The sequence below is a fragment of the Rutidosis leptorrhynchoides genome, chromosome 8, assembly GCF_046630445.1.
Source record: "Rutidosis leptorrhynchoides isolate AG116_Rl617_1_P2 chromosome 8, CSIRO_AGI_Rlap_v1, whole genome shotgun sequence".
Classification (NCBI taxonomy): domain Eukaryota; kingdom Viridiplantae; phylum Streptophyta; class Magnoliopsida; order Asterales; family Asteraceae; genus Rutidosis; species Rutidosis leptorrhynchoides.
Window position 1 is genome coordinate 301081879 of NC_092340.1, and position 72089 is coordinate 301153967.

General features: G+C 35.1%; 2 protein-coding genes across 2 annotated transcripts; one reads left to right on the plus strand and one right to left on the minus strand.

Annotated features, from left to right (window-relative positions):
* Positions 1-24865: 24865 nt before the first annotated feature.
* Positions 24866-28583, plus strand: LOC139862060 (COP9 signalosome complex subunit 1). Its single transcript, XM_071850611.1, has 6 exons — positions 24866-25290; positions 26372-26692; positions 26832-26948; positions 27052-27137; positions 27727-27961; positions 28133-28583. Exons 1-6 carry the CDS (start codon positions 24883-24885, stop codon positions 28307-28309), a joined length of 1344 nt encoding a protein of 447 aa, XP_071706712.1. The 5' UTR covers positions 24866-24882; the 3' UTR covers positions 28310-28583.
* A 1754-nt stretch (positions 28584-30337) lies between these two features.
* LOC139864350 (protein NO VEIN-like) lies at positions 30338-43496 on the minus strand. The gene is made up of 10 exons (XM_071852928.1): positions 42091-43496; positions 41215-41611; positions 40290-40610; positions 38553-39539; positions 38011-38223; positions 35268-37454; positions 34774-34886; positions 34031-34412; positions 33253-33570; positions 30338-31945 (listed from the first exon to the last, which is right to left on the minus strand). Exons 1-10 carry the CDS (start codon positions 43494-43496, stop codon positions 30437-30439), a joined length of 7833 nt encoding a protein of 2610 aa, XP_071709029.1. The 3' UTR covers positions 30338-30436.
* Positions 43497-72089: the final 28593 nt, after the last annotated feature.

The following is a 72089-nucleotide window of genomic DNA, read 5'->3' on the forward strand; positions in this document are numbered from 1 at the left end:
AAACCTCGTGAATCCCGAACGGGGTAATGTCATCCAAACCCGCTAATCATCAAGAAGCTTTGAAGATGGCCCGCAAATTGATAGAAACGGTGGACGAAATTGTAGTACCGGCACCAAAGGCCGAGGATAAATCGGGTGGTAATAAAAGGAAATGGGAAACCGCACAATCAAGCAACTACAACAACAACAACCCCGCCAAGAAACCTTTCACCTCCGACGGCAAGAAAAGTTACGTCGAAAATAAACCTTTTTGCAACAAATGCCACAAACATCACTATGGTGAATGTGACAAGCCGTTTTGCCATCGGTGCCAAAGAAGTGGTCATTTAGCCCACGATTGTAGAAATACCGCCCCCGTTGTTCAAAAGGGGCCCAATGCACCAAAACCGGGTGTTTGCTATGAATGTGGCCAACCGGGTCATTATAGGAATGCGTCCCAAAGAAGAAAGCTAACCCCAATACACGCGGTCGAGCTTTCAACATAAATACCGAGGAAGCCCAAGATGACAATGAACTAGTCACGGGTACGTTTCTTCTCAACAATTCTTATGTCTCTTGCTTATTCGATTCGGGTGCCGATAAGAGTTTTGTATCCGAGACTTTGACTCATTCTTTTAGCACTACACCACTCCCACTAGATACCACTTATACCATTGAAGTGGCAAACGGGAAACTATTGAGTGCCGACAAATTTTATCGGGGGTGTACGTTAAACTTAATGGGTAAAGAGTTTGAAATTGACTTGATACCTATAGAACTTGGGAGCTTCGATGTAATCATTGGTATGGACTGGTTAGCTAAAACAAAATCTCACATCCTTTGCGATCTTAAAGCAAGTCAAATTCCTATCGAGAATGGCGAACCCTTGATTGTCTATGGCGATAAGAGTTGCACCGGACTCAACCTCGTCTCGTGCCTTAAAGTTGAAAAATACCTTCGTAAAGGTTGTTTCGCGATCCTAGCCCACATTAAGAAAGTCGAGACCGATGAGAAGCTCATCGACAATGTGCCGATTGTTAGTGAATATTCTGATGTATTTCCTGACGAATTGTCGGGTCTTCCGCCTCATCGACCGGTTGAATTTCAAATCAATCTTATTCCAGGAGCCGCACCAGTAGTACGCGCATCGTATAGGCTTGATCCATCCGAAATGCAAGAATTGAAAATTCAAATCCAAGAACTACTTGATCGTGGTTTCATCCAACCTAGCCATTCACCATGGGGCGCTCCGATTTTATTCGTTAAGAAGAAAGAAGGATCCCTAAGAATGTGCATCGATTATCGTGAACTAAATAAATTGACGGTTAAGAACCGATATCCTCTTCCACGTATCGATGACCTCTTTGATCAACTACAAGGATCTCGTATATATTCGAAAATCGATCTCCGCTCGGGTTATCATCAACTAAGGGTTAAGGGAGAAGATGTCTCCAAAACTACTTTCCGGACTCGCTATGGTAGTTACGAGTTCCTTGTCATGCCATTTGGTCTAACTAATGCATCGGCGGTGTTCATGGACCTCATGAACCGCGTGTGCAAACCGTACCTCGACAAATTCGTTATCGTGTTCATCGATGATATTTTGGTCTATTCTAAAAGCGAAGAAGAATATGAACAACACCTCCGACTCGTACTTGAACTCTTGAGACAAGAACGACTTTATGCTAAATTCTCCAAGTGTGAATTTGGGTTGAAGGAAGTCCAATTTCTCGGCCATGTCGTAAGCGACCAAGGCATTAAGGTCGATCCCGCAAAAATCGAAGCCATTAGCAAATGGGAGACCCCTACTACTCCTACCCACATTCATCAATTCTTGGGTCTCACCGGGTACTATCGTAGATTCATCAAAAACTTCTCTTTGGTTACACGTCCTCTAACCGCTTTAACTCACAAGGGAAAGAAATTCATTTGGGCTACCGAGCAAGAATCCGCATTTCAAATCTTGAAGACAAAGCTAACCACCACTCCTATCTTGTCACTTCCCAAAGGTAATGATGATTTTGTTGTATATTGCGATGCCTCGAAACATGGTTTTGGGTGTGTATTGAGGCAACGAAAGAAAGTCATTGCTTATGCCTCTTGACAACTAAAAATTCATGAACGAAACTACATGACACATGATCTCGAGCTCGAAGCCGTTGTATTTGCACTCAAAATGTGGAGACATTATCTTTATGGGACCAAAAGTACTATCTTCACCGATCACAAAAGTCTTCAACACATCTTCGATCAAAAGCAACTAAACATGAGACAACGACGGTGGATTGAAACTTTGAACGATTACGATTGTGAGCTTCATTACCATCCGGGAAAGGCAAATGTAGTATCCGATGCCTTAAGTTGAAAAGAAAGAGCGGTGCCTCTTCGTGTCTGAGCTTTAAACATCACCATCCACACCAATATCAATTACCAAATTCGGGTAGCCCAAGATGAGGCTCTTAAGGATGAAAACATATCTCTTGAACGCTTGAACGTCCTCACCTCTCGATTCGAAGTTAAGGAGACCGGACTCCGATATTTCGCTGGAAGAATTTGGGTGCCTAGTTATGGGGACTTGCGAAGCCTTATTCTAGACGAAGCCCATAAGTTAAGGTACTCGATTCACCCCGGTGCCAATAATATGTACCACGACCTTAAGGAACAATATTGGTGGCCGAACATTAAAAGGGACGTCGCTAATTATGTTGGGAAATGCCTAACTTGCTCCAAAGTCAAAGCCGAACATCAAAGACCGTCCGGACTACTTCAACAACCCGTAATCCCACAATGGAAGTGGGAGAGAATAACGATGGATTTTATCACAAAACTACCAAGAACGGCGAGCGGTTATGATACTATTTGGGTTATTGTATACCGTCTCACCAAATCCGCCCAGTTCCTAGCCATGAAGGAAACCGACAAAAATGGAGAAACTTGCACAACTTTACATTAAAGAGATCGTTGCCCGTCACGGTGTGCCTTTATCGATTATATCTGACCGAAATGGCCGTTTTGTTTCTAGATTTTGGCGTACTTTACAAGAAGCGTTGGGAACGCGTTTAGACATGAGCACCGCATATCATCCACAAACCGACGAACAAAGCAAACGCACAATTCAAACCTTGGAAGACATGCTACGAGCTTGTGTTATCGATTTCAGAAAAGCTTGGGACAAGCACTTGCCTCTCGCCGAATTCTCCTACAACCTCGCGAGTATCAACGCCGCACCTTTCGAAGCTTTATATGGCCGAAAATGTCGTTCTCCTCTTTATTGGGCCGAAGTAGGCGACACACAAATCACCGGACCTGAACTCATTCATGAAACAACCGAGAAGATCGTTCAAATTTGAGATAGGCTTAGGACGGCCCGAAGTCATCAAAAGTGCTATACCGATACTAGATGCAACGACCTCGAATTCCAAGTCGGTGATCGCGTAATATTAAAAGTCGCACCTTGGAAGGGTGTAATCCGTTTCGAGAAACGCGGGAAGCTAAATCCGCGGTATATTGGTCCTTTCGAAATTTTGGAGCGTGTTGGAACCGTTGCTTATCGTTTAGATCTTCCGCCTCAATTAAGCTTCGTTCATCTGACTTTCCATGTATCAAACTTGAAGAAGTATTTTGCCGAACCCGAACTCGTCATCCCTCTCGAGGAACTTACTATTGATGACAAACTTCATTTTGTGGAGGAACCGGTTGAGATTGTGGACCACTTCGTCAAAACGCTAAAACAAAGCCGAATTCCAATTGTCAAGGTCTGTTGGAATGCCAAAAGGGGACCCGAGTTTACTTGGGAAAGACAAGATCAAATGCAAAGGAAGTATCCTCATTTATTTATGGATTCGGAAACGCGAGATCCCGAGGAAGAAACAACGACTACTACGCCTACTTAAATTTCGAGACGAAATTTCTTTTAAGGGGTAGGTAATGTAACATCCCACCTTTTTCTGTTTACTTTCCGTTTATTTATTTAAAGTCCGTTATATGATTATAACATCTTCCATTAAAACGGGTTTTAAAATAACTCGTTTAGGTAATTCACGCACCCGCTTTTAAAATCGAGGGATTAAACTTGCCAAGAGACCAAACTCTTGACTAGGTCAACTAGTCAACCATGAACTCTCATCCATTCATTCATCCTCCCCATTTCTTTTTACTACTTCAACTTTTTCTCTCAAACCCTCAAACAAAGATTCATCATCCATTTTCAATCTAGAAATCAAACATCAAACAAATTATATATTTGGAATCCTTGCATCTTCCTCTTCAATTCCATACCAACTTCATATATTTTGGGTAACTTTCTAAAAAACACTAGATTTCTTATTCTTGATGTTTTTAAACTTATAAAGTGTTAATTAGTGTCTATGGCTCAAGTCTAACATGAATATATGATTTGTATGCTCGATCTTGTTATTTTGAGTAACTAGCTTGAACTTGAAATTTGGTGTGTTTGATCTTGAGATTTAGTTGCTTAAATGTTGTTAGATATTAAAAGTGCATGTATTAAATGTGTTACTAACATTACTAGCTTCATTTTGGTATGTAGGTTGACTTGGAAAAACTTCATAAACTTGATTCTTGATTTTGTGATTTTTGGTTAGGGTTTGATAGACTTAAATATGAACTTTTGATGCATAGAATGCTTTGAAATGTGGGTTATAAGTGTTTAGTTGTATTGTATGCGTAATTATCTACGAAACAGCGTATTATATGTGTGCATTTATTTCCCGAATCATAAATGTGCATTTATGAACTTGAAGGTATTTACGATGAACATTAAATGAGCATTCAACTTGGATTTGATTTTTGTGAATGATGTTTTGATTAATGAAAGGTGTTTAGTTGTATTCCTCATTAAATTACCTTTCCAACGATATAAGATGCGCGTTTTAAGTGTTTACGGTTCATAAATTATGCTTGTTTGAAGTTTGGCTCGTTTTGACACTTGAAAACTACCCAGATTGCTGATCAGATACTCACCGCGGCGCGGGCCTCCAGGCCACGGTGTAGCTTAACACAAACTCAGATGGTCTGGGACCATCAAAAGCCTCGACTCCCAAAACATGCTTTAGCCCGCAGCGCGGGTGTTCTAGCCGCAGCGCGGGTGTTCTAGCCGCAGCGCAGCTTAAGGCAGGGAAAAATGGCTGTTTAAATTAAAATTTTACATTAAATTCTAACTATGCTACGCACCTCCGATTACCATGTAACTTGTTCTAACATGCTTATATATGATTAAAAACCTCAGAAAAATAGTTCGAGACCCGACCCGAACGTGTTGACTTTTTCATTGACTTTGACTTGACCAAAGTTGACTTTTGTCCAAACTTAACCAATACTTGTTTAAACCGTTCTAATCTTCTTGTATACTTGATTCTTGCATGAAACTTGACAACTTGATTCACATGGTTTATAATCGAGTCGTAATGAGCCATAGGACTAATTGAACACTTTGACCAACCGTGTTTACCGATATTGATACGAACCTATTTGTTTAGGTCAAGACTAGCATTCGTTCTTGCACACGTTACTTTGTGAAGTACAATTTACTATTCGTGCAACCAAGGTGAGATCATAGTCCCACCTTTTCAACAACTTTTACTTTTAAACTATGGGATGAGAAACATATATGTATCATACTTTTATGCTTTGAACACAAGTACGAAAACAAACATTCCACAGCGAGTTAGAACAAAAAGCCTTAATTCAATTATCATTAGTTACACTTGCAAGGTGTAAATGTGAACTTATGTTATGTGATCACATTGGGCTTGACGAGCCCTCATTCGGACGGTTCGCTACCGTTAGCGGATGAAATATATTTTCGAGTATAGTGTATGTTCTAACACTACGTAACAGGGTACAAAACAGTTAAGTCTTGATAATTGGGTGCTCGCGAACATACTTTTGGAATACAAACGATTTGGATAATCAACTATATTAAATCTTGTTGTTCAAAAACAACGATACTAATACACCTATGATTTCACCAACGTTTTTCGTTGACAGTTTTCTATATGTTTTCTCAGGTCCTTGAACGCTAGGTGACACATGTTTTTGCACATTATTTTTTGATACTTGCTTGGATGTCGAGTATACATGCATACGTGGAGCGTCTTTTGACTTAACTTAATTTGTGTCACATAAGTTTCAATTGTACTTAAAACGTTGTAACATGTTTGGTAGTCGAACTACTTTGTAAACTTTGAAACATCTTTATAATTGAAATGAATGCGACATATTTTTGGTCAAACGTTATTTTAAAGACTTATGACCACGTAACGGGACCTAAGTAGATGGCGCCGTCAATGACGATTTTGTCGGGTCGCTACATAATTTTATTTAGTTAATTATTTTATTTATTTTGGCTGAAAAATTTATATTTATTTATATAAATTTCCAGTTTTATTATATATATATATATATATATATATATATATATATATATATATATATATATATTAATATTTATTTTATTTGTATTATTTTATCAAATGTACACTCTAGCCCTTGCACATTTTAAACTTATTTATTTATTCATTTTTTATTCGTAATTATGATGATCCATGATTATAAATAAAAGTTGGTAAATTAAATTACCCAAGTCTCGTTGGTTTCGCAGAACCTAGTCTCGATTTCTTAACAGGAATAAAGTTTACTTTTGACGCCCTAGGACTCATTTCCTAAGTTTATGTTTCGTTAAATTCTTAACGGTCGTTATCTAAAATATAAATGAAAAATTCGGGTTGTTACATTAGGTGAGCGGGACTATCCTTTCGGATATTAGCATAGAGTAGCAGGTTGTGCTGATGTTGCCATGTTGCATGAATGATGCCCCTTTATACTGTTAATCATACTGTTATGATGTATGATAATTATAATGTATACTGGTTATGTGCACAAGTTGTTAACAGTCGTGCGATGTCGAGACGGAAAAAGGGGTCAACCTTGAATGGAAAGGTTGGGTTCAACTGTTACTGTCTGTGTAGTATATTTGGAATGATGCATGCGTTGCGTCTGGAAGTTTATACTAATGATTCAGTAACAAGAACTATCGGTAATAGCCCGATCAGATAGTGGTTTCAGGTCAGGCCAGACCGTCGGTCTCCTTGTGACTGTTGTTATAGTCGTTGATTGTATGCTTGCGATGCTAGTGTAGCTTCATATTGTATACTATTATCTAATAGCTTTCTTCATTCACTTAGCTTCGTGTAACCCTTCATCACAATCTTCCCCCTGTAGGTCTGATGTTTTGCATGCCAGGGTTGGGGAGAAGATTTATTGTAGTTATGCTATGTTTGACACACCCAAAACTCTGATGTATATACTGTTAATGTTAACCATTTTTGTACTGTTAATGTTAACTATTTTTGTGACACCGCCATTTTTTTAAAAGCATTGCGGAAGCATTATATTAAATTAACCATTTTCATTAAAACAAACTTGATAATTACAGACCCAATATAACTTGCAACTAATTGTTAAATCATTACCATTGGTGTCACTTAACCTTACATCAAAATACAGATTTAACGAGACAAGACATATCCGTGTTAACATTTACAAAAGGACACTGTTCAAAAGTTAATGCCATCTTAACTAACACTGGTCACGACCAGTTTTAAAACAAGTAAGAAAACATCAGAGTTAAGTCTTGTCAAACATAACATCTTCACGCCCGTCTTCTCCTTAAAAAGTATCATCAAAAGCTAACAACATGCAGGGAGGAGATGGAGGGGAATTAGCACAAAGCTAAGTGAGTACAACTATCTACAAGTAGTAGTATATCACAGTAGTTACACTAATCATGTCATCTAACACATAGATCACCCAAGTGAAGTCTACAGAGACATTGACAGTCCGGTCGAACACTTAACCGCCAGTTGATCAGACTGGGGGCTTACTGAAAGTTCCCCGCACATCCATGAAGGCGTAAATCCTCCACATGCGATGAACGCATCAGTCAAACATATATGAACATGGATGTTGGCTACCTCATGAGGAACTCAACCCGCAAGTTGATCTCTCCTATGTAAACCACCCGATAGGGACACACCGGGATCCAACACACATGGCATCACATAACAAGAAGTTATCACATAGCTATAAATAAATAACATTAAATAATAGCATGTTAATCTATACAACATAGGCAATCATAAAATAAAGGCTAATCAATACTATCGGTCTTTAGATAGTCCCTCTCACCAATCACCAGCCACAAAAGGATCTCAGAGGTCTAAAATTTATGAGCCTTCTCTTTGTCATTATCACCTGAGTAAAGATAACACAAGTCAGTCACTTCATTACAATAATAGTATCATACTTACTGAATTAGTAACAAATAGGTCCGCATCGTATGACCCCTTACTAAGCCACGTTTTCATTTAACGGAAAGATGTATCATGTTCCCACGTATGACATACATATTACAACATCATACTAAAATCACAATCCTAACAGTTAAGGCATTCACAATAAAATTCGACACACGGGCAGCATAACGGCTAGACATCAACACTTAGTAAAATTTCAAATGTCAAAGACCATCGGTCGACTGCCAGAGACAGTCGACCGACTGTCAACACACACTCAGTCGAGTGTCTAGTCACTCGGCCGATGGTTACTTGCATACACACTCGTTCGATGGTCTACACACTCGGTCAAGACTGTCGGTCGAGTGTCAAGAGACATTCAGCCGACCGTGTTCATCTGTAGATGAAGATGAACACGGCTACGGGTTTCACACAAAATTCACCAATTCTTGCTCTAGAGTTCGTTTCTGACCTAAAAACTGACCAAATAAAGTACATTAAACATTTAGAAACATAAACCCACAAGATTTTTACACAAACAACACCAATTCAAGCCATTTTGACCCAAATTACACTTTTGTAAAACTAACACAAAATCTCCATTTTCTCAAAGATTAAAACATGAAATCCTTTTAATCTTACCTTGAAAGAATCAGTAAATCACGAGGAACAAAATGATATGATAGATTTGAGCTCAAGAACAACGATTAAGAAACTAGGGTTTGGTAGATGGAGATGGTGAGGGTACTGGGTGTTTGGTATGTGTGTGTGGAGAAGTCTAGAATGAGAAAACAGAAGCAGCACCTTAGTCACTTAATTGGGATTAAATATCATACCGCACAATACACGGGTATTTATCAGTTATCTGATATCTTTCGTATATCATTAGGCAACCCTAACGGAGTCCAATTTAAATAAACAAACATGTTCTGTGACCCTTGTCACCAAATGGTCCTAACCACATCACTAGATAATAATAAAAATTGATTTAAAATAAAAGCATATAATAAGCCACGTCACACTAAGGTAAAAGTAATCTTACAACTAGGCCCGATTTGAGGTTGCTACAATTTTTGTAACGTCCAACTGGTTCATGTAGTGTATGTTAATGATACATCTTAATATAAAACGAATGGTTGTTAGTTATATTTCACTTCGTATTTATAAAAACAAAATGTACAGTGTTACATGGATCGTATCCAAAAATCAAGAATTAAAGAAATATGACCGGATAGGAAGAGTTAAAGAGGTTTCTAGCTGGAAGATGGAATTCAGTTTGGTCACCAGAAGAGCGAACCATCATCATGCCTATCCCGAAAGGTCGTTTTCCGTCAACGGGACTGCTATCACGAAAGGACGCTTTTCGTCATCAGAACTATTAAATAATTGATAGGGCGGAAGCACTTGAAGAACATTAGGTGGAGTCCTAGTAAGCCATTTACTCTGAGTATTCAGTACGCTATCTGGAAACGTGATATATAAGCCCTAATAGATATCTAGCAGTGTGCACACACGGGGAGCGTGTGTACCACGTAAGCTCATTTAGTCAGAAAGTTCGTAACGTACATGAGCAGTACATATGCCACGTCACCACCTCTCACGTAACAAACTTTTCCGCATATAGATTGGCCATTTGTGTTATTCAATCTGGCATCTTCTTCACTTAGTGTAAACTTACCTTACAAAAATTACCTCTCAGATCTAAGTTCATACACTTTGCTTAAATTTCGGCCATCCTTTGGTAGAAATTTTCTATTTTTGATATTATTTGTTCATTATTTAAGCATATTAATTGTTCTATTTTTTATCATCCTCGCGGAGATCTCAATCAGGTTAGCAAGATTGTCGGAGATTAAACAATTTGATCAAACAATTCTACCCCTTGATTTTGCAGTCAACTATTATCCTTGATATATAGTAACCCTAAGTCTTTGTAACTCTCTGTAAATCCTCAAGCCAACTGTGTTAGATTTTAGCAAAGAAATTAAAAAGAAAATTATATATGATTTGGCTCTCTGGATTAAGCTGTCTTCCTAGTTAGAGATCGAATAAAACCACGTCAAATATTTCATCCTTCATCTGACAGACAAAACTAGAAATCGACATAGTTACTAGAAGTCATCATATGGGCACATGTTGTAGATTTCGGAGGAAGCTGAGATGTTTTGCTGAAGGATTATAGAATTCCAATTTACTGGGGAGAAATCGATTAGTTGGAGTTGGAAAGCACTAATGTAATGTTGCAGATGGTGGAAAAGATTGATTAAGGTCGAAAAAGATTGAAGAAGGCTCAAAAGTTGCAGAAATTTTATGACAATAAATGATTTCATAGAGTTTCAGACGTTAGACCATGAAATGTTTAAAGTCTCTCCTTGGAATGATGTCATCCAATTATGTAAGCGAAGGAAATTTAGTCTAAGTTTTGTGAGACTAATTGAATTAGTAGCCAGAGTCAGGGAAAATGGCTTATATATTGAAGATGCCGGAGGGGTTATTCACCATCCATGAGACTCTCCGCGTGTCACAACTTAAGAAGTGCTTAGTAGACGAGGTGACATATGTACCATCACTAGATATCAATGTAGACGAAGAGTAGAGATATGTAGAAGAACCTGACGATAGATTATAATCTTTTGTGGTTTTGTTATTCGAAAGAGATTCATGATGACACAAACAATCCAACGGGGGAGAGTTGTAGCAGCCCAACTTTTCAGCTCAAAGTGCGCTCCACGCACAACGTCTAAACTGCATGTGCAGTTTTGCTAATTTAGCGACAATGGAGGGCGTTAATGTGTAAATTTTGAATTAAAAGCCCAAGAGCAAGTTCAAGATATTTCATTTTCTTTCTGGAAACAAAAGAAAAGTTAGAGAGAGAGAAAGAGAAGAGATTAAAAAAATCGAGCTTGAAGAAGATGACTAAATTGGAGGAATTGAAACTAGGGTTTGGTATGTTTGGTCACGTGAAGCATCAATCAACCAAGAGAAGGTCGATTTGCAGTTTATATCATTATCATGTTCTCTACTTCACCCAAATTGTAAGAACTCTAATTTTTGTACTAGTAACTATTTAGGGTTTTTGATAGACTCTGTTGGGTTTTGGGTGTCTATGGGTTGGTTAGTATTAATAAATGATCTTTACAAGTTTGTAAAGGAAGATTTTCATGTTTAATAGTTTAAGAAGTGAATGGTAATCTAGAGATATTAAATTTGTAGTTTAAAATTCATAACCTTGATAAATTTTGACTAAATGAAGTAAGAACACTTCTAACTTGGTAGTGAAAGACCATTTCACAAGTTGAAGTTGCAGGTTGAAGATTATTATTTTGTTAATATAATACGAATTCATGTGAAGTGTTAGTAAAGATTCTTGCAAGATTCGTTACATTAAACTAGAGAAAGTGATTGTAGAAGTGAGCTTTTGTTAAAAGTTAGTAGTTGCCAAAACTTGTTGAAGTGTCAAAATAGGTTTTGAGTTAAGAAGCTGCTTAGTGAGAAGGATTATATAGAAGGAAGTGCGTTAAGTCACACCTCCTATTCATAGCAAAGAAGTGTTATTAGAAGAACGTTAGTGAGTAATGTATATGTGTATGTTATATTAATAGGTTGCTAGAGGAGTTGCTTGACTATATGCCAAAATTGTGGACATCCAATTGCAAGGTGAGTACATAGGTGGGTAAATGTGTCGTACGTCATTGACTTACACTCGTGCAAGTGGTAACGTATCATTATCGGGGAAGGGTCCCCATTTAGTAGTATAGACTAGCCGAGGCTAGTGATTGGTAGGTGGTTAATCATCCTAGCGCGGTTACCACATTTGTAGTGTGCATGTGGTTGATCAGCCTGGTGCGGTTGCCACATTGTTGTTAAGCTACAGATTCATTCGCGCAGTGCAATGAGCTATATTTATGTATGCATTGTTTAGTTGCAGTTTATGATCATTTGCACATTATGCACTCACAAAAGTATAAATTTCTTAACCCGTGTAGTTTGTATGTTGTAAGATCCGGTTTCCTCAGACTGGTGGGACGCCGTCTAAATGGGCGGGACGCCATCCCATATTAAAGGCCTGGACGCCGTCCAACTTTCTGGACGCCGTCCAGAATGGCTGGCAGACAAGCCTTTTTGTTTTTTTGAAATTTTAGATGGGCATTTTGGTAATTTCACTTTGTGGATGAATTAAAGGCCCTAGATCAGTTTTGTTGAGCTTCATTACGCCATTTCCAACCACCAAACCTCATCCACTTCAATTCTAGAGTGAGAGTGCATTTAAGTGTGAGAAAGCTCAAATAGGGGAGGAAGAAGCTTGTTTCGGGTTCTAGCTCGAGCCATAAAGTTGTTCATCTCCTCGTTAGCTTCGTTTTGATTGTGGTGGTAAGCCCTAAACTTGATTACCTTAGTTTAATGTGTTTAAGGGTTAGGGTTTGGGTTAGTGTTGTACATAAAACCCATTTGTGAGTAATTTGGGGGTTTTGGGTAAGTTTGGGTCATGAAGACCCAAATGGTGACTAACCTAGGGTTTTGAAAGGGTAAATGGGTCTTAAAGGCCTAGCAAATCACTAGTACACTAATAGTTAATGTTAGTGGGTGTCATTTGGGTTGTGGATGACCCAAATGGGTGTGTTGACCTTGAAATGGGTCAAATGGGTCTTTAATGACCTAAGTGGTCTTGCATGTGTGAAAATGAGTTAAATTGGTGATTTAAAAATGTAATAAGACCATATTTGACTAGAGTTAGGGTTTTTGGTGAAGTTGACCCATTATTAGGGTTAATGGTGCAAAATGGGTCGGGATTGCACTTTGGGTCAAAATGACTTTGGAATGGTGAAAGAATTGGTTGACCGACTTGAGTTTGCGTTTGATAATATGTATAATGTGATAGGTACGTTACTTTGAGGTTTCGCAAGCTCGGGTATCTTTTCACAAGACTTTGAGGTGAGTGGAATAATTATATGCGTAGGTATATAATGTATCTATTTGTTGTAGCGTGAAATGTGTAGTGTCGAGGTGTTAAGACACCACGTTTCACGTGAAGAGTGTAGCATCGAGGTGTTAAGATGCCACTCGGGTGTAGCATCGAGGTGTTAAGATGCCACCTAGGAGTGTAGTGTCGAGGTGTTAAGACACCACTCAGTAAAATAATGAGTAAAGCATCGAGGTGTTAAGATGCCACTCGGGGTGAAGTGTCGAGGTGTTAAGGTGCCACCCTAGGGGTTAGTGGTGCGAGGTGTTAAGTGCCCTAACGGATGTTGTGAACACCGATGGCATTTTCGCGAGCGCCGTTCCCTTGTACTATTGGTTGACCATGGTTATTTGTGTTGTAAGCATATTATATTATTCGAGTTATATTTATATGCGGTTGTTATGCTAGCTTGGGGGTATTGGTGAATTATAGCTTGTTATTGCGACGATAAGCTAATGTTGTTTGCTAGCATGTTTGCAGTTGTGTAAGTGTATGCAAGTAGGTATAATTATATATGTATTCGTATAATTATTGCATTCACTAAGCTTTGCTTACCCTCTCGTTGTTTACCTTTTTATAGGCTCGGGCGTTGACAAGGGTAAGAGCGTTCAATTGGATTAGTGGTCTCCCGCCTGTTTTGATAGGGGATGCTTTTGGGTGTTAGCTTTTGGAGTTAAACCGAGATTGGGTAGTTTAACCCCAAACACCATGCTCTAGTGTCGTTTGGAACTTAAACTTGTATTTGGTCGAAACTTGTATTATTGAACGAAACTCGTAAATAGGTGACGTGGGCCCGATGATGTAAAACTTGTTTTGATTATGCAAAACTCTTAGTTTCACTTATATTGACTTGTGGTAAAAAGGTTTTCGTTTAAAAATATCGGGAAGCGGGTTTTCCGCGTACGTGAAACGGGACACCAGGTCAGTCCCTGGCAGTTCATTGGGACGCCGTCCCAATTTCTTCTACGCCGACCCAGTTTTAAAAGCTGGACGCCGTCCTAAAACCTGGACGCCGTCCAGATGGTCAGGCCCAGAAAAAAAAATTGGGATTTGAGATGTCGGGTCATTACAAGTGGTATCAGAGCATGGTCTAAGGGATTTAGGTGACTTGAGATAGGCGCCTAGACTTAGACTTTTGTGTGCGCGTTATGCGGGACTTGTAGGACTTTGGGTCGGATCGGGTTTTGGTTAGTGCATAGGTTTATGTGAACTAATCATGCGCTATTGTTTTGTGTGGTATTTAAAATCGTCAAGCGAGATAGACGTGGTACTAGTGAGTTAATGCGATGTGCTCGCGTAACAATGATTAGCTACCATTGTTACGGGTTCAAATCGTGTCAAACAAGCGATGTACGACGATTGTTGAGCAAGACGGGGTAGTGTGGTGTATATGTATATACATATGGGTTAAGTCCTTTCGTTTTGTTGCTTAATTTACTTCGTTTTATAGAATGAAGATGAGAAATGGACACGACACCAATGACGAAGGTACGAGTGAGGACGTTGAACTCACGGTCAAGGTTGAGGCCATCTTTAAAAGGCTAAAGAGGGATTTTCTTGACAACGTTCGAAAGGTCTTCCAAGAGTCGATTGATGGACAAGTGACCGAAATGATCAATGATCGAATGAAAGCCGCAATAGAGGAGGCTTTAGAGGCTAGAAACATTTATCCTCGAGGTGAAGGGGGTGAAGGTAATGGTGGGGGTGGAAGGCGGGACTTCCACTACAAAAATTTCAAGGATACTCAACCTCCGATGTTTAATGGGGTGCGAGACCCGTTGAAAAGCACGTGTTGGATTTTCGATATCGAGGGGGCTTTCCGTACCGCGGAGTGTCCTCCCGAAAGGAAGGCGATGTATGGTTCTAGTATGTTGAGGGAAGAAGCCAAGTTGTGGTGGGACAACAAAATCAACTTATATGGTGAAGAGCAATGCATGAACTTGACATGGGAGGATTTTAAGAAGGAATTCTTCAAAGAATACCGAACTTCTTCCGATCTTGATAGAATCCGGGACGAGTTGCACCATTTGCAACAAGGTTCAATGGACTTGGTCACACTCAAGTCTACCTTTTTGGCAAAAACTCGTTTTTGTCCGGAATATGTGGGTGACAATCACAAGCTAATGAAAGATTTCTACCGTACTTTGAATGATGAGTTCAAGGGCAAGATTAGTCGGGGTATGGCTAAGTCTTTTGATGATGTAAGACCCTATTTCTGTTTCTGACATTTTAGTTATTCGGGACGCCGTCCAAAACTTCGGGACGTCGTCCAGCAAAGAAGGACGGGATGCCGTCCAAGAATTTGGGACGCCGTCCCATGTGTCTGTCGGGCCAGCTGTGGGATTTCAAGATTTTTAGAGGGGTATGTTGGTCTTTTCACATGGCGGCCGGTTTTAAGCCACAAATGGGCAAATGTTGAGCTCATTCAACCCTATCTTCACCAACAAAACACTCTCAACCATTTTTAGTGAGAGAGCAAGGGTTTTAGAGAGAGAGAGGTTGATTTGGAGAAGAAGGAGTCGGATTCTCGCAAAAACTTGGGTTCTAAAGTTGTTCATCACGCTCCTAGCTACGTTGTGGTGGTATTGGTACTTTCCATTGGCGCGTTGCGGATTATTCGGAAGCATTCATCAAGACGACGAGGTGAGTGTTAATATCCTATGTGCATATGTATGTGTAGGATGGGTGCGGGTCGGGGTGAAGTGTTTCTTGGTTATAGAGCTCACTTCACATATAGGTGGATTTGATGGACTTGTGTATAGGTCCAATTAGCACGGTTGTGCGTTTTGGTTGGCCACCTTTGGCGGGGTACACAATTTGTGTGTACATTATCACACGCGGTATGATGTGGATTATATAACCCCGATGGCGAAGGGTTAATATTGTGATGCGGACTTAGATATAACCCCAATGGCAAAGGGTAGTATTGTGAGTGGAATAATTATACGTATGTGTATATGGCGTATTTATTTGTGAATGTTATGGTATGAACCATCGAGCCGGTAGTGCCATAATGTGTGTGTGTGATAGGATGTGAACCACGAGCCGGTAGCATCGAGTGTGAACCATGAGCCGGTAGCACTATAAAATAATTGATGTGAACCACGAGCCGGTAGCATCGAGTGTGAACCACGAGCCGGTAGCACTATAAAATAATTGATGTGAACCACGAGCCGGTAGCATCGAGTGTGAACCACGTGTCGGTAGCACTATAAAATAATTAATGTGAACCATGAGCCGGTAGCATCGAGTGTGAACCACGAGCCGGTAGCACTATAAAAGAGTATGACTCAATTGCGTATGGTGTGAACCACGAGCCGGTAGCACCATAGCGTTATGGTTAACCTTGGGAGTTTTACGCGTTGTTATATATATATATATATATATATATATTGTATACGTATAATGTCGTATTGACGTGATGTAGCTAACCTTCTGGTTGTAGCTTATTGGCATTGTTCGCAACGTTGTTTGCGAACTTACTATATTGTTGGTGTTGTTAGCTTGTGCTTAGTGAACGTACGGTATGCTAGGTTTAGCTTGCCTTATACTTGGATGCTTCGGTATGCGCTATTTGATTATTATTGTGGCGTGTCCATTTTATACATATATATGTATGTAGTATATTTTCACTCACTAAGCGTTAGCTTACCCTCTCGTTGTTTACATTTTTATAGATTGCATGGATGCGGTGGCTCGGGTAAGCGCGGGGACTAGTGGACTTGCGTAGTTGCTTTAGAAGACCTGCTTTTGGATTTGTTTAGGGTTGGGTAGTGTGTCCCCAATCCCATGCTCGGTCTATGTTTTTGTATAAACTAATGGGTCGAAATAGTCACTTATGGTATTTTGGGTTGATGTGGGCCCGGTGTCGTAAAACTCGGTTTTTATTGTGAAAAACTCTTAGTTTAAACTATTGTAATATATTGTGAAAGTGTGTTGGTTTAAAGTGTCGGGAAGCGGGTTTTTTACCCGTGTGTAAAACGTAAAACTGATCAAAATCTGGCAGCACATCTGGACGCCGTCCAGATTACTGGACACCGTCCAGATCAACTGGTCTCAAAAAAAAAATTTTATGGCACTTTTACGGATGGTTAACGGGTTGGGTCGTTACAGATGAGTTATTTGAATTGGCCCGGGGTTTTGAGCCGGATGTTCCAAGAAAAAGCGATTTCACGTTTTTCAAAAGAAAGTTTGAAGGTTCTAGTCATTCTAACTTTTCAAACAAGAAGAACAAGAACAAGAACAAGAAGGGTTCCGAGAGTGTTAATAGCGTGAAGAAGGGCACTTCCGGGGGTTTTTCTTATGCGTGCTACAATTGTGGGCAACCGGGTCATATGGCTCGTGAATGTCCTAAACCATCTTTCGGAAACAGGGTCACTTGTTTTAATTGCGGAAAAGAAGGGCATAAGAAGCCGGAGTGTCCCGATTTGCGAAACGATAATGTGAAGCGATTAGAGAAGGCGGCGGGTACGGCTAGGGGTCGCAACTATTTGATGACCAATGATGAAGCCAAACAATCGAACGAAGTTGTCTCGGGTACTTTCATGGTTAATTCTAATCCGGCAAGGATTCTTTTCGATAGTGGTGCAAATTTGTCGTTTGTGTCTCCTAAATTTGTGCCTAAACTTAATAGACCGTTAGCTAATTTAAGTCATCTGGTAGAAGTCGAAATAGCGGACGGCAAGACGGTGCTAGTGGTTGATGTGTACAAAAATTGTGATGTCGTGTTTGGTGCCGAAAACTTTAAGATAGATCTCATTCCGATGACTTTGGGCGACTTTGATATTGTTGTGGGTATGGATTGGCTCGATCGTAATAGAGCCGATATTACATGCCATGAAAAATTTATTCGTGTGAAGACCCCAAGTGGGGGAGAGTTAATTATTCACGGTGATAAGCGTAGAAGACTTGTGCCGATATGCACTTTTGCACGGGCACGTCGTTTCCTTGTTAGTGGTGGCATAACTTTTCTTGTCCATGTTGTTGATACTCGTGATGAGCCACCACCCATTCGTGAAATTCCGGTTGTTAGTGAATTCGAAGACATTTTTTCGGACGAGTTACCGGGTGTTCCGGCGGAAAGACAAGTTGAATTTCGCATTGAGTTGGTTCCGGGAGCTATTCCCATTGCTAAAACTCCTTATCGTTTAGCGCCGACGGAAATGCAAGAATTGCTAAATCAAACCCAAGAGTTACTTGAGAAGGGTTTTATTCGACCGAGTGCTTCACCATGGAGCGCTCCGGTGTTATTTGTGAAGAAGAAGGATGGTAGTATGCGGATGTGCATCGATTATCGAGATTTGAATAAAGTGACGATCAAGAATCGTTATCCGTTACCTAGGATTGACGATTTGTTTGATCAACTTCAAGGTGCAACGTATTTCTCTAAAATCAACCTACGGTCCGGCTATCACCAAATGCGGGTCCGTGAGGAAGACATCGAGAAAACGGCTTTTCGAACGCGTTATGGGCATTTTGAATTTGTGGTAATGCCTTTTGGTCTTACGAATGCACCGGCGGCATTCATGGACCTTATGAACCGAGTGTGCCAACCTATGTTGGATAAGTCGGTAATAGTGTTCATTGACGACATACTAGTCTACTCGAAAAGTATGAACGAACATGAACGTCATTTGCGTGAAGTATTGAAGACGCTACGAAAGGAGAAGTTGTATGCAAAGTTCTCCAAATGTGAATTTTGGCTAAGGGAAGTTCAATTCCTTGGTCATATTGTGAACGAAAACTGTATTCAAGTAGACCCGGGAAAGATAGAGACGGTGAAGAGTTGGGGACGACCGACTACGCCTACAGAAATCCGAAGTTTTCTCGGATTGGCCGGTTATTATCGTCGGTTTATCCAAGACTTTTCTAAGATCTCTTCTTCGTTAACGAAGTTGACGAGAAAGAATGCTAAGTTTAATTGGGAGAACGAGCAAGAAATTGCTTTTCAATTGCTAAAAGGGAAGTTGTGTCAAGCTCTGGTGTTAGTATTGCCGGAAGGTGTGGAAGACATGACGGTTTATTGTGATGCTTCGCTAAATGGGCTCGGGTGTGTTCTAATGCAAAGAGGTAAAGTCATCGCTTATGCCTCACGAAAATTAAAGGAACACGAAACAAGATACCCGACTCATGATCTTGAGTTGGCGGCGGTTGTGCATGCGTTGAAAATTTGGCGCCATTACTTGTATGGTGTCAAGTGTACGATTTATTCGGATCATAAGAGTTTGAAACATCTCTTTAATCAACGAGATTTGAATTATCGCCAACGTAGGTGGATGGATGTGGTGAAAGATTATGATTGTGAGATACTTTATCATCCGGGTAAGGCGAATGTTGTCGTGGATGCGTTGAGTCGAAAGAGTCAACATCCGGCGATAAAAGTGGGATCGTTACGTTTGATTATTTCCAACGATTTTCTTGAGAGGCTTGGTGAGATTCAAATAGAGGCTTACGTTCACAACAAGCATGCGGAACGAATCGTGGGCCAATCGGAGTTCATTACTATGGGCTCGCGTGGTTTGTTGTCTTTTCAAGGAAGGGTGTGGGTGCCTAAGATGGGTGATTACCGGCGGGTGCTACTTGATGAAGCACATAAGTCCAAATATTCCATTCATCCGGGTGCGACGAAAATGTATCATGATTTGAAGAAAGATTATTGGTGACCGGGCATGAAACGTGATGTTGTGAAGTATGTTGAGCAATGCGTCACGTGTTTGCAAGTAAAATCCGAACACCAAAAGCCGTATGGTAAATTGCAACCGTTAGAAATTCTGAAATGGAAATGGGAGCACATTACCATGGATTTCATAACAAAGTTACCTAAGACGGCGAGAACCCAATTTGATACGATTTGGGTGATAGTTGACCGGTTGACGAAAAGTGCTTTGTTTCTTCCCATTAAAGAAGCAATATCGTCGGAGGCCTTGGCTAAGTTGTTTATCAAGGAAGTGGTCTCTCGACACGGGGTTCCTATATCTATTGTTTCGGATAGAGATACTCGTTTTACATCTCGGTTTTGGGAAAAGTTTCAGGAAGATATGGGTACACAATTGAAATTGAGCGCGGCGTATCATCCTCAAACGGACGGTCAAACCGAACGTACGAATCAAACTTTGGAGGATATGTTACGGGCGTGTATTATTGATTTTAGTGGTAGTTGGGACGAGCACTTACCTTTGGTGGAATTCTCGTACAATAACAGTTATCATACTAGTATCGGGATGCCGCCATATGAGATGCTTTATGGGCGTAGGTGTCGAACCCCGATTTGTTGGGGTGAAGTGGGACAAAAGGAAATCGGGAGTACCGATTTGGTTTTGGAGACGAATAACAAGATTGATATTATTCGGGATCACTTGAAGAAGGCTCAAGATAGACAAAAGTCGTATGCCGATAAACGTAGACGAACGATCGAATTTCAAGAAGGTGACATGGTGATGCTTAAGGTTTCGCCATTGAAAGGTATTATTTGATTTCGAAAACGGGGAAAGTTAGCTCCTCGGTTTATTGGGCCATTCAAAGTTTTAGCTCGTGTTGGTGAAGTTGCATATCGTTTGGAATTACCCGAAGAACTTGCGGGGATCCATAATACATTTCATGTTTCCCATCTCCGTAAGTGTCTTGCGGATGATTCTTCATGGGTGTCGTTAGACGAGATTGAGCTAAATAATAAGTTAGGGTATGTTGAGGAGCAGGATGCTATACTTGATGAAAAGGTTAAGAAATTGAGAAATAAAGAGGTGAGGACTTTTAAAGTCCAATGGCGTTGAAGTATAGGTTCCGAGTTTACTTGGGAGCCCGAAGAGTTTGTCTTGGTTTATCTTCCTGCTTGTCATGCGGCGTGGATTGCGAGGTCGCAGTCCGGTTCAAGTGGGGGAGAGTTGTAAGATCCGGTTTCCTCATACTGGTGGGACGCCGTCCAAATGGGCGGGACGCCGTCCCATATTAAAGGCCTGGACGCCGTCCAACTTTCTGGACGCCGTCCAGAATGGCTGGCAGACAAGCCTTTTTGTTTTTTTGAAATTTTAGATGGGCATTTTGGTAATTTCACTTTGTGGACGAATTAAAGGCCCTAGATCAGTTTTGTTGAGCTTCATTACTCCATTTCCAACCACCAAACCTCATCCACTTTAATTCTAGAGTGAGAGTGCATTTAAGTGTGAGAAAGCTCAAATAGGGGAGGAAGAAGCTTGTTTCGGGTTCTAGCTCGAGCCATAAAGTTGTTCATCTCCTCGTTAGCTTCGTTTTGATTGTGGTGGTAAGCCCTAAACTTGATTACCTTAGTTTAATGTGTTTAAGGGTTAGGGTTTGGGTTAGTGTTGCACATAAAACCCATTTGTGAGTAATTTGGGGGTTTTGGGTAAGTTTGGGTCATGAAGACCCAAATGGTGACTAACCTAGGGTTTTGAAAGGGTAAATGGGTCTTAAAGGCCTAGCAAATCACTAGTACACTAATAGTTAATGTTAGTGGGTGTCATTTGGGTTGTGGATGACCCAAATGGGTGTGTTGACCTTGAAATGGGTCAAATGGGTCTTTAATGACCTAAGTGGTCTTGTATGTGTGAAAATGAGTTAAATTGGTGATTTAAAAATGTGATAAGATCATATTTGACTAGAGTTAGGGTTTTTGGTGAAGTTGACCCATTATTAGGGTTAATGGTGCAAAATGGGTCGGGATTGCACTTTGGGTCAAAATGACTTAGGAATGGTGAAAGAATTGGTTGACCGACTTGAGTTTGCGTTTGATAATATGTATAACGTGATAGGTACGTTACTTTAAGGTTTCGCAAGCTCGGGTATCTTTTCACAAGACTTTGAGGTGAGTGGAATAATTATATGCGTAGGTATATAATGTATCTATTTGTTGTAGCGTGAAATGTGTAGTGTCGAGGTGTTAAGACACCACGTTTCACGTGAAGAGTGTAGCATCGAGGTGTTAAGATGCCACTCGGGTGTAGCATCGAGGTGTTAAGATGCCACCTAGGAGTGTAGTGTCGAGGTGTTAAGACACCACTCCGTAAAATAATGAGTGAAGCATCGAGGTGTTAAGATGCCACTCGGGGTGAAGTGCCGAGGTGTTAAGGTGCCACCCTAGGGGTTAGTGGTGCGAGGTGTTAAGTGCCCTAACGGATGTTGTGAACACCGATGGCGTTTTCGCGAGCGCCGTTCCCTTGTACTATTGGTTAACCATGGTTATTTGTGTTGTAAGCATATTATATTATTCGAGTTAGATTTATATGCGGTTGTTATGCTAGCTTGGGGGTATTGGTGAATTATAGCTTGTTATTGCGACGATAAGCTAATGTTGTTTGCTAGCATGTTTGCGGTTGTGTAAGTGTATGCAAGTAGGTATAATTATATATGTATTCGTATAATTATTGCATTCACTAAGCTTTGCTTACCCTCTCATTGTTTACCTTTTTATAGGCTCGGGCGTTGACAAGGGTAAGAGCGTTCAATTGGATTAGTGGTCTCCCGCCCGTTTTGATAGGGGATGCTTTTGGGTGTTACCTTTTGGAGTTCGACCGAGATTGGGTAGTTTAACCCCAAACACCATGCTCTAGTGTCGTTTGGAACTTAAACTTGTATTTGTTCGAAACTTGTATTATTGAACGAAACTCGTAAATAGGCGACGTGGGCCCGATGATGTAAAACTTGTTTTGATTATGCAAAACTCTTAGTTTCACTTATATTGACTTGTGGTAAAAAGGTTTTCGTTTAAAAATGTCGGGAAGCGGTTTTCCGCGTACGTGAAACGGGACACCATGTCAGTCCCTGGCAGTTCATTGGGACGCCGTCCCAATTTCTTGGACGTCGTCCCAGTTTTAAAAGCTGGACGCCGTCCCAAAACCTGAACGCCGTCCAGATGGTCAGGCCCAGAAATTTTTTTTTTTTGAGATTTGAGATGTCGGGTCGTTACATATGTTTTGTTAGGTACATTGGTGCGTGACCCGAAGGGAATGAGAAGATATAGATTTGTAGCGTAGAAGTTTAGAATGGTAAGTGGATGTTTCATTTCTCATCCTCGCGAAGATAATAATCACTTGAATGTAAACGTCTATATTAGTAGTCAATTGTTAGTCGCGTTGTGTTATTCGAGTTTTGGGTCAAATGTATGAAGTCTAGCTTTGTTGTCACGTTATTAAAGGTGTTGTTAAAGTCAATTCGATTGTATGCGAATTTGAAGTCAAAGTCTTGTTAGTCAATGTGTATGAGTTTACTTTGTGATGAACATATTTGTAGTGCGAAGTTGCAGTTTTGGTATAATGTAAAAATGCAGAAATTTGAAGTTGTACTTTGCGTTTAGATTGTCGAGTGTTGTTGAAGACTGATTTTAGCTAAATAAAATGAAGTGTTTGGTGTCGTAAGTTGATGGGTAAGTCTTGAAGATGATCCATAACGTAATCTGGGTTGTTTTGTTGTAGTTGCAGATGTTGTAATTTTGTCAAAAATCATTTTGAAGTTAAACGGGTCAAGTATAGGGATGGCAAAAAGACATGTACCCGATGGGTAAACCCGACACTTTTGTGCCGGGTTCGGGTCTGGGTATTCGGGTTGTAGGTCGGGTATGAGGATGGTTGTAATTTTTTTTTCGGGTTTGGATATGGGGATGAGTTTAGATATAAACCTGCATACCCGACCCATATACTCGTATACCCGACCCGAAGTGGATTTCAGCTTTATTAATAACAATAATAAATTTTAACAATAATAATATAAGCTACAACGTAGTATTGTACTATTATTCGATATTTATACATAGTCATTTAAATTTAATACTCATTTTAATAACATTATTGAAACAAAAATTGAAATAGATGAATGGTGAATGAACATGAGTAACAACAGAGATATTCGATACTCGCGAGAAAATCCGGTAACTCAACTGTTAGTAAGTAAATGAGATCCTCGTTTAACCGTGGGAAAACCCAATGGTTAGTAAGTAAATAGAGACCCGACGGGTATGAGTCCGGGTTTGGAACAGAGTTTCTTAACCAGGTTCGGGTCTGGAATTACCTAAATCCGACCCAAACCCGACCTGATGTCATCCCTAGTCAAGTGTCATTTTGGGTCAAAACTGCAAATCTGGTGTAGGCTTAGTGCGCTCTGCGCACTAGTATGTGCGCTCTGCGCACTCATGCTGAAAACTAGAATGGAACTTTTACTTTATGGCGTGCGATGCGCACAATTTCAAAGTACGCTCCGCTCATAGTGTGTGTAAAAAAAATTTGTGGTAACCGCAATGGGATTTCGCTTAGTGATTATCTAATGTGATTTTATATTAAACCGACAATTGAGTTTTGTGGTCTTAGTAATAATACATTATGATAAAACAAATCGAAATTAGGTTAATATGAACTAAACTAAGAAGATAACAAATTATTCTGTTTGATTTCATGTTCACTTCAATCAATTAGGTACACGAAATTCAAATTTCGTGTTCTCAAGTTCATAACTCAATGGGCTAATATATGGGCCTTTTATTCATCTACCCAACCAAATCTAAAGTTAAGCCCAACAACTAAACGACACCGCTTAACTCGTAAAATCCTAGTCCAATTTATACAGAGTTTTCAACAGCAACAAAAGATCCCAAATCAAAATCCTTTCAACCAAACCCTAACAATCATGGAAACCGAAGAACCATCAGCACAGATGACTACCGACGAGATCTACACTAACGGAGACGATGATGACTCACCGTTACATCATCAACAGCAACGGCGTCCAATCATCTCCGGCGAGCAACTCGATATCGAAGCGTACGCCGCGTTATACACCGGCCGGACTAAAATTTCACGGTTGATTTTCATCGCTGATAAATGCGGAAACGTTCCGATGCAGTTAGAAGCACTTCGAATGGCGTATGATGAAATTAAGAAAGGTGAGAACACGCAATTGTTTAGAGAAGTTGTACAGAAGATCGATGGCCGATTAGGTCAAAATTATGGTGCTGATTTGAATTGGATGGACTCGGTTGATCGAAGAGCTGAACTGAGGAAGGAGAAGCTTGATAATGAACTTAATGCTTACAGAGTAATATTTATATCTACATCTATATCTATACATATCATATATTTAAATATTTAATTATATTATGTTTAATTGTAGCTGTTGATTTTATTTGCGAAGTTAGGGTTTTAGGTATATATAAATTGTATGATACAGATTAATATGTTTTGACAGGGGACCTGCATGTGAAGTAATGTTTATAGTGTCACTTGTTATTTATTTATTTATGGTTTAGAATTGTATTGTTATGCATTGCTCAGAACCAAAGGGCTTAGGCATTAAAGGGAACTCATCAACCTATAAGAGTGTGTGTATTTGCTGTATTAAAAAAAAGATTATGCGTTGCTAAGATGTTTGTGATCGTATATGGAAACGGTCCAAGTTTGTTTGCAAGCTAAATTTAGGATCGTATGGACTGAGTTTATTTTATTCATGATTAAATTGGAAACTGTTGAATGATGTGGTTGATTTTGAGTTGTAATTGAGTTGGGGTCTTTTAAAGAAATATTGTTAGTGAGACACTTGTGATAAGGTTTTTGAGGACAGCTTACTGTTTGAAGTGGTTTTTAAAGTGGAGGTTTGTATTATGCCTATGGGAAGTGATTGGACTTTTGTAGATTGTAGGAGGTGGAAATAAGACGAGGACACTTCTTTTTTTAAAGGTTGTTTGTGCTTGTTTATAAAGTAGCTTGTCATATTTGATACAAGTTGTAACCCTTAAGCGGAGAATGTAAGAGTGTCTGTTTTGCTTGATTTATGTCATCTTTTTAGTTAGTTTGTGTTTCATAGAACATAAGGACTATTTAGTTGTTATATTTTGGTTACGGATATCCGTCTAGACCAATGGACCTTTGGTGTATGATACGAAGTTCTTATTTGCACGCATGCTTGCACGTGAACCTATTTATTCTTGTCACATGATGTTTTGCATGTTATGATTGATGCACCTATTAGGAAGCAGGTAAAGATTAATAATCTCAGTGGTATTAGATATTTTATAATGTACAAACAGTTATGATATTTTATTAACAACATAAGTCAAGTTGTTGGATAGTTGACATGCTATATACTGCATGACAGTGGTTAATTATTTCTATTCTTACAGACAAATTTGATTAAAGAGAGCATAAGGATGGGCTACAATGACTTTGGAGACTTCTACTACGCTCATGGAGCACTTGGGGATGCTTTTAAGAACTATGTCCGCACACGTGATTATTGCACAACCGCAAAGCATATCATAAACATGTGTTTGAATGCAATTTTGGTTAGCATTGAGATGGGTCAGTTTGCGCATGTTATAAGCTATGTCAGTAAGGCAGAGCAAAACAAAGGTGATTTAGAACCCATCACTATTGCAAAACTAAACTGTGCTGCTGGACTGGCTCATCTAGAATGTAAGAAGTACAAGCTTGCTGCTCGAAAGGTATTTTATTACAGATTTTATTATACTTCACCCTTTTTGGTCACCAAGTCATAATATAATTTATTGGTCTATATTAATATGTGTGTTTCTTATCCACTGTTATCAGCGTCTAATATACAACCTCATTGGTATGTGACAGTTTTTGGAAACTACTCCAGATTTGGGAAACAATTATTCAGAAGTTATTGCAGCTCAAGATGTTGCAACATATGGTGGACTATGTGCCCTTGCAAGTTTTGATCGTGCAGAGCTCAAGGCAATATGATCTTTTATGATTGTAGTTTATTACTTTACAGTTTGAAACTAACTAATAATGATGTATACTTGTATAATTCTAATTTAATGGTCTCAATTGGCAGGCGAAAGTAATAGACAATATTAACTTCCGTAACTTTTTAGAGTTGGTCCCTGAAGTGAGGGAGCTTATCAATGATTTCTATTCAAGGTATGCTTATACATTAATACATATTTATTTGTAGGGATATGGGTTTGCTTTAAATGTTCTCCCTCTTCTAATTTTTTGTTGGATAATGTAAGAGAGTCAAGAACATGCTGTTACTATTTATCTTATGACTAAAATTCTTCTTCTTTCAAAAGAAATGCTATATGCATTGGTAGAGTTTGCAAAATGGTGGGTTGGTTTTAACGAGCTGGTTTGAACTCCAATGTATAGATTTTGGCATGGACCAGATTATATTGGGACTTTTTGACTGGGCTTTAATAAGATACATCTATACATCTATTTATGTAACCCGTTTGACCCATTATATATAAAATGCAAGCGGGACCGAATAATTTGCAAGGTAAATGGGTTGAAATTGCAACCTCTGAGTTTTGTTTTCTAACCAAAGATCTGTTAAAAGTTTGGTTGCAATTGTCATACCCAATGGTTGGGACTTGCGAGTTTGTGAATTGTGAGATCTGATTGTTGCCGCCTTTTTAAAGTCTTTATGGTGTAAAAATTTCTACTTCAGATTGTTATGCTCAAGATTTTTTTTTCTGTATTAAAACTTAAATCTGACATTAATTGGCAGCCACTATGCTTCATGTTTGGAGTACCTTGGGAACCTTAAAGCGAATCTGCTGCTTGACATCCATTTGCGTGCCCATGTAGAGACTTTGTACACTCAAATTCGTAACAAGGCTCTCATTCAGTACACACATCCGTTTGTATCAGTTGATCTGAACAGGATGGCCGATGCTTTTAAAACCACTGTTGCAGGGTTACAAAAAGAACTTGAGGCTTTAATTACAGACAACCAAATACAGGTACTCTTTTAAGTTTCTCAAACAACCTGTTCCATTGGGTTCCCTTTTAGTTTATTAGTTTTATTGGACCCATCTCAAATAAAACTTAAATTGACTCATTGACAGGAGATATTTGCAGTATGTTTTTGTCTAGCTTATATATGCCTAAACCGTTGAGCCATGTTGTTGCAGGCCAGGATTGACTCACACAACAAGATTCTGTACGCCCGACATGCAGATCAAAGGAAAGCTACTTTCCAACGAGTTTTGCAGACGGGGGTTGAATTTGATCGTGATGTTAGGGCCATGCTGCTCAGGGCAAATCTCATCAAGCATGATTACAACCACAAAGCATCAAGGAAGATATAAATCTTTTAAATTGCAGACAAAAACATCAGTTTATTATTTTTGGCGTAATGTGAAGCAAATTTATGGTGTTTTGGTTTTTTAGGATTCTTGATTTTGATCATGTTAATGATGTAAAAAGAACCGATAGAGGTATTTTGGAGTTCTTGTGTAAGACTTTTGCATTGCATGATCTCTCAGGTTAAAGGATGCTGGTTATATATCTAGATTGAAATTGCAGCCTTTATTGTTGTTGACAACGTGTGCCCTTAATTTGTTTTAAGCTTGTCAAGTTATTTTTCAAATTAGGGTTGTCAAATTTATGAGTCATAAATCATTTGAAAATAGGATCGTTTCTTTATATGTTTGCAGATCATGGAAGGCATTGCACGGAGATATTTAACAATGAAATTGCAAATCATGTATTGTTTCGTTCCGTTTTGATAATATGTGAATATGTGACTAACAGTTTACTGTTGGTCTAATCGCAAACCGTCGGACGATGCAAACATTTGAATTGGTCCAAAAAACCACATAAACAACAATAATGCAAGATAAAGTGCTCTAATACCAAGGGGTGTTCATATATGCCATTTACAATTTTGATAAATCTACTTTTATAATGCATAGCTATACTGGATGCATGAGAATGAGTGGATTTATAAAAATGACAAGTGGATCACTACCCAATACCAATTGATCAAAAATCACCACTGATCAAGCATAAAATGGTTCAAGGGGTTCGGTTTATGTAAGATCAACAATAAAAGGGGATTTAAGGGTTCCTTGAGTTTAACTATCCGGTCCGGAGTACCGTGAATAACCCTCATACGAGATGATGATCACAGAAATGGTGGTTAAACATGGCCCACCATCATTCGGGCTAGCCGGAACTGATGGCTCAGGGCGGTGTTAGGATTTATGTTATAGCAACGTTACCTGAAACCGCAAAGAGCGTTAAAGAGCTATTCCGATTTGCGCGGGTTAGCTGGTGTAATTGGAGAACAATACAATGGAGAGTGGTTTTTGGTGAAGTGGAAGTGATTCCGAATTGTGTGTGATCCGTTTTCAGCTCAAGTTATATCTATTTATATGTGTGAACTTTTGTCCCTTAGTGCCACGTAAGGGACAAAAGGACATGTTAGTGCCACGTTGTTTTGTTTTTGTCCTCTTATTCCATAAAGCTATAAAAGGTGCTGTCATTATTTTAGTGTTGCTCCCTTTATACCCTGCTGTCTTTTTTGGCCGTTATGCAATGTCAGGATCGTACCGTCCTGCCACATGTGTCCTTTCTGCTTTAGTGTCGCCTCAGTACAATTCCAGGCTTGTTCATGTAACTTAAGTGTAGCCATGTTAAAGACTGTGCGACCAATGTTTGAGGGCGTATCATTAAAGCATAATCAATTGGCGCGTGAGCAAGCGCATTGATACGGTCTTGCATGATTATTGTGGGACGATGCGCGCCATTCTGATGTTGCGCAATGGATGTGCAGCTATACGCATCATTAACTACCTCTAATCAAAGCAAATTCAATTGATTTTATAGGCAAATTACTCTTCTTTTTTTTTGTAGGCATATTACTATCTGGCATACTTATAAGTAGCATGAATCAATGATCTTGTGAATTCAACAAAAGCAAAGCCACGAGGAAACAAAGCGATAGGCATATGTGTTTTATTGATATTGTCGATGAATTTGTGTTGATGTATACCAACTTGCTTCGAAATTCAAAAAAAGTATTTGCCACCCAAGCACCGATGATGGAACAAAGAGTTAAACATAATGATGGCATGACCATTGCACTGGATATATCGTAGGAAAGAACACTTAGAAGTACCGAAATTTTGTCCATCTTCAAAATTAACATCATATACACATTTTATGACAATTTCAACAACTATACACAGATGAAAGAATAAGTCAGCCAAAGGTCAGGACAATGGTTTAAAAAAAGTTAATATTTATATTTATATCATATAAATTTGAGTCAAAAAATAAAATAAAATAGTCTTGTGAATCATCTCAGCAAAATAATCGAGTCAGCACCGAAACATAAAATACACAAAACTAAAAACCTCCTCAATTTGTTGCAAAAGAAATATATACAAAAATCCTTAATTTACAGAGATTAACCGTACTAGTTCGATTGACTACCGAAACGCAAGCTGAATTTTCCCTGATCGACATAGTTGTATCGGATCATTGTAAACAGTAACCTGAGCCAATTTCTTTTCATCTGATAAAACAACACATGCAATGCTATAAGATTCACCTTTTTCAACCGCAAACTGCCACTCGTTTACAGTTACACTAAACCATTCTTTATTCGCCTTTACGGTCGATTTAACTTCTATATATTCCACCTCCTTATTATCATCTGTACCTTCGACCACAATATCATACGGTTTTCCAGATTCTTCAACCTCGTTCACCCATCTTACACGTTTTTTCCCAAATTTCCTACAAAAATGTTTAAACGCCTTTTGTTCCCCTGTCTTCCCAGTTACGACATGTGGCGGGACAATATTCTTCCCGTTATCTAATTTACCGTTCGAACCAGAGTCTAAATTTACTACTTTTTCGTCCAATGTCGACCAAGGTTTTGTTATAACAGGCTTTTCTTCAATCGTCCAGTCATCATCATCATCATCAATCTCGGTTATTGTTGATGTTGAAGGTACCTTAGCAATTGATTCATCTTTGTAATCGAACTTTGTACTCTTCAAAACAATATCAGACACTTGTTCGGGTTGTTCAACGTTTTTTGCCAACTTTTTCTCATCTCTATTGATCGAATTAAACGAATTAGCGTTTCGTCTTTCACGTCTAGCGTAAGATGGTAATCGCGTATTCATATCCGAATAAGCCGTATTCATATCCGAATAAGCCGTATTCAATCCGAAAACAAAACCGCCATTAAAACCACCATTAAAACCACCACTAAAACCACCATTAAAACCACCAATTGTATCCCTATACATTCCAGAATCTTCTACAACATTTTGTGAAGCTAGATTATCTTTCAAGGTCAACGAGTCCATTAATAAAGCGAGATTATCGTCAACTGTTTCCGTTGGTTTTGTCTTCGCTCCATTTTCAACCCACGGGGCGGTTCTTTCAACCCGCGAGGCGGGTAGCCAATGGACAGGTGGCCAATTCGAATCTTGTTGTGGTGATGACATGGACTCAAACGACCACTGTGATTCTTCGATTGGGAGATTCGGTAGCTTTTGGCTATTTACAATGAATACTTCAATTTCCTCCATTGTTGAACCGAATTTAGTCATCGTTGTAAGCAAATTCAGAAAATTTGCTAAGTGCAATTCGGGAACTTCGGGAATTAAAAAACGGGAAAGCTCCATAAAAAGCGAGTGCGAATCAGATTCGACGGTTGCGTACAAGACGTTTTCTTGAAGAAGACAAGTGCACGTACACGGATTATTAGATTTAATACCGTATTTTTCGATGACGTTTTTGTATGACAGTTTCTCCACCACAACAATTTTCAGATTATCGAATTCGGATACATTCAGTTGCGAATATTCAATCGGATGAATGTTATATATGTAACGTTGAGCATACGGAAGAGCCCATTTTGCCAATGATGTTTTGTAACTATTATCTGCCAGCCCATCGTATATTGCCTCACGAGTCACAACCTGCAAAAACAAAATAACGTACTTTCGAATTTTATAGTCCCTGACATAATTGTTAACCTTCAGTTATATAATGTAACGAGTGGGTTTTAAGCCCGCGCGTTGTTGCGGGTAGTAGTTGCGATATGTTTGTAAACGTAAATTAACTATTTATAAATATACACTTCAACGGCCAGGTACCATTATACAGTTATGGGTTTATAGAAAAATAATTTATGAAATATTTTTTTGCATATAAAAAAAAAAAGTTGATGTTGACGTCGTGCTTACGTCATGCTGATGTAAGTATGACGTCGTGCTTACGTCATGCTGATGTAAGCATGACGTCAGCAGGGCTGCTGTTCAACACCCCATGGGTGTTAGTATAATGGGTAATATCCGTTTGTTTCTCTACCGCACATTTTAGGCTTAAGTGCTTCGAAATGTATCGAACTAAGGTAAGCCATTCATAGTGTGTATCGAACCATTCAGGCTTCCATTGTGTGTAATGATCTTCATTTAAGGTTATGGCTACCGAGTGTATTTTGATGATGTGGCAAATTGTAGTAATACAAATATATATATATATATATATATATATATATATATATATATATATATATATATATAGTGGTAGGATCAAGAGGGAAGTACCAATCGGGGGGAAGCGGGGGGAAGCAAATTTTTTTTTTTTTTCGTTTTTTGAAAAAACTTTGTTCACGAACATTATAGATTGGATGAAAATATGAACATTTAATAAAGACACTTTATGATAAATGTTTTTATTTTGGCGGGAAAACGCTCGAAGAAGTAATATATAACAATTATCGTGTTTTTCGAGCGTATGTTTAGATATTGGGGTTTATAGGGTTTAGATATTAGGGTTTAGAAATTTAGGGTTTAGGGTTTAGATTTAGGATTTAGATTGAGTTTTTAACACGAACGGTTTAGAGTTTAGGGTTTAGGGTTTGGTGTTTTGGGTTTATGGAATAAACCCAAAACACCAAACCCTAAACCCTAAACCCTAAACTCTAAATCGGGCTAAATTTTACTTCACAAAACATGGAAAAAAAACGTTAACATTCTTCACGAACAATATTATCTTGAATGTTATTTTTGTCGATCGTTTTCCCGCCAAAATAATAACATTCATCACGAAGTGTCTTTTTTAAATGTTCATATTTTCATCCATTCTATAATGTTCGTGAACAAAGTTTTTTCAAAAAACGAAAAAAAAAAAAAAAAAAATTTGCTTCCCCCCGCTTCCCCCGATTGGTTACTTCCCCATTGATCCTGCCCCTATATATATATATATAGAGAGAGAGAGAGACCTTTGAAAGAGAACAGATTCCGAGTGTCCGCAATAATACAGACAGCTTATCCTGAACCATTTGTTTTTCTTGAATAGTAAGTTGACCGAAACATAGAAAATGAATATTGTTTAAGTTTATAAATTCCTTTTTTAGCTGTTCATCATTACACCAACATACGAGACTTGACGATTCGTGCAACGAAACCCATTTATTTTGCTCTGTTGGAAGAATCTTCATTTTCTCATCCGACATAATTTTCTTCATGTAATCGATATCATCAGAGCTCAAAACCCCAGACGCTAATCCATCGCTCCATTTTTGGAACACTTTGAAAACCTAAACAAAAAACAAACCAGTTATGGCAAACCTGTAAATACCCTAACTTCGAGGGTATTTGGTAATTGTTTTTTTTTTTTTTTACTTTTTTTTTAAAAATTTTTTTCACTTCCTTTTTTCTCCTTCCTTTACTATTCCTTTTTTTAAGTTAAATTTAAGTTTTTTTTTTTACAACATTTTTTCACTTCCTTTTCTCCCTTTCCTTTTTCATTCCTTCAATTTTTAAAGGTTTAATTAACCTACCGTTAACCGTTTTTTTAAACATTCAATTAACCAACCATTAACCGACCAAAACCACAACGCAACGAAGCGCAGGCTTTTATACTCGTTATACCCATTTATGCAAAAACGAGCAGGTAAAAATTTGAAACTATCAGCTAAATATCAAATAGTAAAAAAAAAAAATTTAATTGTAGGTAATGCAAAAAATAAATAAAAAAAGAACATGAATAGGACTCACTGTGTTAGATGCGTGTGCAGGGAAACTTTGAGATGACAAATGTGACAAAAATTGAAGATAACTACGAAGAGGAGGACTTTCAGGTACCGAAAACTCGTTAACGAAGAAATAATGGAGCTGAGGATAAACATTGCACAACATCTTGCTGAAATTCAAACTTTGGTCAAAGAATGGATTGGTTGACTTTATTGAAGAAACGATGGAATCGTGCCAATAAACTTCATTTGGAGATAAGAATAAACCAGATACCAGTTCATTTGTGGAACCAAACGAATAAGGAACAAATATGAAAGCTTCGGAATTTAAAATGTCGATTATCTTCTGCTTCAAGATGCTCATCTCGTTCCATAAGTATGTGTAGAACTTGGACATTTGGGATATGCTGGTGAACGAAATCATCAAAAAGGTTAACATGAAAGTCAAAGTAAATAAACTTTAAAGAAGTAAAATAGTTTGTACAAAATATAGAGTAGTGTTTGGGGTCATGAAATCCATATAAAACGTCTCTGATTCAAATCTCACTAACTAGCATATCTTATCTTAAGGTGACCAGTGAAAATGGTCAAATCGTCATAGGTTAGAACGCGTAATCTGAGTAAATAAACAGGGAAAACTTTATATGTTGACCAGTTTGAGAGAGTAGTGTTCGGCTCAAATAATCCAATTCAAAAATGAGTTTTTTTTTTTTTATCTTTTTTAATTTGAAATATACAAAAGCTATTAGGGGACTAAAAAGGTAATACCTTGCACTGAGCGGTTTCCTAGAACTTGTCCAAGTTTTAAGAACTGATAACGCATCATCAATATTGACTGTACTCTTTAAACCAATATCATTTATCAGCTTCACATTGTTAACCTTTACCCAAGAAAAAAATATAAAATGTATTAGTATAGCAGTTCATTGTATAGAAAAATAAGACGTATTTGCACCAGTGGTCCCTCGTTTATACATCAAATTGCATGCCGCGTCCATGTCATTATTTTTTTACTCTGGTGGTCCCATAATTTTACAAATGTTGCCTTGGTGGTCCCTCCGTCTACTTTCCGTTAATTTTACATCATGTAACATTTTAAGGAAAAATAGACGGAGGGACCACCTTGGCAACATTTGTAGAATTAAGGGACCACCAGAGCTAAAAACAATAACGGAGACGCAGCATGCAATTTGATGTATAAACGAGGGATCACTGGCGAAAAAAGGTCGAAAATAATATGTTTTGTTGATTAAAAAGAAAACCTTTGGAAAAGCATACGGCACGTTATCACCAAGAACATCATGCACCGCCTCACAATTGTGAAACAAATCATTAGGGAAGTGAAGTTGATCGTCGATACTAGAAGTCAACCATCGAACGCTTTGAAAAATCCTTATAACCGAAGATTTAAAAGGCTTGTATTGTCCATTATTATTGCAACAAAAACCGGTTAACTTGTCGCTAAAATATTCATCCCAAAGTGTATCAACAACCTTTAAGAGGGCCCCACTCTTTTCCCTATCGCAATTTGACGAAACGTGCGCCAACAAATGATATAATTCCGGAGAATCATAATCAACAACAACGGATCCCGAAGAAATATAATCATCATCATCATCCAACTTCATATTTTTAAGAACCAAACGCGATATGCTTTCAATGCAGTTTTCGACTTTAACGATGCGCACAAAATCGGTAACTCCTAATTCTTGCAAAAACTTTTTCAACTTAAATGGTGAAGATTTGTACATCGGGTGTTCGAGGTAACATTTATCAATCTCGAACCAATTCATACCGGTCTCACTAACCAATTTGCTTACATCGATTAAATTCCCGAATTCTTTACTAAAATGAATCGGTACATCAACGATTCGTTTGTAACCATAGTTAGTTGAAAAAAACGCGTGGTTACGTAAGTGTGCGTATATGTTCTCCTTTTCAACGATACACTCGGGGCAAGGTGTTTCGAGGTGAAACATTATAAAAGAAAGTAACTCGGTTACAAAACCGGGATTTTGTTCTAAAAACATTTCGTTACAAATGGCGGGTAAAACGTGCCACATCAATATGTCGTGTTCGGACAACCGCTTTACACCAAGTTTGTAAAGCATTTGAGTCACGTTTTCAGCGTTCGAAGAATCTTTAAAAAGTTCAGAATCCACCATTTGAATTTTGGTGTATAATTTTTCGAATTGATGATCGATAACTGGATCGACCCGTAACCAAATCAGACCTTCTTGAATCGACACGTACCTACCGTCTACAAGCGGTATGAACGGTAATTGGTAAAGATAACTTATCATTTCAGCCTGAGTTCCATTATTCGACATCGAAAACAAAACGTTTAACCAACAAGATAACCAATTAAAACCCATTGATTTTAACAAATGTTTCCCGCATAGAGATACCATAATTCGAATAAGAATATGGGGCCCACATTCTTCGACGTGTAACGCCTGTGCTAACGGGTCGGTTAAAACCGTATCTTTATTCAAGTACCCGAGACCCAAATGCTCTTCAATCAATCTATCCGGCAACAACAAACGAATATCTTCAGTCCAGTTTCTCACTACTTTACTTGGCGGGACCCATTTATTGTGATCGTTGTCACCTTCTAGAAGCAAACAATTCGAGTTACGCAACTTAGTAATAATCTTAAACGGGAGTTGAGAAAAAAAACCATGAACTTCCCCTACAATAGGAACAAAGCTCAAAAAGACCGAAACGCCCTTTGCGGGATTCTTTTCAAAACACGGAAGATTACAGAACGCCAGCTCAGCACTAACAAACAAATTCGGAAACTCGGAGAGCAAATATTTGTTCCACGGGCTATTTCCGTCAACTTCTTCTCGTGAAGACGGGAGATTAAAATCGGCTTGGATTATAAACTTTAAACCATAATCGCGTAAAGGAAGAAAAGCGAATACCGGTTGTTGGTCGAGTTTCGATACGTAACTTCCATCGGAAGACGCGTCTAAATTAAACGCGATCGATATTTCGGTAGTTTCAACATCTTGACGAATATGATTCGCTTTTAGTTTACACGATTTGACAAACCAAGTCGTTTCGTCTTTTCCCGTAGTAACATTAACGATTCCGTTACCAACGATTTGTTTCCTCATGACGATTAGTGAATCGTTTAACAAATTTTTGAACTTGATACATTTAAGTTGGTGCAAGAATAGCAATAACGAAGGACGAAGATCGGAAAACATTGAAATAAGATTCTCGTTTGAAGAATCTTCGTTTTTGTTTGATTTGAAAGGTAGAATAATGCACGTATTCCAGTGCTTTTCGTTACTTTTATTGTAATCGATCGAAACCATTTTGTTAAACGGATCAACGTCACAAGGTGGAACGATTGTTGGCATAACAAAACCAATTTGACCCTCGGTTACATCAAACTTGAAATGGAACCCATTTGAATGGATTTCGGGAGCATCAGTAACCTGGAAATATGTAAATCAAAAGAAAAGATTTATGTTATATTATAGTTTTAGTGAAATATTTATTTGAATCCTTAAATTTGCTTGAAATTTAAGGGACCAATCAAAGCGCGACAATCACTTGTTCTCTCATGTAGTCAAAACTACTCCAAAATGTGGTTCACATGTGATTGACTCTTTTCTTGTTTTGTTTCATAATTTTAAACTGTTGTTAGAAAAAGGTTTAGAATTGAGGGTTTAGCGATTAGGGTTTAGAAATTGGGGTTTAAAAATTAGGGTTTAGGGCTTAGATTTAGGGTTTGGATTGAGTTTTTAACACAAACGGTTTAGAGTTTGGGGTTTAGGGTTTAGGGTTTAGGGTTTTGGGTTTTAGACTAAAACCCAAAACCCAAAACCCTAATCTCTAACTCGGGCTAAATATTAAAAAAGTAATAATAATAAAAATTTTAAAAAAAAAATTTAAAAAAGGAGTCAATCACATGTGAACCTCCAGCGTTTACCACAACTGTATTTAGGTGTGTAGTTATATGAACTAATTAAAAAAGAAAGAAAATTATACCCGAAATACGGATTTAAAGCCGATGCCTTTTTTACCAATATATCCAGCACTTGTGTCCTTCTTAGTTGAATTGCCAATATCGCAAAGCGCTTTAATGTTTTCAACAGAGAATCCCCATTCGTTATTCAACACGATAACTCGTGTTTCTTGAAGAATAAATGTGAGAGTGGGCTCCACATCACACGGGTAATCATTGTCATCAGCATTTTGAACCTGGACATGTCAAAAGAATGATTACTCCTTTTTATGAACAGACGATCCGATTTTCCAAAATCGGTTTAAGTAAACAGTCAACGGTTAATGGGTCAAAATCGGGGTCAAAATCGGATTTGTCAGTCAATCGAAATTGGTCAACATTTTAACATGTATTTCAACTAGAATTTGGGAGTTTTTGAACAAATGAATTATTGTGTTTATGTTTTTGGACATTTATGTCAACATGTAAGTTCATGTTTATGATTTCTTCTATATTTATACATATAATCCGAGTTTTGCAACCGTAGATAACGTTAAAGCATGTGTAATGGAAAGAATATGCTTACGAGTTCAAGTAGAAAATGTGAATCTTGAGAATACAAATCTCGTGAAAGACAATTTAGTGCTCTGCCTAAACGATCGTTAAGCTTCGTTATAACGTTGTTATCCTCCATACCTGGATTCAACCCAAATTCGTCTCGCCTAATACCCTCGATAATCTTGCTATTATCCTTACATTCACCAACAATATCATACGATTTCTCATCAACTTTTACAGATTCGGGACCCGCAAATTCTCCCGTCCTCCCGTTTATGACCTCAGTACCCGATTGACTTTTAGAACCAATATTCATATCCGAAAATTTCATATCGATTAAAGAACAAGATTGATCTTTTAAGGCTTCATCTTTGTTCAAGAACAATAACATTGCGTTACTCTCAATTGATTCTTGTGTAACATCGTGTCTTGTTTGACTTGTTTGACTAAAAGCTTTCATCTTTAATGCATTATCAAACTCATTAGCAGAATTTGGATCTTCAGATGATAAATTAGACATGAATAAATCAGACCATTTCAATTCATCATTAGGGACCAACGCTAGCTTTTGGACATTTGTAACGTGAGACTCGATTCGTTCCTCGGTAAAACCCGAATCTTTCATCGTTGTAATCAGATCAAGGAAAAATTTGAACTTCAATAAGTCTAATTCGGGAAGTCCACCAAGTAGAAAACGAGAAAGTTCCATAAAAAGAGATTGGGAATCACATTTAAAAGTTGCATACAAGATATTGTCTTGTAATAGGCAACTGCACGCGTGTTGCTTATTAGATTTAATCCCGAATCTTTTTACAACATTCTTGTAAAACAGCTTTTCGACGACAACAATCTTTAGAGAATTTAGCTTTTTAAATCCAAACAGCTTGAGCTCAGAATATACATTTGGATGGATATTATAAACGTAGCATTGAGCATAAGGTAGAACCGATCTAACCAATGAAGTTTTAGAACTATTATTGGTTGAGCCATCACATATTAGATCACGAGTCACAGCCTGCAGAAAGAGGTCAAAAGGGTAATTTTGAGCAAGTTTCCTAAAGATAGATCAATTATTTCTGCACTTCATCTTTAACGGGTCAAATGGGTAGATTTACAACTGAGCTAAAACAGTCACACTGTATCCTAGTTATAAATGTAATTTCATAATCTTATTATATACATTTATGATTTATGAATTATAAATTATGAAAATGAAAATATGAACAACAAAACCCAAACGAAAAGGACAAATTTACTTGCTAGGCTACCCAACCCAAACCGATGGGACCTGCATTCAAAGTTACCTGCTTTATCCCGTTACCCAACCTGCCCATATTGCCACCGATAGACCCAAAAGAAAAGGACATATTTACTTGTTAGGTCTACCCAACCCAAACCGATGGGACATGTATTCGAAGTTTCCTGCTTTATCCCGTTACCCAACCCGCCCATCTTGCCACTGATAGACCCAAAAGAAAAGGACATATTTACTTGCTAGGTCTACCCAACCCAAACCAATGGGACCCATATTCAAAGTTTCCTGCTTTATCCCGTTATCCAACCCGCCCATCTTGCCACCGATAGACCCAAAAGAAGAAGGACAAATTTACTTGCTAGGTCTACCCAACCCAAACCGATGGGACCTGCATTCAAAGTTTCTTGCTTTATCCTGTTACCCAACCCAACCCGCCCATATTGCCACCAATAGTGGTACTGGTAGCTGTTGTTGCTAGTTACGTTTGTGTGAGAAAAAGAGAGACAGTACCTCAGAAATTGAAGTAATTCCCAACGTCATAAACAAAACAGAAACCTTATCCTGAAACACTTGTTTTTCTTCAGCATTAAGTTCCCCAAAACATAAAAAATTCACATTGATCAAGTTGTTGAATTCTGTTTTTAACTGTTCATCATCATCACACCAACATACGAGACCGAATGAGTGATGCAACGATACCCACTTATCTTGCACAGTTGGAAGGATCCTCATTTCCTCTTCCTCCATGTTTTTCTTCAACTTGTCAATATCATCACATGTCAAAAAACCAGAGTCTAATCTCTCACTCCATTTTTGAAAAACTTGAAAAACCTAAAACATTAAACAAAAATGCCCATGAGCAACGCTACTGGTTCATACTAAAGGGGGCGACTTCAATACATGTAAATGAGATTAACCGTTTTGATTCCAACGGGTCACAATGTTGCAAATCTAGCTACTCGGGGAGTACTTGATCGGGATTTTTCATGGAGTACTCGGATTGACCAAGTTTGACTTTGACAGATTTTGAATCCCGAGTTTTGACAGAGGGTTGACCGATTTTCAAAGTAATCCAGAGTACTTGGCTGATTTTGACCAAGTTTGACTTTGACCATGTTTGACTTTGACCGATTGAATCCCGAGTTATGGCCGAGTGTTAACCGATTTTCCAAGTAATCCCGAGTTTTGGCTGATTTTGACCAAGTTTTGACCGAGTTTGATTACTCAAATCGAAGCCCTCAAAACCGAGTACTAGGAAAACTACAAAAGACTGTGGGTCTGATGGGTTGAAAGTCATCCAAAGTGTATTACTAATGCATGCAACCTCATATATCGTTTTATTCAATACTTAGGTTATAATTGTAACACTAGAGTTTAGTAATTATATAAATATTAAATGCGTAATTAAAAAGAATGACTATATGATTGTACTCACTGTTTTTTTAGCTGCGAGTGATGATAAACTCCGAGTTGATAACTGTTGCAAAAACTGAAGATAGCAAACGAGAGGAGGATTATCGTCTACTCCATACTCATCGACGAAGAAACTATGAAGGTCCGGGTACACATTGCATAACATCTTACTAAAAGGACTATGTTGGTCAAACTGAGAATCGGTTGACTTTGTTAGTTGTTCGATATCAGAAATGATTGACTCGTGCCAATATACTTCATTCGGAGATAAAAATAAACCAGATACAACTTCTTCCCAAGATCCAAACGAGTATGGAAAAAATATGAAACGTTGAGAATGCAAATTCCCAACTATCTTCTGCTTTGAAATACTCATCTCTTTCGATATATACGCGTAGAACTTCGACATGTCAGATAAGCTAGTAATTGTAAAAAAAAAAAAAAAAAAAAAAAAAAAAAAAAAAAAAAGAAGAAGAAGAAAGAACAATTAACTAGCATGCCAAAAGATTACAAGAATGTAAGTAAAACAGTAATAGGCAATTCGAAGATTAATCCCCGATTAAGCGGATTGGAATTTTTATACATTTAAATGATCAATTTAATTATGTATATATAATATATATAGATGAAAAAAACCTTAAACATTAAAATATTTATATAAAATATAAACATAATCTCTCTTCCTTCATTTGTTCAAAAACTCTAAAATTCTAGTTTATATTTGTATTCATATTAAAATGTTACCAATTTTAACTTTGACCAACAAATCTGAATTGACCCATTGACCGACGTTGACCGATTAATTAGACGGATTTTCAAAAATCGGTTCAGTCTGTTCTTCAAAAGGAGTAATTGGGGGTTTTTACAACATTAAGTAAAAGAAACACATTAGTAATACCTAGCCATAAAAGGCTTTTCAGGTCTTCTCCAAGATTCGAGAACCGATAAAGCGTCATCAATAGTTACTGTACTTTTCAACCCAATATAACTTGATAATTTCGAATTATTCACTTTTGGAATAGCATATGGTGCCATGTCACCAAAAACCGCACGCACTTTTTCACAGTCATAAAACAAATCTTTAGGAAAATGAAGTTGATCATCCATACTAGAAGCCACCCACTTATAATCTTGAAGGATTTTTTTAATCGATAAGTTACACCCCGTTCGACGACGTCCATTAGCGACACCATAAAGATCACTAAAATAATCAACCCATAAACTATCAAGTACCTCTAAAAAGTACTTACCTTTTTCCCCATCCCCATTTTTTGACACATATGACAACAAATGCTTTAACTCTTTAGATTTCGTATTTTTCTTAACATTCTCGGGTTTAGCCTTGTTTCTCTTTCCGTTTGTGACTATTTTCACAAAATCCGTCACGCCCAATTCCAAAAAAAACTTTCTCCACTTCAATGTTCCTTCAATCAACGTTTTACAAATTGGATGATCTAAATAACCAACATCAATCTCGTACCACTTCATATCGGTCCCACCAACCAACTTACTCATATCAATCAAATTCCCATATTCTTTACCAAAATGAACCGCCACATCAGCAAACCGCTTATACCCATCATTCGTACTAACAAACGCCTTATCACGCAAAACCGAAACAATCTCTACCCTCTCCACACCACACACGTTACAACAACTCATTTCCAAATGCAACATTATAAACAAAAAATACTCAACCATCAATTCCCTATTTTCCAACATAACATTCGTTTTGTCGCAAATACTTGGCAAGATAACTAGCTTTACAAATTCGTGACCCGAAAACGGCTTAACGCCTATTTTCAAAAGCATGTTAGTCACGTTTTCGACAAAAGTAGTATTAAAAAGTGACGGATCAACTACACGTATTTTCGAAATAAGTTTCTCAAAACCAATGAAATCGGACTTATCTACAGTTAACCAAATAACGCCGTCGTTAACAGACGAATAACTACCATTAAAAAGGGGGATGAACTTTAACTCTTTTAATGAAGCTATGATATTATCAGAGTTGCAAAAACTATTGCTATGTGGCGTAATAATGTTTAGGTAAAGAGCGTTTAACCAAGATGATATCCAGTTAGAGTTTAACGTACCGGAGTTTATAACTGATTTCATTATCTCAATAGGGTTAGGGTTAGGGTTAGGGTTAAGGTTGAAATTAGGGTTTTGGGTGGTTAGGGTTTGGTGGTGGTGGTGGTGATGATGGTTGTAGGGTAGTAATTGTTGATGTGGTGGTGGTAGTGGTTGTTGTGGTGGTCGGTGTGGTGGTAGACGGCGGAGGTGCGGTGGTTGACTGTACATGATGACGTGGATATTAACAGAGACCAGGGTTTTGAAATTTATTTATATCGTTAACTTGAGGATCATGTTATGATGCGAGTAAATAAATAATTATACTCGTATAATATAATATGATGCTTAAAAAAACGATCGGAAACCCGAAACTCAATAATTTTTGAGCCGGGATTGGGCAGGTAAATGGTCTAGGTTCGGGTATGGGATGGTTTTTAATTTTTTCGCGGGTTCGGGTTCGGGTATGGTTTTAGATACAAACTCAATTAACCGGCAAGTATATTCGAAAAAAGACCCGAGAGTATAACCAATTACCTAGCCCGTATACCCTTTTTCTCGACCCGTATATCCGATTACCCAGCCCGAATACACGAAAAAAGACTCGAATACCCGTGGAATAACTCATTTATCTAATAGTTTGTAAGTAAATGGGACCCGAATACCCATGGAGAAACCCTTTTACCCGCTAGTTAGTAACTAAATGAGGACCAACGATTTCGGTTTCGGATTTGGGACAGGTTTTTCTAGTCAGGTTCGGGTCTGGGATTACCTAAACTCGGCTCAAACCCGATCGGATGCCATATTATTATTCCTCAAAAATTATAATTTGATTTTGATCTATTATTAATTGAGAGGATTCTAATATCTTTATCATCTTGAACCAACTTGAAACACTAACAGATGTCTCGTATTTGAGGGCTTGATTACCCAAAATTTACCCTTTATGAGAAAATTAATGTGCTTATTCATGGAGTCTTATTTCTAATCCAAAAAAATAGTGACCGTGTGTGTTTTTTCATAAAGACATAGAATTTTATGAAGAAAAGAGTTTGTTTTTTCGGGAAAGAAAGAAATTATATAGCAAACCTTTTCTTGAAAAGAGAAAAGGAAAAAACTTGATACAAACTCAGACAACGAGGCTCGAGGACAGTAAGCAAAACCTAGCAAATGAAAAACGATTAAGAACTAACGAAACATGAGCCCCATGTCTCAAAAATCCAAACAAAAAAGTGCAGCCAACTTAACATCGTAAAACTAACCGGAACAATACGGTATACAATCAAAACCTAAAGTGAACACAAGAAACAGAACTAAACGGCAACATGTTTTCCATTTCGAGCAGTGGTTTGAAATGCAACCATCTCCATGGATGTTGCCAACCTTCTTAATCGCACAAGCTTTGAAGAAATATGTCAAAACATGCTACGAACCGTAACCAATAAGAGTACTCGACAAGAGGTAACTGAAAGAAAAAGGAGGAAGATGAAGATGGTGAAAATGAAGAAAGAGTTTAGGGTTGGAAATTGTTTGCGTTTTAAAAAGGTTAATTAGCTGAAAATTAAGGAAAATTAAGGTTTGGGTCGAAAATAATTAAAACTTTGGTTGAAAATTGCTTTTGGGTTAATGAAAAATAAATAAAGATATTATTAATAGAATTTTCTTTCTATTTATTTACTTACATACTGTTGAAAAAAATAAAATAAATAACAATTAAAGGTATTTATAAAATAAATAATAGTAATAATAACTAGTAAAAGTGGCATGCGCGATGTCGCGGGTGCATATTCATAGTTAACGTACAATTATGTATTTATAGAAGTAAAAATGCTTTGCTGCGGGTGTTTTTGGATACACGTAGTTAGTATCTAGTATACCTAATGGTCTATGCATTTTTAACGTCAGGAAGATTGCGTAAAAAGGGGAAACATAACTATCGATATGATGTAGGTAATTTGGGTTGTTTATTATAGTTGTATGTATATGTATTGAGATGTATTTAGTGTTTTTTTATAAGTGTCTGTTTTGCGCCTAATTAGTCCCGTTGTGTTTGTAAGATTTTTTTGAGTTGAACGGTGGGTTCGAAAAAATTTAATGCGTGGCGAGCGGGAAGATATGTTCCGTTGAAAATTTGGGTGAAGTTTGGTTAAGATTTTTAATTAAAATAGTAATTTTATATTTTGTACCCCTGATTTGGGGACTGAAGTTGTGAATTGCTTAAAGTTTGAGGGGGAATTTGTTTTGTTTTGTTTTGTTGGGATGTCGTTTGAAAAGCATGGGAGGGTCAAAACGACCAAAACTCCCATGTCTTTTAGTATATAAGATAATAATAATTAGGAGGCAACGCCCGTGCGTTGCACAGCTTGTCTCAAATTTCACTATTTTGAAATTCGTGTTCCAAATGATTAGAGTCGTGGCGAGAGTTGGTTGAAAACATATTAACCTTGAAGTGAAAGTTGATGTTGGTCTCATTATGCAAGTGGCCAAGTAGAATTTTGTGCATATATTTTGTTTGTCACTATGAAAATCTGCACATTCGGGTCATATGTACTAACCATGAAACTATATATAAACAAAAGTTTACTAACGTTGGTTAAATGAGTTAACAAATGATCCCAAAATACATTATAATACTTGCATATTGTAGTATGATTCATAATATTAAAACATATATTACCTTTACAATTAACCATTAAATTTTTGAATGTCTCTTTTTATGACTTCATATGTGACAATAAGTAGATACATAATAATTGGAGTACATAAAAAAAACTTCTAAATATAAACATTAAGTAGATACATAATAATTGGAGTACATAAAAAAACTTGTAAATATAAACATGAACCGTTACGTATTACTACACCACACAATATAAAACTCGTGAATAGAATAATTTTGGAGGTTCATAATATTGATTAACAATTGATATAAAATCAATAATTATTTATTAACTATTATAATAAGATATGTAACACCATCAAAAGTAGTAAACCTTATAAACTTTTCAATAACGGTTATATTTTTATTTTTCTTAATTTAACTCTAGTTATAAACATTCATTCATAATAAGTAAAATTTATATGTCATAAATTATATGATTAATTTCAATATTTTCATTTTTTCCTTATCATAATTTTGTCATCATAAATTTAAAATTAAGTTATGACATAAATAATAATAGTTTCAAACTTTTTATTTTTCATATTTACATAACTATTATATTTTTATTTTCCTTAATTTAACTTTAGTTATAATCATTCATTCATAATAAGTAAAATTTATATGTCATAAATTATATGATTAGTTTCAATCTTTTCATTTTCCTTATCATAATTTTGTCATAAATTAAAAATTAAACTATGACATAAATAATACAATAGTTTCAAACTTTTTATTTTTCATATTTATATTGATAGATATCGTTGTGTGTGTGTGTGTGTGTGTGTATATATATATATATATATATATATATATATATATATATATATATATATATAATTATTTGTGAAATTTAATTAAATAAACATGATCTATATATTTACATGGATAAAAAACATTACACCTATAATAATCATTCTTATATAAATTATAACAAAATGTAACAATAATAAAATTATTATTATTATTATTATTATTATTAATCATAATCGTAATCACATTCATAAGTTATAATTATGAATTATATATATATATATATATATATATATATATATATATATATATATATATATATATTAATTAAATAAACATTATCTATATATTTACATGTATAGAAAACGTTACACCTATAATAATCATATAGTTATATCATTCAAAAGAGATCTTCGGACGAATCGATTCAACATATAGTCAACCACGTTTCTTCTTGCCTTGTTCGTGGTTTACAATATTATGAAATTGGTGTTTATTCGATACCTACAATAACAAACAAACATATATTATGTTTAATATATATATATTACGAACTCATCCCCAATTCATCCAGAATAGATGATGACTAATTGGTTGATCCATTCCGGTCACACTGCTTTCGGAGCTCGAGTGAAACTCCATATGGGAATAGTTGTCGGAATCTAAGGAATTTGAACTAGATACGTGATCCATCTTATGTAATCAGGGAAATGATTTTTGATGTGAAATAGATTATAGAACTTAGATTTGGTATTCTTCAATACATAATTTACATGTGTATATACAATACCAAGATCCCATAAATTACGGAGGAATCTTCGGAAGATGTCAAGCAAAGTGTACAGTAACAGATATGCTAAGATATGAATTCGTCTGTACACTATCTATGCAATAAATGCAGGAAAATATGTCTAGACTTAAGAATGATAAACAAGTAATTTTTGACAAGAAATGATAAGCAAAACTCGGTAAAAACAGATACGGTCATAGTCCAGACGCACTAATGTATCCTAACAATTACCAGTTAAACACACTAATGCAAATTCTGGTTCCCTATGACCTCAAGCTCTGATACCAACTGTGATGACCCGTCCAAATCCATTTGGACGAATACATCATTCATCAATTTCACAATGAGGTACTGACCTCTACATGATACGTTTTGTAAACATTGCATTCTTTTGAAAAGACACACCATAATTGAATAATAAATTCCAAGGTTTTTAACGTTTGATGATTTCTACCTATAGACAATCACCGTAAATAATAGTTTACAATTCTACATCCGTTGATAATGCAGTCAAAATAAGATACATGATGATGATTTTGTGAATGCAACGTTTTCTCGAATAAAGCACGTATGACTCCATGCACATAGCTTGTATCACATATAAGCAAACAGCGGAAAACTTCTAGGAACCTGAGAATAAACATGCTTAAAAGTGTCAACACAAAGGTTGGTGAGTTCATAGTTTTAATGTTGCGCATAATCTATATATAAAGGTAGATCACAAGATTTCAGTTGTTTCATCCAGAAACATTTATCAAAATATTCTACAAGATTGAGCACCCTGGTAACTAAGCTTTAACGTAATAATAAGTACCCCTATTTTAACATACATGCAACCAACATGTACAATACACGCAATCCAACGTGTACTAAACTCAAATAGCATACGTCTGTTTTATAGTTCAGGCTAGGGTTTCTATACCTGTAACAGACGAGGATGTCAAGCCCTATGGATCCATATACAACTATTCGCGCCCACCAGTTCTTATAACCGGCAGCTACTAGTTACCAAAGCTAAGGGATTTTCGGTTCAAACTCGGTGTAGAATTTAGTATGTACTTGTATCTATTGCGTTTAAAATAAAGTGCATGTATTCTCAGCCCAAAAATATGAATTGCAAAGGCAATTAAAAATGGAGCATATGAAACTCACCTTAGCAGCACATAAGGTCATTCACCGAAATGTGACCGAAACTCGTAATGCAAAATAACCGTAGATCTCAACCTAGAGAACATATGTTGGTCAATACATGTCTAACAAGCTAGGTCAGGTCATAGTGTATCACAATCCTAATGCTCAAGACCGACATGCAAAAGTTAACAAAAGTCATCTCAAAAGTCAACCTGGCCCAATATGATCTTTAAATCTATACATGCTTATTATTTTACATAGTTTTTCAATACTTGTAAAATCAGATTATAGTGTTTATAAAGCTTTTAAAACATGATAAGACAGTCAACTTTGACAATTGTTCAACAAAACGAGACGTGTCTTTTATAAGAGTTCATTTACTCGACTATTAATATTAATATCTAAAAAAATCCAATTTATCAATCTTATAAAAAAGTTGTTTAAATATTAATTGTAGATTCAAAAGCAATTTCAATTAAATTAAATTATAATTCAGTTGATCATATCTTTTAATTCGTTCATTGAAATCACGCGATTTCTAAATGAAAAGTTATTAATTTTTTGCCAGCTTTCCAATAACATGCACATCATATACCTTATATCAGTAGTATATGTATTAAATTCGTGATTCATTGTAAAACTATCTAACGACGAAATTTAGCGTACAAGCATGCATAAACATATATACTCGAGCACTAGACATGGATACCCTATTAATATATAAAAGATAAGATATGAATGCTCACGTATCAATATTGTGACATATTGTAGGAAAGTACGTAGACGCAACGGAGATGATAAACACTAGTTTGACTCACGAGCAATACTCCCGAACCATACCCATAACTTCCATAACTATAACCCATAATTTCCATAGCTCTATCCCACTCGAAAAACTCGTTTTGAAATATCTTGCTCGTAACCTCGTCGTAGTATTTTATGTATAACTAATAATAATACTATTAATAATAATAAGATTAATAATAATATTAATCTTAATAATAATAATAATAATAATAATAATAATATATTTATATTTATATTTATACGGAGGAAATAATATAGAAGAAGAAGGTGTGCACAAACTGAATGAATTCGATCGCGTTTTATAGATGTGGCCAGCCTAGAGGTGCCATGCGATCTCATGTGTAGTGACCCGAACTTTTCCATGTTTATATATATTAAATTAAATTGTTATTTACATGATTAAGTGTTTCCAACATGTTAAGCAATCAAACTTGTTAAGACTTGATTAATTGAAATAGGTTTCATATAGACAATTAACCACCCAAGTTGACCGGTGATTCACGAACGTTAAAACTTGTAAAAACTATAGGATGACATATATATGATTATATATATAGTTAACATGAAATTATGATAAGTAAGTATCTCATTAGGTATTTTAACAATGAGTTATATACATAAAATTGAGTTTATTAAATTAAGAAACTCGAAACGATATATGTAACGATTATCGTTGTAACAACATTTAACTGTATATATATCATACTAAGATATATTAATATATCATAATATCATGATAATGTAATAATTTAACATCTCTTTAGATATAATAAACAATGGGTTAACAACATTTAACAAAATCGTTAACCTAAAGGTTTCAAAACAACATTTACATGTAACGACTAACGATGATTTAACGACTCAGTTAAAATGTATATACATGTAGTGTTTTAATATGTATTCATACATTTTTGAAAGACTTCAATACACTTATCAAAATACTTCTACTTAACAAAAATGCTTACAATTACATCTTCGTTCAGTTTCATCAACAATTCTACTCGTATGCACCCGTATTCGTACTCATAAAATACACAGCTTTTAGATGTATGTACTATTGATATATACACTTCAATGATCAGCTATTAGCAGCCCATGTGAGTCACCTAACATATGTGGGAACCAACATTTGGCAACTAGCATGAAATATCTCATAAAATTACAAAAATATTAGTAATCATTCATGACTTATTTACAAGTAAACAAAATTACACATCCTTTATATCTAATCCATATACCAACGACCAAAAACACCTACAAACATTTTAATTCTTCAATTTTCTTATCTAATTGATCTCTCTCAAGTTCTATCTTCAAGTTCTAAGTGTTCTTCATAAATTCTATAAGTTATAGTTTCATAAAATCAAGAATACTTCCAAGTTTGCTAGCTTACTTCCAATCTTGTAAAGTGATCACCCAACCTCAAGAAATCTTTATTATTTATAGCAAGATATCTTTCTAATGCAAGGTAATACTCATATTCAAACTTTGATTCAATTTCTATAACTATAACAATCTTATTTCAAGTGGAAATCTTACTTGAACTTGTTTTCGTGTCATGATTCTGCTTCAAGAACTTTCAAGCCATCCAAGGATCCTTTGAAGCTAGATCTATTTTTTCTCATTTCCATTAGGTTTACCTACTAAAATTAAGGTAGTAATGATGCTCATAACATCATTCGATTCATACATATAAAACTATCTTATTCGAATATTTAAACTTATAATCACTAGAACATTGTTTAGTTAATTCTAAACTTGTTGGCAAATAAAGTTAATCCTTCTAACTTGACTTTTAAAATCAACTAAAAACATGTTATATATCTATATGATATGCTAACTTAATGATTTAAAACCCGGAAACACGAAAAACACCGTAAAACCGGACATAAGCCATAGTAGTAACACCGCGGACTGTTTTGGGTTTGATATAAAACCTATGATAAACTTTGATTTAAAAGTTGTTCTTCTGGGAAAATGATTTTTCTTATGAACATGAAAATATATCCAAACTTCATGGTTAAACTCAAAGTGGAAGTATGTTTTTCAAAATGGTCATCAAGACGTCGTTCTTTCGACTGAAATGACTACCTCTTACAAAAATAACTTGTAACTTATATTTCTGACTATAAATCTATACTTTTTCTGTTTAGATTCATAAAATAGAGTTCAATATGAAACCATTGCAATTTGATTCACTCAAAACGGATTTAAAACGAAGAAGTTATGGGTAAAACAAGATTGTATATTTTTTGCTTGTTGTAGCTACGTGAAAATTGGTAACAAATCTATATTAATCATATCCTAGCTAACTTATATTGTATTATACATGTATTCTAATATATTATGTAATCTTGGGATACCATAGACACGTATGCAAATGTTTTGACATATCATATCGACCCATCTATATATATTATTTGGAACAACCATAGACACTCTATATGCAGTAATGTTGGAATTAGCTATACAGGATTGAGGTTGATTCCAAAAATATATATACTTTGAGTTATGATCTAGCCTGAGACGTGTATACACTGGGTCGTGGATTGATTCTAGATAATATATATATCAATTTATTTCTGTACATCTAACTATGGACAACTAGTTGTAGGTTGCTAACGAGGACAGCTGACTTAATAAACTTAAAACATCAAAATGTATTAAAAATGTTGTAAATATATTTTGAACATAATTTGATATATATGTACATATTTGTTATAGGTTCGTGAATCAACCAGTGGCCAAGTCTTACTTCCCGACGAAGTAAAAATCTGTGAAAGTGAGTTATAGTCCCACTTTTAAAATCTAATATTTTGGGATGAAAATACATGCAGTTTTATAAATGTTTTACGAAATAGACACAAGTAATTTAAACTACATTATATGGGTGAATGATCGAAGCCGAATATGCCCCTTTTGCTTGGTAACCTAAGAATTAGTAAACCGATCTACTAATTGACCCGAATCCTAAAGATAGATCTATTGGGCCTAACGAACCCCATCCAAAGTACTGGATGCTTTAGTACTTCGAATTTGTTTTTATCATGTCCGAAGGATTTCCCGGAATGATAGGGGATATTCTTATATGCATATTGTTAATGTCGGTTACCAGGTGTTCACCATATGAATGAATTCTATCTCTATGTATGGGATGTATATTGAAATATGAAATCTTGTGGTCTATTATTATGATTTGATAATATATAGGTTAAACCTATAACTCAACAACATTTTTGTTAACGTTTTAAGCATGTTTATTCTCAGGTGATTATTAAGAGCTTCCGTTGTTGCATACTAAAATAAGGACAAGATTTGGAGTCCATGCTTGTATGATATTATGTAAAAACTCCATTCAAGAAACTTATTTTTTGATGTAATATATTCTTATTGTAAACCATTATGTAATGGTCGTGTGTAAACGGTATATTTTAGATTATCATTACTTGATAATCTACGTAATGCTTTTTAAACCTTTATCGATAAAATAAAGGTTATGGTTGTTTTAAAAATGAATGCAGTCTTTGAAAAACGTCTCATATAGAGGTCAAAACCTCGCGACGAAATCAGTTAATATGGAACGTTTATAATCAATATGAACGGGACATTTCAGCATGGCTTTCCTAGCCATATCCCATGCGATCGCATGGGATGGTTTGACAGCACACATTCGTTTAACTTATTCTGCCGACACACATTTTTAATTATATAATATATTTAATCTTTATAATTAATTAAATATTATATTTAATTCTCGTGCATAGTTGACTTGTAATTTTAGTTCCAATGACTCGTACGTCGTCGCTCGACTAATGTCCCGGTTCCGATTTTTCAAACGAAGTTTTGTACGCTAAGAAAACTTGTACTTTACATTTCGTGACTCGTAACCTTGTCAAAATATAACCTTAAATCATTGATAAACTGTATTACTCTAAATGTAACTTGAACATTCAAGTGTTTTGGTTAATTGCTTCTTTAAATCAACTTTTCATTTTTTACTAAAATATATTTAATAATATATTTAAAAAATTACTTAAATTAAAACGTTTTATAGTTATATTAATATTACTTTGTAATATATATATATATATATATATATATATATATATATATATATATATATATATATATATATATATATATATCTTCATTTAGAAATATAATTTATATATATATTTGGAATAGTTATTTAATATAATATCTAGTTTTTCAAAACTAATTATATTTCAATTTCCATTTTATATAATTTATACTCGTTTAAATACTAGAAGTTAAATAATGTTTTTAATATTATGAAAACTAAATAATTTAATTAACAAGGGACATGAGGCAGTTGCTGTAAATCATGCTTTTGAAGATTAATCGAGAATCTCCACTAACTTTAGACTAACACTCGTTAATGACACTTTATCTTGAGCATGTAAATTATTTCACCAATTATTCCGAATACCGTTAAAAAGAACAGATTTCTTAAATCATAGTGGACCTCACTACAGAAACCCGTAACCATATCATAATAAATCTGATAATTCAATTATTTGATATTATCTTCTAATTCCATCGATAAACATATTGAAACAAATACATTCATACAAAGTATTACACATTTAATACTTTGTTATCACTTTCAAGTTATATATACATGTATGTATATATAAATATATATTTATATATTTATATATATATATATATATATATATATATATATATATATATATATATATTTATATATATATAGTCATATCCATTTATATAATGGTTCGTGAATCGTCGGAATTTGGTCGAGGTTAAATAAATGTATGAACACAGTTTAAAATTCTTGAGATTTAACTTAACAAACTTTGCTTATGATGTCGGAATAATATAAAGATAAAGTTTAAATTTGATCAGAAATTTTCGGGTTGTCACAGTACCTACACGTTAAAGAAATTTCGTCCCGAAATTTGATCGAGGTTGTCATAGCTAACAATAAGAATGTTATTATGACGAATATAGATTGATACAAAGGTTTTTATCGTGATTGAGAAATATGGATAAAATAATTTGATTACTCGAAGCGTATGTGCGAAGCTATCATAAAAGAGTGAGATGAGAAAGTTAAAGATTCGTCTTAACTTTTGACGTCATCACGGGTGATCTCCGGATTAAAGAAGATCTATATAAGATTTGATTTTTCGACGATTAAAGAAATTATGATCTTTTTCGATCTACTGCAATAACCTGTCTTGATTTCTCTGTCTGATATTTTACTATAAATCCACCTCCTTCATTTCCTTATTTTCACATCTCCTATCTTCTATACTTTCTTCTTTAATTCATACTTCCAAAACATTCGTCAATATGCTTGATCCAGTTCTGATCCTTGATATGTTTTTAACTATCGCAACAATCATCCTCCTCTTTCAACTCCCACCGGAGGAATCTGTTTACTTCTATTTCACTTTTGGGGTGGTGATTTTTATAATCCTTCCTTGTATCTGTCTTTCCATAATTATTAACATCTACAGTTAATGATCTTTTCTGTTTGCTGCAATTTATATCCCATTTATATTTCGGAGCTTCATGCTTTTGTTTTATTTTCACAAGTAATGGTCCATAATTCGTAGGTATGGAGGTTCGAATTATCATAATATACAAAGTAGAAAGGAAAGGTATTAGCATGATTTGATTTGTCAAATTACCAGAATATCCGAAAAAGACTGAATCATCAAGATAATATTTTCTTGATATTTTTAGAGATTAAATAGAATGCAAGAGTCGTGTAACATGGCACAGGGTGACGGTATGGTCTGTGAATCGTCATGTTCCATTAGAAACTCAGCATGACTTACTGTAATATAATCACGTTGATCAAGTGTCACTATATTATACTAACTCATGCTTCAGTTCCCAACACTACTTCAAAAACATTCATATTTTAAACTCGAAGGTTTCAGAATTTAGAAACTAAAATAGTTTCTTTTATGATGTAACACAGATAGCGCGAAGAGGTAAATGATTTCGGATAACAATAGTTATGAAGATATCTTCAGAAACATCGAAGATATTTATAATGAAAGATATGATGATATCTTATAATTTCTAATATCGATGGATGATGATGAAGATTTGTCCGTAAAGGTTTAGAGTCAGGAGCAAGGTATTCGATAATAATTTCAGCAGACGCTGAATCATTTGAATTCTTTGAAGGCAGATTTAGTCTTTGTGATTTGTCCACAGCCTCCTTCATGGTTTGCTCAATCCGTTTTCCAGTTCTAAACCTTCTCTTTTTTTGAGCTTTGCCGACATACTATTCTTTATCATCAAACTTTTGACTGTTAAGATCGTTTACAGTTTTTGCTGCTTCATCAGTATTTTTCAAAATTTCAAGAACTAGTCCGCAGTTTATGGTGTTTTTCAAAAACTTCACATTCAAAGTATGTAAGTTTAGGAGATAGACATTATATGTACATATATAACTGTTGAAGTGAAAACGCTGCGAGATTCGAGATTGATGATTGATGATTTAGTATGGCAATTATTGTTACAAGATGCAGATGAGTAGATAATGGGGTTTCAATGAGTACATATAATGATTTTTCAAAAAGACTTACGCCAAAGGGTAATGAAGTTGTTGGTACATCTGTTGATAATGTCGTGGAATATAAAAGGTTCTCCGGTAACAAAAGGGTAATCGTATATATCAGGGTTATAATAAGGCTACTCCGGATGGAAAATCGAAGTTGACTTGCTGGAGCTGTGACAGAATTTGCAACTTTGAAAAGGAATCGCAAAGTTATTTTTTGCTAATAAATGCCAAAGGATCTAACACAGATATGTGTTAAACTTTTACTTAGGTTTCGAGAGTTTTCTAGGTGCATAATCGTGGATAACATGTGGTTGGATCATCATCTCAATTTTTCTTAATTGAGGGGTTTTTCAAGAATTTTGAAGGGTTTGAACGCAGGTTATCGTTGTCAATATCCGTATGATGCAATCGTCGTGAATCTTGAATGATTCGAATATATTTCTGCATTTTATGAATAAAAGTGATGTTCTAGCATAGTTTTGGAGTCAAAGTATGGCTTTGAAAGCTGTAGGGATCTAAGAATGATGATATTGGTTATATTTCGACTTGGGTTCTAATATGTTAAAATCAGAATATGTAATTGAATTTGAATGAGTATGGTTGTTTTGATTTCTATGAAAGAATGTATATTGTTGTGAAAGTAGGGAGTATAGTGGATGATTTGCTAAATCAGAATCTAAGAATGTAACTTATTAATTGTGAATTTATATATCTTTTGGGCATTACCTACCCGTTAAAAGTTTTACAAGTAATATTTTGTACCAGAAAATTTTATTACAGTCTTTATGAAAATATATGTATGTATATTTTCTTTATATGTAATACATATTTAATGAGTTAATATCATATTAAGCTCATTTGATTTTCGGATGGATTAGAAATGAATAATCTCTAAAATATTAAAGATTTAATTATCTTCGCGGAGTATTTCACTAATGTAATCAATACTTCGTTAATCAGTTTTATTGATATTTACTCAGTGAATCATGTTGGTTCTCATGGAACTCTTGTTAACTTCGCAAGGTACGAATGATGTTTTCTAGAAAGTTTCGAATACATCGAAGTTGAAAGTATAACCTCAAACATATAATTGAATAATATACTTAGTTTATTATGAAATGGAATTCATTGAGTTGAAACGTAGATTGTGGTTAACGAAGGATGTACATCATAGCATATCAGTAACATGAACTAACCGAGTAGTACCTACTAGTTAAGATTCACACGTAATAGCTTAGTACAAAAAGATTTATTTTGATCTCAAAATTCATATATATATATATATATATATATATATATATATATATATATATATATATATATATATATATATATATATATATATATATATATTTAATATACATATAATTTCTTCAGAGGGAATGAGTTAATACTTCATAACTCATTGATACGATATACGCGTTGTTGATTAGTGATGATGTTTACGGTGATTATGGATCTGGCAGAGCTTGTGATGTTGTAGATGCTGCCGATACTGACGATGCTCACGGTACTGACGGTGCTGTTGATGCTGACGGTACTGTTGATGCTGCTGCTAAAACAGATCTAACTTGTAAATCGTGCACCATTCCGATCAGGGTTTTATTTCATCATTTCTATTCGCTCACTCATCTGGTTTACAATTAGAACTAGAATAAGTAATCTCTAAAACTTTTAGAAACTACATATTCTCTGCAGAATATTGATTCGATGAATTTATGAATCAATACTTCATCGTTTGTTGTTGTTGGTATTCCTTGGTATCTATGATGCGTATGATGTTGATGTTCGAGGTACAGATTGTGATGTTGAGGTGTGGGATGCGGATGTTGTTGTTGGTGGTGGTAATGATACTGTTGGTGTTGATGATGGTGGTACTGTTGATGCCGGTGATACTGCTGGTGCTTGTAACCATTGCACCATATTCTCCAAAGCCAATACTCGAGCGCGATGCTCGTTGACTTCTGCTACTACACCGGGATGATTGTCGGTTCGGATGAGCGAATGAATAAGATCTAGAATTTGTGATAGTATATAATCATGACGAGATACTCTGGAAATGAGAGAGAAAATGGTATTACGAACAGGTTCCCCGGTAAGTGCTTCAGGTTCCTCGCCAAGAGGGTAATGTGGTGAATGGAAGGGATCACCTTCTTATTGTCTCCAGTGATTAAGTAGACTACGAACCCATCCCCAATTCATCCAAAATAGATGATGACTAATTGGTTGATCCATTGCGGTCACACTGCTTTCGGAGCTCGAGTGAAACTCCATATCGGAATAGTTGTCAGAATCTAAGGAATTTGAACTAGATACGTGATCCATCTTATGTAATCAGGGAAATGATTTTTGATGTGAAATAGATTATAGAACTTAGATTTGGTATTCTTCAATACATAATTTACATATGTATATATAATACCAAGATCCCATAAATTACGGAGGAATCTTCGGAAGATGTCAGGCAAAGTGTACAGTAACAGATATGCTAAGATATGAATTCGTCTATACACTATCTATGCAATAAATGCAGAAAAATGTGTCTAGACTTAAGAATGATAAATTTAACGACCCATCCTAATCCATCTGGACGAATACATTACATTTGGTTACATCGCAAGGTACTTGACCTCTATATGATACATTTTACAAACATTGCATTCGTTTTGAAAAGACAAACTTTCCTCACATCGAAAGTTGATGGCATGCATACCATTTCATAATATATCCAACTATAATTGACTTAATAATAATCTTGATGAACTCAATGACTCGAATGCAACATCTTTTGAAATATGTCATGAATGACTCCAAGTAATATCTCTAATATGAGCAAATGCACAGTCAAAGATTTCTTTCATACCTGAGAATAAACATGCTTTCAAGTGTCAACCAAAAAGTTGGTGAGTTCATTAGTTTATCATAAACAATCCTTTCCATATTTTTAATAGACCACAAGATTTCAGTTTATAAATATATGTACACTCGCAAGTGTATAAAACCGTTCTACTTATGTTGAGGCCTCAGTAACCAACCTTAACAATAATATAATAAGTCATCTTCGCAAAGATGGATATATACACTCGCAAGTGTATAAATAATCCTCGAAGTACTAAACATCCGCCCACTAGCTCTTATGCCTAGTGCAGCCTCAGGATGGGGGTGTTAAGCCCGATAGATCTATCTTTAGGATTCACGCTTACATGCTCTTATAACATGTAACTAAATTACCTAGCACATCAATCCGCAGAATATTATTTTTAATCACTTTTCTCTATTTCGTAAAGCATTTATAAAAGCAGCGCATGTATTCTCAGCCCAAAAATATATATTGCAAAAGCAATTAAAAAGGGAGCAAATGAAACTCACCATAATGTATTTTGTAGTAAAAATACATATAACTATATTGAACAATGCAGGGTTGGCCTCGAATTCACGAACCTATACCATTTGTATATTTATTACTATACATAGTTGAAATCGAACGATTATATAAATATGAATTTATTAGTTATATCCCTTTTTATATTAATACTATATATGTATGCTTCATATATTCATTTTGTATATAAAAAATATCAATTTTTGTTATGTTATATCTTAAATTATATGTTATATATATATTTGTTTGTATATATACATAAAATGATTAGTATCTATATATATTTAGTTGTATTAATATATATCTGTATATTTTATATGATCAGTATTATATTTAAAATCATTAGTGGTTTATATGCAAGTATTTATATAAAACTATTAATATGTTTGATATATTGTATATGAAATATTAATATACTTTTAGTATATGTGGGAAGTATATTTTACATACAAAATATTTATCTGTTAAAAAAAAATGATAGTCTTGATAATAATGATTTACTAATAAAAATAGTAATAATTTTATTGATAATGATAATACTAATAATAGTAATGATATTGTTAACAATAATACTTAGATTAATAATAATAATAATAGTAATAATACTAATAATTTTTATAAATGATACTAATACTTATTTTAGCATTACCAATTATATTACTTGTAATAATAATAATAATAATATCTAATAATAACAATACTAGTAACAACTATAATAATATTTAGTAATAATAATCATACTAATATTATTGTATGTAAATTAATAATACTAATAATTATAATTATAATACTACTAATAATGATAATAATCAATTTAATGATAATACTAATGATAATAATTATAACAATAATAATAATAATGATAATTTTTGAAATTAAACACTACCTCTAAAAGCCCTTTAAAAAAAATAATGCCCTCAACCGGAATCGAACACATGACCTCTCGGATACCCGCTAACACTTTGAACCAGTGGGCTGTGGCCCATTTTTCTGAATTTATCCAAACTCATTTGTTTATAAACCATATGCTTAAATGTTCATCTTCCCCCTCCTTCACAAATCAATTCGACATAAGTGTTTTTTTTTTTTTTGGTTCAATAAATAATTAAACTTGTTTTAAAACATTTACTGATATATAAAAACGAAATTTATTAGGTTCTGTATTCAATTAAAACAGATCAAGAACATACATATTTCAATTTTACAGACCCATTATTTATTTTATGAACTCAAAATCAAATTCAAAGATTTCGAACGTTTTAGCTCGAAGTTTCTACATGAACATGGTTTAAAATCGAACTTATAAACTTTATGTATTCCCAATTTAGCCTGAAACATAAACACGACCTTGAATTTCCCCAAGAACAAATCATTTGACTTTTACAATTTAAGTTTGACTCTTCCAATTGGAACACGATAGAAAACATTAATACCTGAGATTTTCCAGTTAGTCTAAGCAGAGAAATTCAGACATAATAGCATTTTTAGATTTTTCAAAATCATTTGAAATCAAGTGTTGAGTAAAAAGTTACTAAGAACAGAGGTGTTCGAGCTGTACATTAAATTTTATGTTAAATTCAATTAAATAAAGACGGATGATAGTGATAATTGAGAATGAGGATGTTAAGTCAATTGTATGTATCCATATCCTTGAGTAACTCCTTTGATTTATAATGATAGTGGTTTGACAGGTTGTTCATTCGTACAGAAAAAAATATAAAGTGAATTACCTGACATCGACGCTAAACAGATTTTGGAATTACACTTTTGTTTAAACACAGATTCGTACGATTAATTAAACAAAGATCAATCACCTACAGTTTTTGAAAACGATGGAAAAACAGAATCTCACTTTCCTGTATTTATGTTTACGTATATATATCTGTATATATATATATATCTGTATATATATATATATATATATATATATATATATATATATATATATTTATCAGTATATATCTTTATATCTTTATCTTTATATCTGTATTTATATATCCTTGTATCTGTATTTGTATTTATTTATATATCTATTATATTAATTTCTGTAATATTAGTTAATAATATAAATCTATTAATATAAACTGTTATTATTTTTTAATTTTTAATAAGAATCCTAATAATAATTATAATAGAATTAATAATAAGAATAATATTACTAATACCTTATCAAAATTATATTAATATAAATAATTACAAGAATGATAATATTAATATTATTAATGATAACTATATTAAATTGTATTATTTTTATTATAATAATGTTGATAACTATAATAATAATGTTGATAATAATAATATTATTAATGGTACTAATAATAGTACTACTTACGACAATATTAGTAATAACAATATAATAATTTACATTTATATCCATTTTTATAATAATATTAATAATTCTAATATAGATATGAATATTGAAAGTAATAATAATATTACTTTAACAATTATAGTTTATCTTATAATTAAATTTTATTATATTAGATATTAAAATTACATGTTATTTATTATATGATATATATAACAATAATTTTAATAATAGTAATAATTCTTAATGACCATACTTAATAGTAGAAATTTTTAATTCAAATGGTTAAATTCTATTGTTTCAATTTCCTATATATATATATATATATATATATATATATATATATATATATATATATATATATACACACACATTTATATTTATTTGCAACAATTGTTCGTGAATCGTCGGGAATGGTCGAAGGTCGAATGAATATATAAAACAGTGCCAACAGTTTCAAGACTAAATATTATAGACTTTGCTTATCGTGTCGAGATCATATAAAGATTAAGTTTAAATTTGGTCGAAAATTTCCGGGTCGTTACAGTACCTACCCGTTAATGAAATTTCGTCCCGAAATTTGAGTGAGGTCGTCATGGCTAATAATAAAAAATGTTTTCATGACGATTATGAGTTGATAAATAGAGTTTTATTACCATAGAGTAATATGAATAAAACAATTCGATTACCCGAAGAGTATAAGTGAAGCTATCATAAAAGAGTGAAATGTGAAAATAACTGTTCGCCTTAACTTTTGACGTAGTTATAGTTGATTTTTCAGGGATTTAAGAGATTTAGGGAAAATCTTCGTAATAAGATTTGATTTTTCGGTAATTAAGGAAATTAGGATCCTCTTTGGTTAAATGCGATAATCTGTCTTGATTGCTCTGTCTGATATTTTACTATAAATCAACCTCCTCTGTTTTCTTATTTCCACATCTCCCACCTTTTATACTTTCTTCCTTAATTCCTATTTTCAAAATATTCGTCAATATGCTCCATCCCGTTCTAATTCTTGATATATTCTTGACTATCACATCTGTTATTCTTCTTTTTCATCTATCACCGGAGGAATTTATTCACTTCTACTATACTCTTGGTTTTATAGTGTTTTTAGTTCTCCCGTGTCTTTATATTGCTATACGTATCGATATACACGGTTTGTAATTTCTAAGTTGTTGTTGGCCTTTATATCTCCCCTTATATTTTGGAACTCCATGCTCTCGTTTTCTCTTCCCGACTTTAAGTCAAGCGAATAATGGTCCAGAATTCGTAGATACAGAGTTTCGAATGATTATAACATTCTAATCACGAAGGAACGTATTCTCACGATTTGATTTGTCAAATTACTAGATTCACTGAGTATAGAACTATCAAGAATATATTTTCTTGATATGTTTAGAGATTGAACAGATTGAACGAGTCGTGTAACATGACGCATGATGACGTTATGATCTGTGAATCATCATGCTTCATTAGAACTTTCAGCATGACTTACTGTAATATAATCATGTTGGCCAAGTGTCATTATATTATATCAACTCATGCTCAAATTCTTAACACTTCTCCAGAATTCATTTGTAATTATACTTAGATTTTACAGAAGTTTCCAATATAATGTAATTCAGATAGCACGAAGAGGTATATAATTTCGGACGAGAATATTTTTGAGAATATCTTCAGAAATATCGAAGATATTTATGATGATATTTTGGAATTTCTAAGTTCGAAAGTTGTTGAAGAAAATTTTTTCGCAAGATTTTAACATGACTTCGGAGCAAGATATTCTCTAAAGATTTCATCGGATCCAGAATTACCTGGATTCTTTGAATATAGGGTTTGGTCCTTGTATTTGTCCTTGGTCTCCTTCATGGTTAGCTCAATCCGTTTTTCAGTACCAAATTTTCTATCGAACGTTCCCAACATTCCATTTATTATCAAACTTTTGGCCATTTAGACCATTTACAACATGCTGCTTCGTCAGCATTTTCAAAGTTAACGGATCTGGATCATCGGTTATCAAACTGAGGGTTTTCAAGAATATTGAAGGTTTTTAGATGATTAAACACTGATTGTGATCGTCAAGATACAAAGGATGTTTAAGATGAAATCAAGTGGCAAACTTGAAGAATGGTTTAGTTTCATATGTTATAATTAATATTTTAATTCATTTTATTTGTCCAATGTCATTAGTCCACGGCTAGTAGTCCACAATTAGTAGTTCAACAATTCATACATAGTTTAATATATAATATTCGAATTAATTAATACGTATCGTGACCCGTGTACATGTCCCAGACTCGATCACAACTCAAAGTATATATATTATTGTAGAATCAACCTCAACCCTGTATATATTATTGTAGAATCAACCTCAACCACTTGTTGGATTCTGGTCAATCAAAATCCAAATATGAAATTGAATGAAAATGGTTATTCTGCGGTGAACGGATACGTATATTGGTGGTTGTAAATAGGATAGTAAATGACTGTTGAATCAGATTGGAAGAATGTACAGTGTAACTTATTAATGTGAAATCTAAATATTCCTCGGGTATTACCTACCCGTTAAAATATTTTCACCATTAACAGTTTGTACAAAAGAATTTTTAATTACAATCTTTATGAAAATATATATACATATATATTTTTCTTCAGATGTAATCATGGATTTAATGAGTTAATGTGATGTTAAACTCATTTGGTGTACCGTTAGAAAAAGAATATATAATCTCTAAAACATTAGAGATTACATAATCGCCATGTCGAACGAAGATAAATGATGTAGAACGTCATGTAGAACAAAGATAATCGATGTAGGTCATCATATAATATGATGATTATGCTGGAGGTACAGACTGTGAGTTTGAGGCGTGTAGTGTTGAGGCTTGTGCTACGGATGTTGTTGTTGGTGGTACTGATGTTGTTACTGATGGTACTGTTGGTGCCGGTGATGTTGTTGAAGCTGGTAAATTTTGCACCATATCCTCCAAAGCTATTACTCAAGCACGAAGTTCGTTGACTTCTTGTATTACTCCCGGATGATTGTCGATCGGAACGAGCGAATGAATAAGGTTTAGAATTTGAGATAGTAAATAATCATGATGAGATACTCTGGACATGAGAGAGAAAATAGTATTACGAACAGGTTCGTCGGTAAGTGTTTCAGGTTCTTCACCAAGAGGGTAATGTGGTGGATGGAAAAGGTCGCCTTCTTCGCGTCTCCATCGGTTAAGTCGACTACGAACCCATCCCTAATTGAAGATAACTAGTTTGGTTGATTCATTGCATTTACACTGCTTTTGAAGCTTAGGTGAATATCCATGCCGGAATAGCTGTGGGAATAACTATCGGAATAGCTATCAGAATCTGAGGGACTCGAACTAGTTGAGAGATTCATCTAGTACGATCAGATGAAGGATTTTCGATAAGAAATAGATTATAGGATGTAGATTAGTACCATGTAATACATAATTTACATATGCATATATAATACTAAAATCCCTTAAGTTACGGAGGAATCTACGAAAGCTGTCAGGCAAAGGTAACAATAACAGATACGCTAAGATATGAATTTATCTATACACTATTCATGCAATCAATGCAGTAAAATGTGTCTAGACTAAGAATTATAAGCAAGTGATTCCTTAAGAATGATAAGCAGGTAATTTTCGACACGAAATGATAAGCAAAACTTTTGACATGCAGGCACGGTCGAAGTCCAGACCCACTAATGCATCTAAATAACTATCAGTTAGATACACTAATGCAAGACCTAGTTCGCTAAGACCACCGCTCTGATACCAACTTTAACAACCCGTCCTAATCTATCTGGACGAATACATTACATATGGTTACATCGCAAGGTACTTGACCTCTATATGATACATTTTACAAACATTGCATTCGTTTTGAAAAGACAAACTTTCCTTACATCGAAAGTTGACGGCATGCATACCATTTCATAATATATCCAACTATAATTGACTTAATAATACTCTTGATGAACTCAATAACTCGAATGCAACATCTTTTGAAATATGTCATGAATGACTCCAAGTAATATCTCTAATATGAGCAAATGCACAGCGAAAGATTTCTTTCATACCTGAGAATAAACATGCTTTCAAGTGTCAACCAAAAGGTTGGTGAGTTCATTAGTTTATCATAAACAATCCTTTCCATATTTTTAATAGACCACAAGATTTCAGTTTATAAATATATGTACACTCGCAAGTGTATAAAACTGTTCTGCTTATGTTGAGGCCTCAGTAACCAGCCTTAACAATAATATAACAAGTCATCTTCGGAAAGATGGATATATACACTCGCAAGTGTATAAATAATCCTCGAAGTACTAAACATCCGCCCACTAACTCTTATGTTTAGTGCAGCCTACAGGATGGGGGTGTTAAGCCCGATAGATCTATCTTTAGGATTCGCGCTTACATGCTCTTATAACATGTAACTAAATTACCTAGCACATCAATCCGCAAAATATCATTTTTAATCACTTGTATCTATTTCGTAAAGCATTTATAAAAGCAGCGCATGTATTCTCAGCCCAAAAATATATATTGCAAAAGCAATTAAAAAGGGAGCAAATGAAACTCACCATAATGTATTTTGTAGTAAAAATACATATAACTATATTGAACAATGCAGGGTTGGCCTCGAATTCACGAACCTATACCATTTGTATATTTATTACTATACATAGTTGAAATCGAACGATTATATAAATATGAATTTATTAGTTATATCCCTTTTTATATTAATAATATATATGTATGCTTCACATATTCATTTTGTATATAAAAAATATCAATTTTTGTTATGTTATATCTTAAATTATATGTTATATATATATTTGTTTGTATATATACTTAAAATGATTAGTATCTACATATATTTAGTTGTATTAATATATATCTGTATATTTTATATGATCAGTATTATATTTAAAATCATTAGTGGTTTATATGTAAGTATTTATATAAAACTATTAATATGTTTGATATATTGTATATGAAATATTAATATACTTTTAGTATATGTGGGAAGTATATTTTACATATAAAATATTTATCTGTTAAAAAAAATGATAGTCTTGATAATAATGATTTACTAATAAAAATAGTAATAATTTTATTGATAATGATAATACTAATAATAGTAATGATATTGTTAACAATAATACTTAGATTAATAATAATAGTAATAATACTAATAATTTTTATAAATGATACTAATACTTATTTTAGCATTACCAATTATATTATGATGTGTGAAGAGGAGGTGTACGAAATACTATTATTTTTACTACGAAATACGATGAAATATTACACAAGTTTTATATAATTTATTTACAAATGGGATATACCTAAACTCTGCTACAACACTATAGGCAGTGTACCTAATCGTATAGTAGTATAGTTTTTAGTAAGTCCGGTTCGTTCCACAGGGAGACGGCTTATTTTACACTATATTTTTATATAACTATATTTGTACAAAATATAAATATATATATATATATATATATATATATATATATATATATATATATATATATATATATATATTACAATTGTTATTATTATAAAAGGGGGTTTTACCGTTTAATGACTGGTTTGTCGATTTTATATTTTAAACGAATCGTAAAGTAAATGACGATATTTAACTAACAATAAAATAAATAACAATAATTAAAATAACAATAAATAAAAGTACGAGGAAATATGAAATAAAATATATTATGCTTATTTAAACTTCCGTACTCATGATGTTTGACGTTTTGATTTTGATTTATTAACCTGGGTTAATTTTTCTTCATCCTGAATTATTCGATATGTCCATCTGGTTTTGTCTATAATAGTCCATCGGTCATAATTATAAAGTGCGAGAGTCTTCGTCAAATTAACCTTATACCCGAAGTCAAATATTCCAACTAATTAGGGATTCGAACTGTAACAAGGTCTTAATACTTTGTTTAATGAATACACCAGGTTATCGACTGAGTGTAATCCAAGGTTTCAATACTTTGTTAACAATTACACCAATTACCCTTGAATGTAATCCACCCCTGTTTCAACGAGTCCATTGACTATTAATCCATTCCCGTGTCCGGTCAAATGAACAATTATTGGTATTTATAGATATCCCGCCCACCGTACCCGATTAAGCGTGTGTGGTTATTTATAGATATGTCAAATTATAATCTTTATATTAAATTAACAAGATATCATGTAGTTAATTAAATATAAAGCCCATTAATAGCCCATAGTCCAATTTCCACAAGTGTCATTCTTTTGTTCAAACCTCAATTATGGTCCAAAGCCCAATAACCCCGTCTTAATATTTAGCCCAACATCACGATTACTTCGGCTCAAATAAGCATAATAATAACTTAAGTACGATACATAATTAAAAAAGGAGAATTTAACTTACAATGATTATTAATCGCGTAGCGTTACACGGACAGAGTTCCGACTTTAAAACCCGTAAAATAACTTTTACATTACCCAAACTAACTAATATAAAACTAAACTAATATATATTATAAATATATATTATAAATATATAATATATATTATAGAAATAGAGAGATTGAATTGATATTGGTGTGCCATGGATTCGGCAGACTTCATGCCTTTTATAGGAGATTTCTGACTTTGGCTGCTCCGCGAGTGCGGTACTTTTGTGTCTTACAGCTCCGCGAGTGCGGAGCTTCGGATTCCAGCTCACCACTTTTTGGCCATTTGCTTGTCGACATAATTAATAAATATATATAATTTATATAATTATATTATATTCTTGTGCATAGTTGACTTGTACTTTTAGCTCCGTTGACTCGCGCGTTGATGCTCAGTTCATGTCTCGGTTCTGGATTTTCGAACATCCTTTCGTACGCTTAGATATCTTGTACTTTTCGTTTCGCGACTTGTACTCTTGTAATTTTTAGACGTTTCTCATCAATAAATTGAACCACTTGAATTGTAACTTGTACATTTTAGCTTTTTGGTCATTTGCGTCTTCTAATCGTCGTTTTCTTCTTTTGTCTTCGCATTTATTTAATATAAACGATTATTACATGAAAATAGAACAATTGCAACTGAAAACTTTACATATTGGAAGGATATTGTGCCTAAATATATGTTCATTTGGAGCTCTATCAAATATACCCACACTTGAGCGTTGCTTGTCCTCAAGTGTAGGATCCTAGATCTCATGAATACCATGAATGTAAACAATAAACCACATGAATGTAGAGAGCATTAGTCAAACTAGTCAACTATATTCCACGGCTCTCTTGAATACATTACAAATCAGTGGCTAATGTTAGCTAATCTAGGGAGCCTTGGATCCTTTATATAGCCTCGTATAAAGGATCCTCATTAAGGCTAGGGAAACTCGTATTACTCCTTTCCTGAGGTTCTAATAATCTCCCCCAGGAGTGAGACGGGTTTCCAAAAACTAACTCCCTAGTAAACATACAACATTACAAGGAAAGAATCAACTATTGCTAACTAACTCCCCCCCCCCCGAATGATGTACGGCCGTTGATGAAGATCTTGAATCTTCACTTTGAATCATCAAATGAATTCGCATCTCTAACATCATCTTGGTCAATCATTACGCTTCAACCTCCCCCTAGATCCTCGAATTGTCACGCTAACAATCTTCTTTCGACTTTGTTTGAGACTTGAACTTCATCGTGATATCTTTGCTCTTTCAACGGACTTTGAGTGTGCACAGCGGAATGTGCATTGAAGAACACATCACAAACTAAATATGTTACCATCAATCCCTCCCTTGACTTAGTTGTGATATGTCTTTAGAATTTGCTTGCATTGAGAAGTAGTTTCAAAACTTTAGAAGCTCCCCCCTCAAAGTACATGGGCTCTCATCAAAGTGTCATGACATATATACCGTCGGTTTCAATACCGAGATACGCCTCTTAAACTTTCATCGTTCCAAAGAGTACTTTCGATACTAGTCATAAGAAAACTCCCCATATGATGTAGGATCTTCTTCGAGTCTCTAGCTCCCCCCCAAACAAACAATTCTTTCTTTGAAGTCCGAGTCCAATACCGTACGTGTATTGAAGTCACACGCACATCAACCATATACATATCTCCCCCACAATGATGCTTGCACGAAGAAAAAGCTTCATTGTTTAAAATGGTTGATGAGCTCGGCAAATCTCCAAAATATCGAAATAACGCGTATGAGAAAAGCCGTGTGAATCCGAGCCTCAAAAATATCGGAAAAATATATTTCGGAGGTCCAGATTCGGTAAAGGACCAGATCTAAAAATTCTGATAAAAGTCAGGGGCCAAAACTGTCAATTTTGTAGCCAGATTCGGTAAGAGGACCGTCTTTACAAAATCCTGAAACATATCAGGGACTGAAACCGAAAATATTAGTCAGATTCGGTTATTGGGCTTATGTCAGAGGTTCATTTTGCTTGTTGGGCCTGTGAAATTCTATTGGCCCAAAAAACAGTTTAAGTATCAGATTCGGTAATGTATTGGGCTTGAAAATCCAATTTGTACAGTAGCTGAAGCAACACCAATCACCATCATACCGAATCAGGAACTTTAACATACCTAGTGGAATTATTACAAGTCGTTGCAATACCGAATCATAATCAATTTGTCATACCGAATTAGAATAACAAACCATCATGCCGAAGCAATATAACAACCTGTATCATACCAAATCACGAACTGGTACATACCGAATATCAATCAATAGCCTACAATCGAATCATAATCATCTTCTTCAGCGAGACTGAGTTTTCATATTGAATCTGATGAATGAATTGCAACTTGAAATGAATCACAAAATGTTCCATAAGCAACGACTAACACTCCTTCATAAAGATTTAGAGGTAAAACAACTCCAAATCCAGTAATCGATGATGAACAGTGTCATTTTCCTGCATAAAGTCATCTTCAAATTGATTTCGAGAATTAGAGCAAATAAGATATAGATTTCTTCATAAAACTTGTTGATAATCCCAAACTGAATGTACGTGGATCATTATCTTCATCAAAAACATCATAGAAATCACGAATTTCATGAAGAACAATTTCGTTGACTTTTTACTCTGAAATTCGATGTCGATTTGAGGAATTAAGACCTGAGATTTTAGATACACGTTCACGAAGTGAATCTAAGCAACTCTACATTTTTAGATTTCTCTAAAACGTGCTGAATCAATCCGAAGCTCAAATCAGTTATGTTTTTAGTTAGCGATGAACAACGAGATCGATCACTATGAATCTGTTGTTGTTTAGCTGATGTGATGATTCACGAGACTTAGGATAAGTGTTAGGATTCAGCTTCTGGAAACAATTTGAAGTTTGAATCATCACTTGAAACTTTGATTCATTGTCGTGTGATGAAGATACATGTACGAGTACTGTAGCACAAATGATTTTGATGTTGTGATATTTGATAAGGATCAGTGAATTGTTTTGGTGAAATATGAATATTTTATTCTCATTTGAACAGTGTGTGAATATTTGATGTGAATTGTTTTGATAGGATTGATATGAATAATTGTTGTGAATTGTGACTTTAGAATAAGTATCAATTTAAAATTTGAGATCAGAATGTTAGATTCGGTAATTGAGAAAAGGACTCGGTCCGAAAAATTTTCGAAAATTTTTCGAAAAAATATGAAGATCTTCATAATTTTAAGATAGAGTGAGATCATGTTGAGATTGAGAGAAATGATAGGATAGAGTGAGATTCGGTATGTAGGAAGAAGACTCAGTATGAGAGAGAATCGGTAAAATTACATTCCACAGCTTCTAGAACTCAGTTACAATGCAATGGCTATCTAATTAGGACTACTTAGGTTCCTTATATAGCCCTCTTCTAAGGAACCTTCATTTAAGCTTAATTCACATTAACACTATACAACTTCGGGGTCCTAACAATCTCCCCCTTAGTGTTAAATGTGAACTTTACAATATAATCCTATCGAAAACATTTAAAGGAACTTTGTTCCTCTGAAGTGAACTTTAGATTTGAATCCCTTGAGATTCTCATATCTTCGTATATTCACTCTTGTTTTGAGACGACTTTTCAATCTTGTGAGAATGTACTTGATAATCTCATTATCTTCAGTTGAATAGCAGTTATTGATCAGTCTCCATCTCATGTATTTGAAAGCATACATCAACGTTCCGTCTGAGTATCTTCTGAAATCTGAGACTCTGATGAAGATCTTTATATAGTGAGAATTGACAAATGCAAACCCATATGGAAGTCGCTCACTTCAAGTAAGGACATGTATCTTAGCTCTTCAATCACTTGATTTGGCGGTTTGATTCCGAGCTTTTTGTGTCCAGATTCTAATCCCATTTGAAAATCATGAACAGACATCCATCTCATCGAATCAAGAATAAACCTG

Excerpts from the sequence above, each read along its gene's own strand:
- LOC139862060 (XM_071850611.1), top strand. The coding sequence starts at position 24,883 with ATGGAAACCGAAGAACCATCAGCACAGATGACTACCGACGAGATCTAC. Across the intron at positions 25,291-26,371 it reads ATGAACTTAATGCTTACAGA|ACAAATTTGATTAAAGAGAG; the intron begins GTAATATTTATA and ends CTATTCTTACAG. Across the intron at positions 26,949-27,051 it reads TTGATCGTGCAGAGCTCAAG|GCGAAAGTAATAGACAATAT; the intron begins GCAATATGATCT and ends CTCAATTGGCAG.
- LOC139864350 (XM_071852928.1), bottom strand. The coding sequence starts at position 43,496 with ATGTACAGTCAACCACCGCACCTCCGCCGTCTACCACCACACCGACCA. Across the intron at positions 39,540-40,289 it reads GAATTACTTCAATTTCTGAG|GCTGTGACTCGTGATCTAAT; the intron begins GTACTGTCTCTC and ends CTCTTTCTGCAG. Across the intron at positions 31,946-33,252 it reads GAATCTGTTCTCTTTCAAAG|GTTGTGACTCGTGAGGCAAT; the intron begins GTCTCTCTCTCT and ends TTGTTTTTGCAG.